This window comes from Diadema setosum, chromosome 5 (genome assembly GCF_964275005.1).
Source record: "Diadema setosum chromosome 5, eeDiaSeto1, whole genome shotgun sequence".
In the NCBI taxonomy this organism is placed as follows: Eukaryota; Metazoa; Echinodermata; class Echinoidea; order Diadematoida; family Diadematidae; genus Diadema; species Diadema setosum.
In genome coordinates, this window is record NC_092689.1 from 940324 (window position 1) to 1012412 (window position 72089).

At 38.3% G+C, this 72089-nt stretch overlaps 2 protein-coding genes across 2 annotated transcripts in view; one reads left to right on the forward strand and one right to left on the reverse strand.

Moving 5' to 3' along the window:
• Nucleotides 1-4747: 4747 nt before the first annotated feature.
• LOC140228404 (ras-related and estrogen-regulated growth inhibitor-like) lies at nt 4748-44250 on the forward strand. The gene is made up of 4 exons (XM_072308624.1): nt 4748-4817; nt 6872-6928; nt 41555-41631; nt 43819-44250. Exons 1-4 carry the CDS (start codon nt 4748-4750, stop codon nt 44248-44250), a joined length of 636 nt encoding a protein of 211 aa, XP_072164725.1.
• Nucleotides 44251-62553: 18303 nt separating this feature from the next.
• The window catches only part of LOC140228974 (JNK-interacting protein 1-like), a 12966-nt gene continuing 3430 nt past the window's right edge, over nt 62554-72089 (reverse strand). The window contains exons 4-10 of the mRNA XM_072309232.1: nt 70532-70669; nt 69340-69627; nt 68192-68446; nt 66911-67137; nt 66009-66127; nt 63565-63669; nt 62554-62648 (exon numbers count right to left, since the gene is read on the reverse strand). Coding sequence (XP_072165333.1) covers nt 62576-62648; nt 63565-63669; nt 66009-66127; nt 66911-67137; nt 68192-68446; nt 69340-69627; nt 70532-70669 — 1205 coding nt within the window. The 3' untranslated portion in view covers nt 62554-62575. The remainder of the gene's footprint in view (nt 62649-63564; nt 63670-66008; nt 66128-66910; nt 67138-68191; nt 68447-69339; nt 69628-70531; nt 70670-72089) is intronic.

Here is a 72089-nt window from a genome sequence, read left to right on the forward strand (position 1 = left end):
TCTCTAGTCACTTTAAGAAAGTTCTACTATTATCCAGTAAGAACTTGGCGTCTGCAACACTGTCTTTATACTGATCTAAACTCATTGGTCCTGTTTCCCCGCGTCAAACGTTATTACGTAACACGAGCCCCCTCCCTCGTCCTCGTCAGTGATCCCAGACCCTCGCCCTTCACATCTAACAATGACAGCAACATTGCAGACTGGAACACAAACAGGAAATCCAAGCACTACAGGAGCCATGACTTGTTGATCCGGCAATGTCCGGATTGCTGAATACAATGTACCACGTACCACGAAGGACCCGCGGTCACATTGATTTCTGCATAGGGCAACTTCTTTCACATCATAGCCAACTGTTCTCTCTCTCTCTCTCTCTCTCTCTCTTTCTCCCTCCCACCCCCCCCCCCTTCTCTCTCTCCCCCCCCCCCCTCTCTTTCCCTTTCTGTATTTGAAATATCTGCACCTATCTCTGTATCTATCTATCAACCACAAGTTCAGGGAAGAGCGTTTCACGACGACCACTTTAACTCAAGAAATTCATCTTCTTCGGATACGAGAAGAATCATCCTGTCTGGTCAACAAAGGATGAAGTCTTTCTCGTCTTGCTTTTAATCCATGTATGCCTGATGAATGAGATGTTGCACGGTAACATTTGGGTAAAATGGAGATATTGCATTAGTTTTCAGAGCAGATGAAGTTTGATTGAGGATACCGGTATGTTTTGAAAGCAATTTCAAGCGCTTTTCGTTTGATAGGCCACCGACCGGAGGCATAGACGGTGTCGATGTCATTTCTACATTGCTTGTAAAACCCTTTAGTGTCCTTCTGATATTCAGTTACTGGTTTGGGCCGCGGCTAGAGGCCGGACAGTTTGGATGCAATTGGAAAAGAAAAAAAAGTATGGGGTATTTTGGCAGCTTCTTATACTATGTTGAAGTATCTGCTGATTTTTTTTTTCCTTTTTCTTTTTCGCTGCTATACTGATGAAAAGGAAAGAGCTTACTAATCTGGTGGTAATGCATTATTTTGACCTTGAGCACAATATCTTGCCTCAAAAAGTTTTTTTTCCATTTCTGTGCTTTTCTGTTCATCGGTAATTGTCATATTACAGAATATGTCATATTACAGAATAAGAAATTCTGAATTCCTCATATTAATCTTTACGAATACGTGTATCTTGGAGCGGTAGGCGATAATTAATAGTGTGCAACATCAGACTGGGGTTTTCGCCATGCTTACTTTCAAATTATTATTTCCGTTCTTCAACGTTGATGGTATATCAAGAGACCTTTCCGCTATTGCCCGCAACCTGTTTCTCCTTGTTAAAAAAAAAAATGGCATTTACTCATGTTACTTTGTAAAGAGAGAGCTTGGGGTGGGAGCGCTTTCTTAAAAAAAAAAAATAAACAAATGCATGTTTTCAAATCTCACATTTTCACTAACCTAACCTAATACATGCAAATATCGATAATAGCCTCACCTGGTATGAATCGATGTGGTCGTGTGTTGTGGTGCGAGCTCGTGTGCGATATTATAGCGTGTGTGATTGTGGGTAGTTTTGACATAAAAGGCAACCATGCCAAAGGGAAAGGTTTGTTTGACATCCCCATTTCAATAATTAGGTCAGTATTAATTTGCACCACCCTGCGGCAACATGGCGTCAACCATGTCGTTACGTTCACAAGCCAAATGGCGCCTCCCTGCACTGAGAAGGAACGACACCTCGAAGAAAAAGGAGTGGTGGTAGGAGAGGATACTAGTTTGAGCCCAATGCTGCCCTCATAGAATGTATTCTCAACCTGCTGACTTTAATATGCAAGCATCTGAGAGTGCTTTGGTTTATGCTACGCATTTGTCACGAATGTGGACAGGAATATTGCCTCGTTGTTGCTGTCATTGTTGTTGTTGCTTTTTCTTTTTACTTCAAAGTGACGCAATGATGCAAACGCTGTCCTCTGCAGGATTTCCAAATGCACTTTAGAAAGAATGTATCCACGACATTAGATCTGTGGGGTAATATTCCTTACTTGATGCCTATGTCAGGGATGTACGATGTTAACCGATCACCTCCATGTAGCGGTAAATTGGCACCTCGTCTACACCCACCCTGTCCACTGTCCACCTAGTCTAATGCCATCTCGTCTAAACCCACTTCGTCTACTACTAACTTGTCTACCAACCATTTTGTCTATATGCCAATTAGTCTAATTGTCATTTCGTCTACTAGCCATTTTATCTAATGTCCAATTTGTCTAAGTCACATTTCGTCTAACACCCATTATGTATATTGACCATTCGTCTAGTAATCATAAGGTCTATGAATAGAATAGTCTACAGCTCATTTTGTCTAATACCCAATTGGTCTACAACTCATTGTCTAATGGTCAATTAGTCTAATAACCAGTCAGTCTACTGCCAACTAGTCTACTGCCAACTGGTCTACTCCCAACTCGTCTACTCCCAATTGGTCTACACCCAATTGGTCTACTCCCAACTCGTCTACTCCCAATTGGTCTACTCCCAACTCGTCTACACCCAAGTGGTCTACTCCCAACTCATCTACTCCCAACTAGTCTACACCTAACTTGTCTACTGCCAACTCGTCTACTCCCAACTCGTCTACTCCCAATTGGTCTACACCCAACTCGTCTACTGCCAACCCATATCTACTGCCAACTCGTCTACTGCCAACTCGTCTACTGCCAACTATATATATATATATATATATATATATATATATATATATATATATATATATATATATATATATATAACTAGTAGTAGACCAATTGGGAGTAGACTAGTTGGCAGTAGACGAGTTGGCAGTAGATATGAGTTATATATATATATATATACATTTTTGTTATTTAAGTTTACTTCATCCATTTTCTTTTTTCCCAGTTAAATAGGTTGAACACTCTTGGTGCCCCGTTTGGTTTAAATTTTTATGTTCTAATTATGACAATTTTTTAGGAAAAAAAGATAATGTCACAGTGTGAAAAACTTGCTGTGTTATTTTTGTGTTGGATGTGTAATTTATATCAGAAGCAATCATGCAGCATTTATATGTCCAAACTTCAACACTCCATCCATTCAACTTTGATACACAATCATAAGTATGGTAAAAATGAAAAGGAACACATTAGAAGTACATTATCAGTATTCTTTATTCTGTGTGCCACGTACTGATGTATGTAAATGGTTAAATGCACAAAAAAAGTTGAAACAATACACAAAAATATGATTCATGTACAATTTATAGCTACTACTAAGATGAATAATTTACTTGCCTGCAATGTACTCAATACACGTTTCGCGAGGAACCCTAAATAAGCATTTATATGTCCAAACTTCAACACTCCATCCATTCAACTTTGATACACAATCATAAGAATGGTAAAAATGAAAAGGAACACTTTATAAGTACATTATCAGTATTTTTTATTCTGTCTGGCACGTACTGATGTATGTAAACGGTTAAATGCACCAAAAAAGGTTGAAACATATACACAAAAATATGATTCATGGCAATATATAGCTACTACTAAGATGAATAATTTACTTGCCTGCAATGTACTCAATACACGTTTCGCGAGGAACCCTAAATAAGCATTTATATGTCCAAACTTCAACGCTCCATCCATTCAACTTTGATACACAATCATAAGAATAATAATCCATCCAACTACACGCCCACATCGTAACAACTAGAATAGTCTAATATTGATTTTTGTGCTAATCAAGGGCAGGGTTTGATATGAATAGTTCATGACAGTGAGACGGACTGGACACTAGACAAAGTGGTATATTCATTATTAGCATGACCAGAAGGAAATGATCAGTTTGGGTAAATTGTTGAGAGTAAAACTATATCAGTTGGGAGTACACCAATTGGGTATAGACGAGTATAGACCAATTGGGAGTAGACCAGTTGGGAGTAGACCAGTTGGGAGTAGACCAATTGGGAGTAGACCAATTGGGAGTAGACGAGTTGGGAGTAGACCAGTTGGTAGTAGACCAGTTAGGAGTAGACCAATTGGGAGTAGACGAGTTGGGAGTAGACCAGTTGGGAGTAGACCAGATGGGTATAGATCATATTGGGTATGGACAAACTAAGGGTTGGACGATATGATAACTAGACAAAGTGAATGTAGACTGAATGACTTGTAGACGAGGTGGGAGTAGACTAACTAGTAGTAGACAAAATAGATATTAGACGACATGGCAAATAGACATTGTGAGTGTAGACGATTTGGCTATTAGATCAATTGTTTTTTAGACGAAATGCTCCTTAGACGAGTTGGGTATTAGACAATACGGGTAGTGGGCAAAGTGACTATTAGACAATATGGGTACTGGACAAAACGAGTTGTAGACCAAATGGGTATTAGACTAATCGGTAATAGACGATATGCCAGTAGACCAATTGGAAAATAGACATAGTGGCTGTAGACGAGGTTACTATAAACCCATGTAGCATGGACACTGCATGGTAGAAATACATATACCCTAACGGCAGCACCACTCTAAACTCACGTGACAGAGAAAGTACCGTTCGATTTCCTCCTGCTGGTTGCTTTAAATCTTACAGCAGCCTTCCGATCATAATGTTAGACATTATTTTGAGCTACAACAAAACAATTATTCTGCCCCTCTCCCACTCAGGTTTGAAAGATGCGCTCTTGGTATGGGATTACATTTTTTTTATTAGAAGCATCTGTAGAGACGCCCATGGCCCTTGCCAAAAATGGCGCAGAGACAGAGCCACGTCAACGGTAGCAAAAAGCGGAAGGCAGTGTACGGCAGACGAGAAGGAGGTTAATGATTTATGCGTGCCGCTAAACTACTATTTTTGAAGGGCTTTGTCCTCTGTGGCGAGCAGGGTTGAGCAACAGTTACGATGCACATCGGAGCAGCATTTGGAAAGTTAATAAGCGCTGCTGCCTCAGGCGAGTCAGTCCGATGTTTTCCTCCTCTCCGCCAACAACTTCCCCAGCTCATTTCATCTCCTCCTGCTACCCAAGTGCGCTGGAAGATCACAATAAAGATGAACAGTCAGTTTGATTTAGACATTTAGGTGAGAATACTGAAGCCATCAAGAGGGGTTCACTGATGAAAACGTTTCGACAAAAGGAATCAGAGGGTAGCAGTGGGTCATCCCACTGTTTATGCGAGGGAATTTCAACTTTTGTAGCTGATGAAGAAAACCCGGCTGGGTGTTAATTAAAAGAAGTAAGAAGGGCAGGGTGAATAACTAGCATCTGAGACTAACATGCAGAGACTCTGCCTGCAGGACTAGCTGGATGGCTGCTGTAGTTTAGAGAAAAGCAGGAATAGGTAGATGACTGTGATAGATAATAATAATAATAATAATAATAATAATAATAATAATAATAATAATAATAATAATAATAATAATAATAATAATAATAATAATAATAATAATAATAATAATAATAATTCCATTTATATGGCGCTTCATACTGACGTTTCTAACGTAAAGCTAATAAGGGCATACACATCCTGCTGGACTGCTGGAAAAAATACAGCGTCCCACAATGTGGAACATACTGTGTAACAGTATGAAGACATTGAGAACAGACTGTGAAATCGCTTCACACTGTTTAATTTGACAATTCTAACATTGTGAACACATGTCATTGTGAATCATCAATTCACAGCGTGAAACAGAGCACGGATGTGAACTCTCTGTATAAAACCACACCACCGTGTGAAATCACCTTCGCACTGTTTAATTCGAGCGTTTTCATAATAGCTCTAGTCGACTGTGTGAACATTACCATTGTGATCACACTGTTATTTCCAGCAAGGCAATACGAATATTGACATTGGATACATTCAAGATGCAAAAGAGAAAGATCAATCGACAGACAGACAGACAGACAAGAAGACAGACAGACAGACAGATAGATAGATAGATAGATAGATAGATAGATAAAGGAAGAGAGAGGGAGGGAGAGAGAGAGAGAGAATGAGGACTTGAGTAGGGAGGATATCACGAACCACTAATCAATTATGTTTCTTGCTTGTTGTGCATTTTTTTTCCTTTAATGGACTCTTTTCCCTAACAGCCAATTTTCCCTCTCAAGAATAAAATCCTGGCGGTTTGTGTGATCCTTCTGCATCAGAGCCATAAACCTACAGGGATATTGTCAGCATTTTTCTCCACCAGTCTTCAACAATAGGTGATTTCTCCCTGCGAGAGAAATACAAGCCTTAGGAGAGATGAGATCAATTTGACGCTAACGCCTCCATATTGAAATCGCAATAAGATCAAATCCACTTTGATTTGCAATATTGTTTCACAAAGAAGCTGATTTGACCGTGCAGTTTGTTTGTCAAAGGCATGGATAGGGGTTATCCTTGCTGTATTTGCCTCGACCGGAACCAAAAGATTGTAAACGGCTGGATCAACCTTTCAAGCGATGCTTATAAACGAATTTATCCCCAATCAATAATTATGACTTGCTGGACTAACGTTGTCAAACAAGGTCGAGCTATTTTCCTCATTCATCGGATATTAGCTCTTCTCCTCATCAATCAAGATATAACATTTGCAAATTTTTGATTCTTATTACAGCCATCTGATTAGCGTTCTATCTTGTTCTGCGGTGTGAGAAAAAGACCCCCCCCAAAAAAAAAAAACAACAAAACACAGCACAACAACAACAAACAAACAAAAACAAGAATGAAGTTCTATCCGCATTTGTGAGTAAAAGTTGGAAATCGTATTCTTTGTTCATCAAATTGATGTTTGCGAAAATCCCACTGTAATCCTTATTGCTAGATTAGCATTGGTGATGACCCAATAAACCGTATCCTTTTCTTTCTTCTTTTTTTTTTTCTACAGCTCTCGTCGTCCGATATCTGACACATCGATATATCGGCGACTACGATCCAGACCTTGGTGAGTACAACACGAATCAAGATTCCTTTACCCTTTTTTTGGGGGGTCATTCTTCTTTTTTTTTTTAAATGTTATTTAGTTTCTCTTTTCCTTTTCTTTTTCGTTCTCTTCTTTTCTTTACTTATCACTGAATATTGAATATTTTCATTTATTGTTGTTTTTTTTTTTTGGGGGGGGGAATGTTTAGTGTATACAGTGTACTATTTTGTATTATAAATGTGGGACCCTGTTGAAGAACAGTCATATGTTGCAAATACGGCTGAACGGGCAACACATCCCCCGTTTCTTCATACTGTATTTTTCTTGCAGACTGCAGATATGTTTTATCTGAATAAGGAAATACAACAACAACAACAGCAACATCTACTTCTCAATTCGACTGTTACAATCTGAAAGCCTGCGCTAAAGATTTTGAAGTCTTTTGATGCTAATATCCGACAGCTTAGATATAATATTTTGGGGGGATTTTTCAAATGATTTTTTCTATTTCTTTTTTAAAAGGAATATGAAAAGTGTCCATACTTGTGGATTTGAGAGATACTTTGACATTAATGAACGAAAATTGCTTGGACATCATAGCATTCATCCTTCGAATTTTATATTGTTATGATATACAAGTATATTTGTAAATGCAAAACAAAAATGATAAATTTAATCGATGCTTTTACTGAACGATAGTTGCAACTTTACATATAAAAGTAACCGCAAAACATTTGAGATGCATTTCACAAAACTGACAGCTGACGATATGACTCTCATCACGGTGTCCTTTTTATGACTCTCATCAACGATGTCCTTATTTATGTCTTACTGCACCAGTTTGGACAAGCATTACAAAAAAAAAAAACCATCAATGATACAAGATAAAAAAGACAAATGAGAAAAGATAACACCTGAGGCCTCGACTACAAAACATTCAGCATTAAGAAAAGCAAATATCACGCAACAAATTAAAGTTGAACAATACAGACGCATTGTTGAAACACAAAACCTAAGATCGTCGAATGAGAAAAGATACTGGGCCACGACTACAACACCTTTAACGCTAAATAAGGCAATCATTACCCAACGTCACATTGTTATATAATGGACCCTATAGCTAGCTGGTGTTCGCACTATCGCACCTTGGCGGGTCTAAACCAGATGTGCACCCTAATGATGTTGTTGCAGTAAACACTGCGTGTTAGAGATAGCAACGTTTCAATTCTCTCGTCTGAGCTTGAAAGAGTGCCTGAAACCTTCTTAACGCAAATCTGTGGCCTGCATTGGCATGAGCAAGCTTTCCCAAACTATTCCTGATATCTCTTATAATATCTCTTCCCATTCCTTCCATTTTTCACGTTGTCCATTTCATGAGACTATCGCACCTCGCCATCTGCAATGGCCTTTGAGCAAATGGAAGCAAATTCCAACGTCCCCCCCCCCCCATCCATAAATTTGCAATAATCTTCAGATGGATTGTAGGCTAAATTGCAATGACTGCGCATCCGGGCGAGGCAGAAAATTGAAATGATTCTCGTGGTGACAAAGTGTTCTACAAGAATGGAGACAAATTTCAAGCGTTATTTCTCGTGTCCTTTGTGTCACGATACCACTTCATACACACAGCACACACACACACACACACACACACACACACACACACACACACACACACACATATATATATATATATATATATATATATATATATATATACACCCACAACATACACAACTCTTTGTCTCTGTCTGTCTGTCTCTCTGTCTCTTTCTCTCTCCATCTATTTCATATCTTCCCTTTGTAAAAACATTTATACACACATAGACACTAACATGTTTTTTGAACAGATATTATTTCACACACCATCCGAATTTGAGTCGGGAGATTATTATATAATCGTGTAGAAATATATTATCATGTTGCAAGGAAGTAAAGCAAAGAAAGATGTACACGAAGCAACTCCACATTAATTTTACAATGGTATTATACTTAAGATACAAATTACAAGAGATGAAACGAAAATGAGAACGGATAAAACAAATTCAAGGAAGAGTCCTTTTGTAAAAAAAAAAAAAATAATAAATAAATCAGTATTTGTATGTTAAGTATTGTTAAATATACAAAATGTGAACAATATTTGCAATAAAAATGTTTTGAGACTAAACCGTCTATAGTTATGATTTAGTCAGAAAAATAGTGATATCTCCTTATATTTTAGGCTTAATTAAGACATTTTTACATGGTAGGATATTTTGTTATATAACTGATCTACACATATGCATCAAATGTTACATCTCGAACATTCTTTAATCACTGCTCCCAATGGTAAATAGTACCTTTAACATTGATTTCCTTTCACTATTTTTGCACCCCTTCTCTTTACGCAAACAGTCCGAATGCAAAACATGAGACGAGAATATGAGCGCCCGACATGGCAATTTATTCATGATAAACAATAAATCATATCTATACTTGAGACCGAGCGCCGATCGAGGCTATGATAAACCATCAACCCATCACCATGCGCCTGTGTGCTTCTGTTTTTCTATTGCATTCCCTTCTATTTAACGCAGTGACGGGCGCCTGACATTCTCCGCGACTGAACTGTATATTATATGCCCGAATTGAGCTGCTTAAAGGGTCGCATGGAGACTCAAGCTCCTTGTATCGAACTTCTGCAGACATCACAGCTGTCATTTTTTCTTGGGTTAGCATGCAGGAAATACGCTATAACGTATGAAATTTATGCAGTGATATTATATATTCATATATCAATAAATGATACAGGATAGATATCAGTTATTATTTTGTTGAAAAGATGTCACGATAAGTACATACATGATCACTTACGTATTCTTGTTTACTTCCAATGTCTTATACACTGCTATAGCTAAATTACGTATTCCTCCTCTTTGTGTTGAAAAAGAAAAAGTCTATCGTGATTTCTTTTTAAGTCTTGGTGTTAGTTTTAGCAGATTTCCACGGACTAATGATGAAATCAAACAGGATCAAATATCAATCTGTCTGGATTCTTGTCAGGCCTGTATCTTTTGAGGACAGACAGGGAAAGGCAGGAATCATCCTATATACAAACATATCTGTAATTAAGTACGTACCTAGGCTTACATTTGTTATTATCAATAACCATAGATAATGATGGGTTGTGCAAATCACCTTTGGGAGCAAAGGATCATGAATTTCAAAAACATCCAGGAAACATCACCGAAATATCTTCTTCATGAAGTAACCAGTCAAAGGAGCAAAAAAAAAAAAAAAAAAAAAAAAAAAAAGAAGTCAAGGTGTGATAATAAGTGCGAAGGATAAGTCACGCATATTCGATGCTCCACCAGTAACTCATCATCACCGTCATGGTACCGTAAACTATGTTAAATGAAGGTTTTTTCACTGGATGAGACGCCAGTGGCTTCACTGTGTGCCTTCTTTCCGCCTACAGTTTCAATCAACATCCGTCCCTTTCCGGCAGGATAAAGCAACACATTTTTTTTTTTTTTTTTTTTTTTTTTACAATATGCCCCACCTACTGAATACTATGTGGCCTATATAGAATTCTGCATCCCCGATTTCGTAATTCGAACATTGCTATCCCCGTGATTGATTAAGATATTTTCCAGAACCCGATCCGCCGTAAATTGAGGCCAAGTCCGAGTAAGCGTATTTCTCTTGTTTTCTCTTTTTTATCTTTAAAAAGGTTCGATTGTCAGACACAAACGGTATATCCATCAAGGGTTATTGCCTGTGAGCTGTGTTTACTGTTGACGTAATCAGTCAAGGCTGAAAGGAGGTTAAAAACAAAAATAACTTCTTCGGACCGCACTGATTCTTTCTGAGAAAAGAAAATCTACTTGAATAAATTGTCAATCAATCAATGAGATAATTTAAAAATAGGTGATTCGTTCATTTGGCCCTAGTTCTGTTGTTTAAAATAAATACCAAATGAAGTTCTGGCAGATTTATACATACTCATGGTAGGCCTACCTATACATAAATACATCTATGAATGAAAATACGTGCATACATATTGATATTTATTGGCATAAACGTTTTATAATGACCTGTTATATGTGCACATGAAATTTGTAAAAAGAATTTATCATTAGATACATTATTTGATATCATATATTACTAGATTTCGGGGGTTGTATTTCGGTCTAAATTTGCCGTATAACAGGTATATACACACACACACAAAGACACACACACCTCTCTCTCTCTCTCTCTCTCCCATACATACACGTTCTCATTGTTACGTTTTTATAAACACTACAATATAAGTTTGTTGCTCGCTTGTGCGACCATATATCTCTATACTACTATCTTACACATGACTGAAATAATGTCACCTTTTTAACAGCAGGACAATGAACTTTTTAATCACAAGCCCCTCAGAAAGAGACTGGAGCTGGGAGACATGGAGAGAGCAATGTAAACTGGATGGAAAGGCACACATCAATGTCATGCACACAACACACACAGGCATACACACACACACGCATAGACAGACACACACACATGCACACGCACACACATACGCTATTCATTTCAAATCAATTCAAATCAAATTTTGTTTCCAATATTCATGTATATCACATTTTTGAAAACAAGTCAAAGTAATGCATAAATAAACGCTTGCAATCACATGGAAAAGATGTGATCATACTTACACCATATCACGCAAACTTATACACACAGATACACACACGCACACACACACACAACACACACACACACCGACACGCACACGCACACATACAAACAGTGAGAGAGAGAGAGAGAGAGAGAGAGAGAAAGAAAGAAAGAGATGGGAAGTGTGCGCGGCGTCTCCAGTGTTACCAAGACAAACAGTGGAAAATTACGTTGCACAAGACTACTTAATTTTTGTTGCTTTTTGGAGAAGGACTCTGATGATCTGCGTCAGATATCAAATAATTTTTGGCAATGCGTGCATGTTTACGTTCCACATTGGGGGAATGAGAAAGGCTTTAATGGCTGCCACGATGCGTCGTCCTGCAAACAGGCGTTTCATCGAAGCGGCAAACGGCAAATTAGAATTGATTGCTCTTCTGGAGATGACGGAACAGTTAGAGTAAAGCAAGAAAAGCGAGCACAATGAAACTCCTTGATGAATAAACCTTTCTTGACAGACCGAGCAGAAAGGGACGGCGGAAGTCTAATGAGGTTTACGACAAGAATTTCTTGTTGATGGTTTTTCCCTACGGTTATTGTGAATCCTCGTTCTGAGAAAAGTTTAAAAATATCAATCTCATCTATCTACAATCATATGCATTTACTCTTTCAATTGGCATCAGATCTTATTGAGAAATTCTTTGGTGAACAGACACTGTCAGCAATCTTGCTGACAGTGAACATCGTCTGACAACTTTAGGTGTTGTTTTGTGGACACGCTGATGAATACTGGGATTAATAATATAATATGATATGATATAATATAATATAATATAATATAATATAATATGATATGATATTATATGATATGATATGATATGATATGATATAATATAATATAATATAATATGATATTATATGATATGATATAATATAATATAATATCATATCATATAATATAATATAATATGATATAATATAATATAACATAGTATAATATAATATAATATAATTTACCATCATATCATATCTATATATAAGTCATGAAGACATCTTTTAACTTATATTCATTAGACATTATCACTTCACAATCAATCGAAAATTATGCAAGTTATGAAACACAGTGTTGTTGTTGTTGTGTCACTTGGCAAAGTGTGTGTTGTTCGAGGAGCAGACATGTCCTCATTAATGTAGCAACAACGTTCCGACGTGACCGCCAACGACGGCAATTACTCGAAAGTATATCTCTTTTTTTTTTTTTTGGTCGTCGCGAATGTTTTTATAAGGCCAGTAGTACTAAGATCAGGGTGACTTAGATTCATTCAGGTAAAGCAATGTTCTGACACGATATGTAAGAGTAGCAACAGCCCCTTAACCCCGTAACGCTAATTGTAATGCTCAATGATTAAACAAATAATTATTACATGAACTTTCACCAGCAGATGTAGCTGTCAATACTCTTGTTTTTCTTAAACTTTTTATTGTGACTCGTCTAGAAATTACTCGTCCCCAAGCAAGGTAACATTCAGCTCAATTATTGTACCAAGGTGTTTACACTATCATCCTTTCTCACATCCAGCGTGTGATATTAATCATGACCGTGTGCGCTTATCATCGAAACTGGTTAAATATATTATGTTGTGGAGGACTTGGGAAAAACAGCATCTTTAATCACATGTTTTTTCATGTGTTTTTCATAAATCTAGTCCTTGCAGTCCTTTGTTAATTTCCCAGCAGAACATCTGATTTTTTTTTTAATCTATAAAAACATACTCGGACTACATGTTCAACACTTTGTAATAAAATCTACATCAATCCATGTCGTTTCAAAGATCTGTGTGGTGTGTGTGTGTGTTTTTTTTTTAACGCCATCATTATTTCCAAGAAAATCATTGAAGATTTCATCTCAGAATAGAGCTCACCACCAAAATTTCACAGGGGCTTTAATATCCAGAGTAGATTATAGGAAGAGAACCGTCATAAGCCTTGAGGTTGTATGGCAAGAACAACCTTGTACTGTTCGTTAGCAGCACTGGTAATGAGGCCTGAAATAGCTCAAAAAATCCTCGTGTTTTGTTCATATCGCAAGTGTCTCTAACTTTGACGTCTAATTATCGCTCTCATTTGTCAGCATGTAACAACCTCAGATGTTATGAGAACGCGTTTCATGTTGGGGAAAACGTTTGTTATATTATGATAACAAAAGAGGCCTCCCTAGTAAGAAAAAAATTAAAATCATAAAGAATATCTTTGCTTATTCAACAACGGTGAAAAAACATATTTGACAGAGATACACAATGACACAGATACAAACCGTAATCGCTATCAATGTAAGGGAGGGAGGGAAGGAGAGGGAGGGGGCGAAAGAAGTCTTATTTTCTTCCAGCGTCGTAATATTTGTTTGTCATAAGTTTATCCATAATTCTCCGAAAAGAACGATAAACTTATGTGCAGATTTAGTTTTCACGCAAACTACCTTAATCCTTGCTTGATGATCGTTTTCATCAACTTTCGTGAGATGGGTGCCGTAGGGAATTCTGTCGGGAAGCACACGATGCACGCATGCTTAATGGCGAGTAATGAATACTCCTGCGCGCCCGTGACAAGATCGCGGGAGGAAAAATCGTTGTTGGCATCATGGGAATAAAGGCAGGATATTTGCCACAACGCTCGTTACCAAAAAGAAAAAAAAAATCATGTAGATTGAGTTATACAGAAGGCATTGACAAGAACTGGCGACACATTGCCAGTCGATTATCAGGAGGGCCCTAAAGCAGCACCAGTTATTGGCTCCTGCTTTTCAACGAATCGGATTATTAGCAAAGACGTCTGCTCAATCTTGGAACCCCTGTTGCGGTCAAGAGTGAATGTTTAATTTTCTCTGGGAGCTTCCGCCTGTTTTGATGGAATCTGGACCATTTCTCCTTCTACTTCTGACATTCTAGGATGGACATGTCGTCAAATATCTCTCCTTACACATTTTAGAGTGTACTGAAGTTTATGAAGCATATTGCAATATTGCAAATCTGTCTCCTGGAGTTGAAGACAACCGTTAGATTTAATCTAATAGTTAAAATGGCTCAGTGTTTTGTTGCTTTCTAGGAAAACGTCTGTTCATAACCTAATGTATGAAACATTCAAAGGACTCACATATGAAATGTAAATATATAGAGTCTACACAATAGATTTATACATAAGTATAATGTACATTATACATAATAGTTATGCGTGTATGTTTACGAGAGAGAAAAGAAGGAAAAGAGGGGGAGGGGTGGATATAGCAATAGGAATTTCTCCGTCTTGCCCGTTCTGCCGTAAGTGTTTTTGTTTATTTTTTCAATTACCACCTTATATAAGTTTATCTTCTTTAGGTCTTCCAGTCCAGTTGTGTGTAGATGTTTGTTTGTTTGTTCGTTTGTTTGTTTGTTTGTTTATTTTTGTGTGTGTATGTGTGTGTGTGAGGGGGGGTGTGTCTGTGTGTGTTTTTGTGTGTGTGCCGTGTATACTAATGGTTATTGTTGCAATACCCTGATTACTTCGGCTCGCAGGGCACAGTGGTTGATAGCATGCCCGAGTTTCCGCTCCTTGGGGAGCCTTCCATGCCATTGGTCCCATCGGGCCCTGTGTCGTTCATCGTTTCGGGTCATTGGCAGTGAGAGTTATCACAGCTTCAGATCTATTATAGGCGTGCATGTGCATAACATACAAATGTGAAAATGCATCATTCTTATACTGATATAATGATCATTTAGTGAAATTTGATAAAGCGCACAATTTAACAAAATAATTCTTGAGTGATTCCTTCCTATTTTGTCTTTAAGAAGCCAACAAATACATACTAAAGTGTTACATATATGTTACATACTAAAGACTCGTCAGATGTAGGCCTCAAAACATAGACCGAAACCGCACGTTAATCCGCTTACAAGACAACAGAACCTGGGGGGGGGGGGGGGGGAGGTGGAGGGGGAGCTTACATTATGCATCACATAATCCATGCATCCGTTGATGATATGAAGAGCATAAGGTAACACGGTTTGGTTAAGAAATAGCATTATACTTGCATGCACTCTATTCTGCCCTCTCACAAAACTTGGTTGAAGACTATTTGAGGTTGTGTGTGTGTGTGGGCGTGTCAATTATGTACATATTAATATTCCAATATTCATCAAAGATAGAATTATTGTGACTTCTCTGTGTAATGTAGGACACTGATGCTATCATCACCGGCTTGTCTAACTTGAATATCATTTCATCGCTCTTCCGCCATGTTAGTATAATGTACGAGGCAACTCCTGTGACTAATGTAGAACGCTCATTGTCTTTTCCTGGGGGAGATGCCTCCTAGTAGGCCGACTTGTGTTGTAGATAACGTTGATTTGACCCAGATCTCCAAATCTGAATGGTATAGTGCATAACAACTAAACTGGAGCACCTGATTTTAAGGAGACTACATAGTACAAAAAAAATGATGTTTAGAAATCGTCATAAATTCATCAGACTTTACGAAGCCGTATTTAGCATCGTATCACTTGCAGTTCTCTGCCGTTTGTCACCACTCAAGGACTTCAGTAAGCTATCCTGTAAAAGGCTTAGATTTAATTTGTAGCTATTTGTTGTGTTTTGATATTTATTTCATCATTTATTATAAGCCTTCTCTATGATATTTGTGATGCGATACACCATTTATTTACAAATCAACCTCCCCCTTATTGTCAGCTACGGGGTATTCACAGTGATTATGATTAACACTCTTTACAGTATAGTCGTCACTTTTTGCAACCTTTTTTTTTTCGTGGTTAAAAGAAGTTTTGAGCTGAAGGCATATTACGGAATATGAATATCATTAAGTATTGTATGGAAAATGAATATCATTAAGTATTGCATAAATAAACCTCAGTGGATATCACTTTCACGTGTTTCTGCTTCATCTAACAACAATACTAGTAAATGACAATCGTAGCAGTTGCTGCAGCCATGCAGTGTTCGGGAAATGCTAATACAGTGTATAACAACGCTTTTAGCGCTATACATGTTTCAAGGATGAATAACTCTTCTCGCTGTTAAGTTAATGAGATGTGCTCTCTCTCCCATTATGACTCCAATTATTTAGGAAATGTGTTGAAATGGCTGTCGAAGATTGAAATGATTACACGGATGCAGACTGAGTACACTGTATTCCATTACATCTTCGTCTTTTGATGCTCTCTGATATTGCAACATTGCCCTTTGTCTTCTTTTCATTCAAAGGGAAACACACACCGTGCTGTATATATTATTTCATTGCTTCCCCCTTCCCCCACTTCACTTTTAAATGCTGTGCAATACTGGCTAATTACTCCCCCAGCGTTTTAAGCGTTATAGAGCATCGAAATTAGATGACTTCCAAAATTGTGCGTTGAACAATGTATTCGATTGCTGGAGCGACATGTCGTTGCCTGTTACCAGGGTTACTAAGTGACTGCCACCTAAACAGGCCAGGCGTCCCCCTGCACCTCCGAACGGTAGTTTCGAAAGAAATGTCCGTTTTCCAGGGTAAGTTTCCTTTGCGGCAAACACCTTCCGCTAAAACGGGAGGTAGAAAGGTCGCTGACATTTGGCAAGGAGGTTACTACTCAGAGACCATGCAGAGAGGGGATTTATCTCATTCTAAGCGGGTTCCGTATTGTCTTCATTTTCTTTCTGAAAAACAATGCAGGCGTATATGTAAAGGAATTAACAAAAGCAACCGCATTTAAGCCGAAGTTAAGATGGAAAGAAACGGAGCGATGTATTCCAGTAAAGCTTAACCACTGATTTTCATTTGGGGGTCAATGATTGGTAGTTCTTACACTTCGGTGCTTGCACTGATTGGTGTTTATGATGTTCGATGTCTGTGAAGGGATCTTTCACAGACAGCGCTCTTTTCTTTCACAAAGATTCAAAGATGTATATGTGTGTGTGTGTTTGTGTGTTTGTGTTTGTATTTGCTTTCATGCGTGTTGTGTGTGTACGTGCGTGTGTATGTGTGTGTGCGTGTGTAGAAATCAAATAAAGATTACTGAAAATAAAAAAGTGTGTGTGTGTGTGTGTGTGTGTGTGTGTGTGTGTGCATAATTCTCGAAGCGTTGACACTCAAGTTGAGCGCTTATTGGCTTGTGTTACTTGGCAGCCGTGTGTGCGAGTGTTTTTGTTTTTTAGACATGCCAGTGAAGTTTGCAGTTTCAGTTTCCGAAATAATTTTAAACTAGAGCCAGACTACCTGCAATGCAACTTAATTATGTTATTTTCGCTTCAAATGGTGCCTTTTCTCTTGGTATTCGCTGCCAGCCTTTCGCCTGCTTGAAACGGGTCTCTAGTCCTCACTGCAGTGTTTATAGAGCGATTTCACATCAGTGAGTTCTACTAGTTACAATAATGTATATACTATTAAAAATTATGACGTGTGTGTTCTTCATACCACTGGCTCCTCCCTGCCTGTGGAGGGCGGTAGTTTGGATAGTACAAAGAGGTTCTATCTCTTTGGGATAGTAACAGAAAAGTTACAAATCAGTAAATTTTAAGTGATACTGATTTTTAAGGAAACCTTAATTATTGACAATATAGTGTTTAAGCATTGACTGCACGACTGTCACGTTACTTTTAACAAACATCTCATGGGTCTTGTATCTGGCATGACACACATCTCGTTAATTCACTCAACTACTTTAGTACCTCAATTATAGTCTAAAGCGATTTTCTCCTTTCGTGGTGAGAAAAAAAGATAAAATGAATATATGAATAAAGCATCATTAACATAACAAACAAGAAATTCATAAAAATTATTACATGATTGATATAGGAGCAGGAGAAGAAATACAGACAGTGCAGTGGCAAAAATACGTTATGCTCTTTGCACAAGTGCAGTATAAAACAGTTAGTTTTCCATGAAAGTATGTGAAATGTCCGTTGTACGAACCCAGCCGCAATAGTTCGAGTCTCAGCGGTGTAGCGCCATCCGGCCGTCAAACCCACGAACGAAGCTGAGAGTACCATCCGCCCTAAGGTTATTTCCTCGCGTTGTTTACGTACCACGTCCCCCACCTCGGGTTAGGCCAAAATCCGATCATCTTCAGTCCCAGTTTTCTAATCGTGTGCAGTTTTAGTTCACCCGCTACATAATATCCACCCCCGTTACTATTTAAGGCAGAGCCACGTTTCTAATTATGACGAAACTCGATCAAATTTCATGCTGTGATTGAAAGGGTTATGTTGAAGTGATATCGTATTTCTCTTCCCCTCACCACCCATCCAGTTCGACAATCACGTCTTTGAAGTTCGGCTTCAGTTATCTTGATATCATTCTTCCCGAAAGATTATACTAAATGATGTATTATTTCCATGATGAATTTCTTTATTTGCTGACTACGCAAGATGTGAAACAATTATTGTGCTTGGGCATCAGCTGACAGAGGCATGTGTGATTGTTAAATTTTCTCTGTGGTTTACTTTTCTTCTGCTCTCCCAACGATCACGTGATAATCTTTTTTAAAACACACATCCTTGACAGCTCCCATTCCACCAGAATTCTTCTCCGTTCTGTTTGTATCGTGTTATACCATCATGCCTTGCATTCTGGAGTTTGCTTATGTAACCTTAAACCCAAATGGCCGCTTCTATATCCTCCATAAGTCAAGATGCTACTCACGAAATCCACTGCCTCCGGACGTGTCTATGATGCAGACTGTGTCTTCTTCCGTCATTATCTCTAGTAATCACAGTAAAGTAAACATTTATTCCTTAAAGACGTGAAAGACGAGACCACTAGATGTATCCTGTCTCATCCAGCTTAAATTACGTAAACATAATTTCAGTTAATTTATTTGATACGAGTAGAGAAGCCAACTAAAAACAAAAATAACTGAAAATACACAGTGTGTATGGAATGGACATTTTGATGGACAGTAGGTTTCTTGGTAGACCGTAAATCCTTCAGAGGAAATGAAGCTGATGTGCGGGTGTCTGCTTAGTTTAGACCAAAGAGTATAGAAGCGCACGCAGTGCTCTGCGTGCGCTCTATACTCTTTGGTTTAGACTGTGTACAATCGCTCTGCCGGGTTTAGCAACAACCAAGTAATTTGCGTGTGAGGAGGAACCGGAAACTCTCACCTGTTTCACAAATAAAAGATTCCGACATGTGCAGGTGAGAGTTCTCGATCCTAACCAAGAGGGGATATCTCCTACACCTTGTTGAAGCCTTTGCTGTGAATATGGTGCAGTATTCATGAGGCTGGAGTGTGCGACCGGCGTAGTGCCTCCTCAAATCGATCTCGTTCGACAAGCGACAAATCCCGAGGCGTTGAGCTGCTAAAATTAATCCCATGTTCTCTGTCTCCTGACATAGGCTGACAATTGCTATCAGCAATGCTGTCATTTTTGTGTTATACAAGTCATACGTGCCTCTTTTTTTATTGGCAATATTAACTTTAGAGTTAATCTTCCCTCAAGTGCTTCCGTCCCTCTTTAGACGTATTCCACCGTGGAAGAATGACGTCAACATTTCCACACACGGAACTAATATTCATGTTCCGCCATGACTTTGCTTGTGATGTTTGGTATTGTCAGGAATCTTATCTTAAAGAATTGTCTTGACACTTCAGTGAAATAAATGCAACTAATGCGTGAACAGTGCAGAATGTAGGTATGCAAATTTATAGACATTATACGTTGAAGCAGTCGCAAAGACCCAAACGAATACTGCTCCCCTCACGGTTTATAAAATGTTATAACCATAATAATTCATTCATACATCTATTCATTTTCAGATGTTTATTCCCATATGCATAAGATGCTTTATGTTATTAAATTTAATGGGGCAGTGGTCGTATTATGCTCTGGACCTATTATAACCAAAGTATCATAAGGAGATATTCCTCTTTCCACATTTCAAACATGTCAAAAGAAAAAGAAAACGAGGATTTTTTTTTTCACACTCAATATAATCTCCTATCCGTCTTAATTCTCATTAAAGAGATAATCCCTGTGTGAGTGCAGTTCCTTAAAGTCTGTGCATAATTGGTGGACATCTGTATATTTTCATACGTAGCTAGTTATAGTCTTCTTTATGACGAGAACCATCATTTCCAGATGCGGCATTAGTTCGCAATAAATCCATGCGCACTCCTCGTAGTCAGTTCATGCTGTGTTGGTAATATGTGTGAATGTCTTGAAGGGGTTTTCACTCTCACTCAATTCATGCCAGATTGTATTCAATTTCATCCCGTGTCAATTCCATCCATATTACGTTACAATGCAGACATTCATGTTGTCAGTCGTTCGAATGTCGGATTTGCCAGGTTCACGAACACCGGATTTATGATTGTATGATTCGGTTTATTTCCGCCGTCTTCTTTGTTACAAGAGAGTACGACCTTGCTTTCCCTGAAATGTCCGCCGCCAAAGTAACAATTTCCTTTATCTTCACTCCTCTTTCCGACTCCCTACGATGTCCTCTAAGGGACAGGCCACCCATGAGAAATTACTGCCCACGATATGACGAAACTCAATATTCAAGACGGGTGAATCCTTAATTCACCCGATAGCATGATAACGATCTCCCTCGGACGGCGATCCGTTTCCGAAATGGCTCCCACCTCTACCTCCCTCCAACTCCCACAACCACCTCAAGATTTTGAGAAAATGGCACGCATCATCTTTGTCTTTGGGTGACTCACCGAGATGTATTTTGTTTTGATTCCCTGTTTCAATTTCTGATGGAAAACAGTTGCGCATGAGCTGTCGCGCTGGATAAAATGGTTTGTCAATGCCCTTACGCCCGTCGGGGATTAGGGCTGATCTGATGTCATGTGTGTCACACCGGGTTAATGGAAAAAAACAACAGGACTTCACAAAAGGCGCCTGAGTCCAAAATTATGCGCCGAGTGAGCATCCAGGGGACATCAAAAAGGTTCCTCTGGTAGCAGAAACAAAATCCCAATAATCCTCCCTTCTTCGATATCTTCGTTTGATGGAATATGCCATTGTTTCTGTCTAAAGACTGTCGGTTCAGGAACGTGTTTGTAGAAAGTAATGTAAAAACAGAATGCTCATTGTGTATTTCTGTAATAAGAAACTTCAGAGATAATTCCCCATTTATAAAGAAATTCATACTCGCAGTAGTAGATAATGTATAGGCAAATCCTCCTTGCCTTATTCTTATATGCTTCCAATTGAATAAACTCTACCTATGATGATGGTCTCCTGTATTTCCCCCTTTCACTTACCTGTGTGTAGCCCGTACTTAGCTTGACGTTACAAATGACTACTATGATCACTATGTCAACTCTTCCATGTTGTTTCGTATCTCTTCTCATATTTACATACTAAAAAGACAAACAAACAACATAACAATTCCACCAATCTATCGGATCAGTTACAGTTTTGGTCGAAGCATCTTTTACCTTCGTCTATCCACTTATTTCCGAATATTCTTATTTAGTACATAGAATTTTGAACCGAACAAATCAGAAATTTGAAATCTTGCTTATAAAAATGCGTCACTGTGCATTTATGGCTATCAGTGGGGAAGGATTGTATTGAATATTCTTGGACGTCTTTATGTAAGCTTAATGTTGAGGCACATGCACATACAAATACAAATTTCTACATACAAATTTCCTCATGATATAAACGGAATTACCGTCCTCCCTGTCCGTTGTCGATGTGCGTGTTTTCTCCAGTACTGAAACAAGATCCTGTTGATTTGTATCACAGACGAGATATCATTTATCAAAGTTGTGAGATTCATGGAGGCAGAAACGTCTTCTTCATCTATGGACTCCTCTTTAGTTTTGTCGTAGGAAGATGAGAACATGTGAAGATTGCATTGAAAAGATATCCTTGTTGTTAATGCAAGACTACGTGGTTAAATCTGACAGGAGAAATGTAAAACAGACTTTAAAAACATGTTAGCGCACACAATGCACATTACACAGGGCTCTATAGTAATAATTATTTGCCCCATCCCGATAGTAACTTTGAATCATACAAAAACACGCAAGGCGAATCCGATTGTGTTGCATGGACTGTTCAAAAGTTACGCAGGACGGATGATTTTACCAATGCCCTAACAAGTAATGTGCATTATTTGTTTTATGAATTTAATGATTTAGATTCCGCGGCAGCCATTTTCGCAAGATCCCAGGCCAGCATTAGATAGAGGCTAACTGGATACTAACTTCACTCAATAATGATAGTAATACAATGCAGCTGAGGGTTGACGAGCGGTCGTTAGTATCCGTCTTAGTATACTACGCCATGCGAAAAAGTGAAACTATAGACCTCAGGTGAAGTAAAAGAGTGGTCACGTGATAGCTCTCAGCCAATAAGTTGATTAGAATCCGTCACCATCTTATGATAGCTAACAAATACAACATGTGAAGCTGCTAGCAGTCAGTGACCTTGTTCAAATTTCAAAGTTAGAATTTCAAATTGAGCTCAGAAATCTGGAAATATCGGTAAACTACCGATCAGGGACCTCATTATTTTGGTTTCAGATACTAGAAATTGAGCATATGAAAGCTACTCATGGCATCCACGGGTTATTTGAATAGATATGATCACTTGCGAGCCACGTACTTTCACTGACAAAGGGGATTCGACCAGCACAACGGTTATTGATAGTGTTCCTCAAAGTGTAGGCCGCAGCTTAGGTATGTTCATAAAGATGTATAAACTAACTACACAGTTTCTGTACTACCAAAGTTGTTTATCAGGCATTTTACGCACGGTGGTTGCGACTGGATGCATTCAGCGACCAGCGATATATTGATCTACGTTACTTGCTTGCACCGAATGATCAATGAAATGTCGTTATAGATCGTCAACCTGGCAAAATACAGCACAAAATGTTATTTTGCGGAGTCAGTGGGAATATTCGAAATGAAAAGAGTGTAGTGATGTTTATCATTGGTGTTTCTGTCATACACCAAAAACCTAATTCTTACCGTTTTGGTACCCTCTGACTTCAATCATCATTCTTCATGCTGACGTTAAAATATGTAGATGCGTGTTGATATTATGATTGTTTATCCTATGACTGCAAGTTTGCAAGGATTTGGAAAAAACGGCGAATCTATCCTCTTGCAAGTAAACGTTTGCTTAGATTTTTCCAGCTGCCATTATAGTAAAATGCGATTTTGTTGATTGGGATCGAAGGATAGGTTTCTAATCTCCCCCGTCTAATAATTGTTTGAATCCAATGGGACTTGCTGCTGAAAGGTTTGCGGTCAAGTGGGACTTGTACGAGAATGACAGCAAAACAATTATCTTGAAGTCATCGGGGAGACTCTTTGTACCTTGTTTTGAGATTGCGTCCAATCAACTAATCCAATTCCTCGTATTTTTGTAATCATGTCTTATATTCAAGGGAAACTATAAGCACCAACCCGGTCCTCGTCTTGCACACTGAAATGCTTTGGGACACCATTTCTACAGAAGACAGATAATGCGTAGTGTAGGCAAGTGAAGATGAAATTGCATAAGTTAACCGAAAGGCCAAATTCAAGTTGAATTCAACGTCAGATGAGACCGGAAATTTATTGTATATGTCATGCTAATGCTGATTTAGTCCATGAGTGATTATAATTTCCTGACTGACATCACAAAAAGCGCAAAGCAATGCCCTGAGTGCTATTATCAGTGATGTAAGGATACTACCCGAGGGTGTTCAATACATGGAAATGTCTTCACTGGCGACATTTATTTATAACTACCATATCCAGGAGACTAGACTGATTCCTGAGAGATTCATCTATCCTGCACGTCTGCTGCCTATGATTAATTCACATGCACAGGGAACAGAGTTAGCCCGTAGACATGATATATCCAGGATTATTGTCATTTTAAATGATGACGTCCCAGCCATGCTGTAAAACTTAACTTACCATTATAATGGAGTAATGTTACGCTGGCGATATTATTGAATTTATCGTATTTCTCTATTTTTTTCTATTTCTTATCAAAATGTTGTCTACTGTCATGTGAATGCAGAAAAGGAGGCGGCAATATGCAAAGGAAGGCAAAGTTTAAGACTCTGTGAGTAGTAATGCTAATCGATGGTGTCGCGAATAAATGATTATTCTCCACTTGAATTCTCCTGCGCTTGTGACTACAGGGAGCTAATTCACACAAAATTCATGACTGGTTCGTACGTTCAACTTGACGCCAAGGAGATTACCTGCATGCACTTGTAATACTCACATCTTTTGCCCCATTTGATACTGCAAATTTGATAAGCAACTGGGCTTGAATAAGATTAAAAGTAATGTGTGAATGGACACTTTTTCTTCGTCTCTGGCACTTAGAAAGCCAGCTCGATGCGGTGCTGGTCAGGGGTCATATTATGACAACGTTTTCACGTCAAAGTCATTTTATAGTATGAGATTCATGATAGAATGTGGCACTGTTGTTTTCGAAACCCATGAATGATCTCACCATGAGGACTACAAAACTGTATTGCATGGAGATTTTTCTTCATTAAGATATGTGTCTCACTGGTATCTCAGCATGGAGTCCGCGCACTGTAGACTCACCCGGTGTTCCGACAGTGACGATATATTTTTCTTGTTCTTGTTTGTTTTTGTTTTTTCTTATTTGCCTGGAGGAAATACATGGAAAGATGTCGGAATATAAGACGATGTTCTGCTTCGTCTAAGCAAAGATAAAAAAAGAAGGTTTTGTTCATTAGATTTACTCGTTAGATTACATGCTTTGGGTGGGCCCGTTTGTTTGCTTGTGTGCTTTATTCAGGCAAAACAGGCAGAGTGTCGACTTGTGCTATAACATAGTCTACACCGGCAAAGAATAACTTGCAATGATTGAATATGTGCCAGCTATGAAAAAAATAAAAAATAAAAATAAAAAAAATAATTAAAAATAAGGAAAAAATGTCAGATGTTAAACAGTTTTACTTCTGACATTTTTACCTCTGACATTATTACCTCTGACATTTTTGCCTCTGACATTATTACTTCTGACATTTTAACCTCTGACGTTGTTACTTCTGACATTTTTATTTCTGACATTTTACCTGGCACCGCTCAAAATTCAATGCGCGATATTTTTGCCTCTGACATTTTTACACCGAACCGATAGAGCAATCTGCTCACGTGCATTTTATAGCCAAAATTTACTTTTAACTTTTCAAAATGTGTTTATATAAATCAAGTATTCAATCTTATCCAAATCGTCATTCTTCTGATATTCACTCGAAAAACCAAGGTTATGTTACTCCCAGCTCAAAAGACCGTAAGACATATCGGCTCTGATGTATGGAGTTCGTTTCCCGAATATATGAAAGCTCCCTCCTTTGTGTTTTCTTTCAAGACTTGAATGAAAAAGCATTTACTGCCAATGCTATAATGAATCATTGACTCAAATGTCGAGACCTGATTATGTTTTCAATTTTTCCTCTTTAACCAAAACAAAATTTTCTTAATGGTTCTTCTTAATAATGGCAATATTAATACAACAATGGCAATTGCAATATTATCATATCATAATATATTATAGGCTGGGTAGAAATTCCCAAGAACACTCATCCAAGACACTACATGCATAGCATAAATGGTTAATATCTGCAGTTCCCCTTGAAATTATAATATGCTAAGTCAAAAATCATTATGATAATCATCATAATATTCTGGGTCCTCCACACCCATACCTGAAGGTTATTTACCCTCTAAGACTACTATCGCTTAAAGTATATATGGCTTATGATAATCTCACCTTCTGCATTAATCACAATGAATTGTGTCTATATTATCAAACAAGTTTTTTTTTTTTTTTGTACTGAATATAATCTGCCTCAATGTATAATGTGTTTGTTTATCATCTGATAATTTTTTTTCATCACATGACTGTCAACATTAATTTTTCAATAAATGCAGAAAAAATATGTGCAAACAAACAAAGAAACAAACAAAGAAACAAACCACCCTTCCTCACCCTACAATTGACCAGTGCGTTCAGCATCATCGTGGTCATGATTATTATGCACACTCGAGAAGAAATATATATATATTTTTTTCAGTTATAGCTGTAAAGCACATCCGTAGATCACAGAAGATGCGCAAGAATCGTGATAATTATTTCATTTGGTCTACATGAGTTGCTTAACACGAAAGAAATCTTTGTACACCTGAATCTCCCGTTTTTATGTATAATGCATAATGAATCGAATCATATTTTTCTTGGTGTGGCCTTTAAGAATTGCCCTCGTTTTTTTATAAAGTATGTCACACTGCAGTTGTTATGAGACGCCGTTCCCGGAGTAATCTCAACTCGAATCTAGACTCGAGGCATATGGGTATATGACTTTATTCCGGGAGTCGAACATGGAGTAAGCAGAATCTTACCGGGGCTTGTAGACCCATGGTGAGAATTAAGTTGTTTATTTGCGCCCCTTCGGTAATTTTTCCGGCAACTTAATTTGATTTTGAGAAATCGCTACGGGAATTCTGGGTCAGCTACGGGCACGGGGCGTACGGCGTGCATTGTTTCAAGACTTTTTCTTATAAGGAAATACGTGTCCTGCAAGGAATAATGTGTCTGTGATTCGTTCAGTTTCTTTCGTCACGGAATATATCATTGCCTGATATAAATTTCACCAGTGCGTGCGTGTAGACACAAATCGCATTACATGTGTAGTCGTCGTTACTATACCTGCAGTGAATGGAGAATCAGTGTCGACGTAACCAGGGCTGGAGTTGAGACTAATGACACCATGCCATAATATCTTTCTAATTAACCAGGCGCGGTGGAGCACTCCAATTTGCATCTCATTATCGCCCCGTTCTATTTGAATTTCCAACGGGCATCCACGGCTGCCCGAAACTGTGTGCATGAAAAAGTCAAATCTTTACCTTCTCCTTGTGCCGCTATGCGTGCCGCTAGTAAACTCAAACTTCCCACACTATCTAAGTTTTTAAAAACCTTCCTTTTGATGAAAAAATTATGAAATTTGCTGCACTAGAACTTGAGATATTAAAGCGTTTTGAAAATCACCTCTCGCAAAACATGCTCTCTGTTTTTTTCCGACTGGACTATGGCCGGGCTCCAATGTGTCCGAAATTGGCAACATAAGTTTATCAGGCCTCAATCCATTTATGGTGAAAGCTTACGCTTGGTTCCACCTGTACTTTTTGAGAAATCAACTTGTTTCTACAGGGTTTGGAATAGAAAATTGTAGTCAGCGAAACAATTGAAAATGACGTCATTTCTTTTCCCGTAATATTGGGCATGCGTGGTATACACACTGATCTCCCCTAGGGGGGAGATCAGTGGTGGTACAGTACGTGAGATTCAGGATTTCGTGCTCATTGTTGGTTTGCATGTGACGCAGTCAATTTTGCTGAGTGTCGCACGGCGGTGACTGCTCAGAGCGGGTTAACCCGCTAGCTGTGACTGCTGAGCTGCTGCCGCGCACGTTGCATGCAGCAAAGCGTTGTGTGTGCTGTGACATGCAACGCTACAGTCACGCGATTTTACATACATGGGACCGACCTGTACGCTTTGCGTTCGTGTCATTTTTGATATCACCTTCTGTTTTTGTTTTTTTTTTCCGACACAACCATGGCCGGGAATATTACGGTATGACATTTAAAACGCAAGCAGATAAATAAATTTTGGTGTACTTTGTTCGAATGGCGCTTTGGTTCCGCAATCACACTTCGTGAATTTTAGGATGATTTTCGAGGCATATTTTTGGTAATTTTGCTCGCCAGGTTTTCGCTAAAATTTCACATTTTATCATTGTCAAATCCTTTAATATGTTATATGTGCATATTCGGACATGTTTTCAAATTCAAACTAACGCCGAAAATCCGAAAATAGGTTTCCTTAAATTGTTATTAGCTTGAGAAGTTGTTTACTTTTTCTCAACTACGCGAGTACATGTTGTTTACTTTATGCAAATGAGGCTCGGCTGCCGATGGATTTCTGCGAGATAATTGGGGTGCTCCACCGCGCCTGTAACGAGCCTCCAGTGAAAGGAACCAGTTGCATGAGAACCACTCATAAATAGGTAACTCAGTGTCTGTACCATTGCATATCTGACATAGAAATATGTGATTTAGTCTATGTTTACTTCAGGTCGAAAAAAAAAAAGATCAGAAAGTAGCGGCAATCCATTCACGCATTTCCCGCCAAACAGCTTCACAAACTCAAGTGCAAACAGAAACTAGTATGGCTCTTCTGAAATATCAAGGTGAATGTGTCATGTACAGATTGCTTATACAGGAATCAGAAGGAGAGTTTCCCAGAAAAGTGATGTCGTGAGTTTCGAATGTGCTAACATAAAGTTCATTTGGAGCTTGAATTATAACCATCTATAGGTGTATGGAACAATATCAAAGAAACTTCCACTAACTAAATGGCTTGATCTGTTGAACCAATGCACTGCTTAATTCAATTGTCACACACTGAACAAAGTCTTGAGTTATGTCTCTAGAGCGTATTTAGAGATCTGCCTAGTGCATGACGTCATAGACAACATTGATCTTTCTACATTATTCTCAGACCTCAGACTTTCGTTATTCCATTGGTAGATCGCAATAGATAGTATTCGTTATAGATCCTTCTGCGATAAGAAGATTAGCCTAATAATGAACGCCATAACCCTGAACATATACTGAGTTAAAGAACAAATCGGTTGAATACATTATAATACCCAATACATAATGATGATCCCCAATTATCAATAAGATCATCTTTCTCCAGTCTTCGTAAGGACATTACAAACTTTTTCCTGTATTATTGTCTACATTATTGTGTGAGGACTGTTTTTTTTCTTTTAATGGAATTAGTTATAATGTAATTGCAAACGTTATAGTTTATGTAAATAATCAATTCCTACTTGTTTCTTTATGTTTTAATGACTTTTCTTATTTATTATTAGGGGGTATTTGCCTGTGGAGAATTGGTTATTATTTTTCCGTGGTTTGATGAAATCCACAATGTGTCGAATGATTCATTAGTAATGATCGTGAGGCTAGCACTGGATGAGAAGCTGTGCCGATTAATAGGCATGATAGGCAAAGCTGATAACTGGCCATATTTTATGCAGACGTTGTTTATCAGATTGCATTGCTTCTGATTCATTTGCTCACAAACAAAAAGTTATCACTACTTCAACTACTACTATTACTACTCCTTCAATCTAACACTGCTACTACTCCAACGTCGTCCACCATTACTACTGTGGTGTACTATGACTACTACTTCTACTAATACTACTACTACTACTACTACTACTACTACTACTACTACTACTACTATTACTACTTACTTCTACTACCGCTACTACTGATATTACTACTACAACTATTACTGTGTTGATAAACATCGAGTTTCGAGTTCGAAACTTGAAACTTGATGTTTAGCAACATACACTATTACTGTATATGTACTATTATACTATTTGTTAGGTATTGGACTATTTCAAATTGTTTTTGATGTAGTTTTATATCTGCATAGCTTTGCACTGATTGCATTATAGTTAAGTGTCCATTGGCTGGTAAGCAAGCTTCAACTCGTTGTTTTTCCTTTACAATGGATATGGATATGGACACGTCAACGAACCTGGATTGACTGCACGATGCTGCCCTCTTTTATGTGTCCCGATGCGTGTAAGTCGTGGCTTGTCATCGATCGGCTGCTCACCGTTTCACCTCTCTGAAGACCTAATTGGCTAATACCAGCTTGTTTCACGCCCGGTGGCGTTCAGTCAGAGGCTAAGATAGCGGTCACTCTTCCCCCGTCGTATTCCCTAACCACTGATGTCGAGACGGGAGGCGGGGATTCTTCGCCAAATCCGATTTACGTTCAACAACCTAAATAGTCATCCTTTTCTAGCCATCGGCAGTGTCTTTAGTATTCCTTCCATTTTTGTTTTCTTAATGGCACACCATGGCTAATGCACATTATACGAAGTAGAATTCAATTGGAAGCGGACGAAAGTGACCCTCCTGAAGTCGACACCTACACCGAGAGCCAGAGTCCAGTTCGTTCACCAGCTTGTCATGGCGAAAAATAAAAATGACTGTTGAAATGGGAATACACTAAACGCAAAGGCTGATGTGTGTGGAACAGCTCTCGATATGCATACTGAAGTAGCTACGAGTTCCTGTAGGTGCAATTTATATGAGTGTGTGTGTATGTGTTTCAGTTTTCAACTCCTAATTTTTGCTTCTACTTGAAGACATAATAAACAGGAATGGAAATATGTTTTTTTTTTATGTGCCCAAATTCTGGAATGTTGTAGCTTTCTTCAGCTGTACCCGTTTAGAATATTGTCTCGGTGTTGTTTGAATGGAACTGAATAAATACCATTATAAAAATGTTGTCTTAGTGTATGCGCGCAGTTTGTAAAATCAAAAGTAACTAAAAACGATTGATTGTGCCCCAGAGTTTGTTTTGTCAATCAGCTTCACCGCTTGATGAGACTTGTGACAGTTCATCAGCATGGAAGGTGAGGTCATGTGAATTTTGAAGACATTAAAAAAGCCATACACTTTCGCATGAAATTAATTCGTTTATTCATATTCATAGACGCCCCCAGTAGGCTACACGTGACTGACATAGTTCCCCTGCATCATGACATGTAGTTCATTGCACGGAGAAGATTAAATTTACTGTTTAAGACCGGTATACCACGTGTGTGATGTAATGAGCCACATGTTCATCGTTCTCAGCAGCTAGCGAAGATGATAATTAGTATCTCGTCTAATTGCGTAGGAATGGAAGCTCGATGCATTGTGGGATTCAATCTCTCAATAAGTATATAACGCCAGAATAGAAGTTGACTAGACACCGTAGCAGCTCACTCCTACGATATTGCATCAATTTTATGGAGGACTTTTATTCCTGATGCTGCTCCTCTGATGAGCCGCCTCTTTTCGGCCAAAGAGAATCAAAGAATACATCTCCGGAGGCAAAGTGGGAGAGGTTCGAAAACATGATTTCCATTAGTAATCTCGGGAGAGTTGAGGGAGTGCATTGGATGTCATCCATTAAAAATCTCTCTCAAACTCAACACGGCCAAAAATGATTACCGTGTTGCTTTAAGAGACAATCTAACATGCAGATGGGAAAAAAATATTTGACTAACACTAGTTTGTCAGACTTAACTTTCAGAAATTGAACTCACACTCGTCCTCTCCGATGTCCCAATTGCTGAGCTAAAATAGCTGATCGATTTTGACGTCAAAATGTGATTTATAAAGCAATCGGTAAAGTCCTATACATTACATTGATATTCTAAGCCATGAATATCATGGCAAGAGGAATTTCACCCTTTTTGTTGCGTTTTTCAGTAAACAAGCCACTGCCCGAGAGATTTTCTCATAAATAAACGCGTTGTTTACGCGTTTTTCCTCGATAAGGAGATACTACATTGTAAATCACGAATGGTCATTTATGTATACAAAGTCATTCACGAGTTCAGTAAACACTTGGTGCGTGGGCATATATTACAGCCCCAAGCAGCAAAGCGTGCAACGCCGGCTGGTGATCAGCTGGAAAGACTCCGACCCAACCGGCCTGAATTAATCTTCACCCATGGCCAATTCATTTCGTGGAATTGAAAAAGCCCGAATAGTTCATGATTAACGACCCCTTGGTGATCAAACGGGATGTTTGTGGTTGTTTAGCGGGAACTATTTACTGTAAATTTCATCAAGGTGAAACAAGTGGGGTGCTTTTGCAGTCAAAAGTTATGAATGCTCCACAGGTAATTAGATTCGCGTAATCAGCTGGTAATGTTTGCTAATGCGAATATGGATTTCGAAGTACGATGTACTTGCAAATATTTCCTCACAGCTTCGGTATTCTCGGTAAATTGCAAGAGTTCTTAACATTGTGTGCATATCTACATAAAGACATAATTAGGCTTTCAAATTAAATAATGGTTAGTCTCACTACACACTTCACCACAACATCACGTGTTCATTATCTTCATCGTCACAATCACAGACATCGCCAATCAGAAGTCACATTTTGTTCGTCATCACCATCAAGTACGTACACATAACACTTACAATTGCCTTCATCATTGCTATCATCATCATCATCGTCGTCGTCGTCGTCGTCATCATCATCATCATCTTTAGTGTAATCTTGCTTATAATCACTGGTATCTTCATCAGAATGACCAGTAGCACCATAATTATCATAGTCCTGACATCATCGCATCGATTGTAATCAGTGAATCTTAAGACCAAACGCTTCAGTCATTCCAATCGGGTTACACGCCCATGTCGAGACATAGAGAGAGTGTGTATTTGTGTGTCTGTGTCTGTGTGTGAGAGAGAGACAGGGAGACAGAAAAAGAAGAGGATGGAGAGGAAAGGTTAAGGGAGAGAGAGAACGAGAACACTAGAGAGGAAAGTCTAAGCAGCACGGATAGGCAGAGGGAGAGATGGTATCATATTGACTGATCAATCTAATCCCTTTCGGCGGGCAATTACGGAAGATAATTCTACGACATTTCTTTGCCGGATTAAAGGCCGACACGTAAGGACGTGACTGACACGGGTATTCGTAGTGTTTGCATTGAATGTCCCGTCGTCCCAAAGGTAAATGCCTGGGTTGACGATAGTCTAGTCTTTATGAATGATACTTATCCATATCGCTAGATTGTCTGCTATCAGTAAATCAAGGCACGCAGTTAGAATCATGCATGACCTGCCTCTCAATATTATTGCTTGTTGTTTTGATCAATCCATGGATGATCAAAAAACATCTTAAACGTCCTCTGGTTTTGCAATTCATACTTAGTTTTTGATTAACACAAACCATGATACTTCGGATCGCTAAAACTCAATGTGTATCACTTTAGTTTCCTGTGTCAACTTCGCTTTTGTCCTTTTTCCCCGAGAAGCAGCATTCACCAAGACATAATATGAATTTGACGCACTCGCTGTTCACCATAGAAATAATGAGATTTCATCCAATGCCACTTCAAATTCGGTGCAGTGTCAGAACCTGTGCAGGAGCGCCAATGCCGAGAAAAAAAGAAGAAGAAGAAAACAGAAACAAAAATGTGCTGCCTGCCTGTTAGTATCATGTGAGCACCTGCTACCCTAAACGTGATTGATATATTGCATCATATAGCAATGCACAAAAAACGATTTACCGCCATTCCGTATTGTCGGAAATGTCACTCTGAGAAGCAGAGTATATTTTTAAAGTGAATGAGAAATTACGCAGAAAATGCCATGATGATACTGAATTAATTCTACTGGATGTCAAGTAAGAGCTTATTTACAAACAAGGAATTAAAAGCGAGAGAGTGATTGTTATGATTCCTACATTTTTTGAATAAGTTGATATTGAAAATAAATTGTTTGAGGCTGTGTTACAGGCATAATTTACCATTTGCAGATGAAACAAAAACCCAGCATTAGTGCTTTAAAATAGTTCTAAAATGTGAGTTAGGGATAGAAACAACAACTGTGAAAATTTGAATCAGTAAAATCGATGTTTAGTATTGTTAAACCCACAAAATGAGAACAATAATTGTAATAAAAATGTTTCCAGACTAAGAAAAATAGTGTGATCTCCTTATATTTTAGGCTCTATTGCAAATTTTTTATAAGGGAAGGTGTTTTGTGGTACAACAGACCTACACATAGGACCTATGCATGAAAGGCGATATCTTAAACAGTTTTCAAATCACTGCTCCCACAGGTAAAGTGGACCTTTAAGAAAAACAATAGACCAGGAGGACAATATTATCATATTGGATACGTAAACATGTCATGTGCCCCTTTACTGCCATTACTCCTCATCTCTCTCTCTCTCTCTCTCTCTCTCTGATTGGATAAGTTATTTGATTAAGGAAGGGAAAAGTGTGTTAAATATCTCAATCACTTTACATGATTGATTCGGCTGTTAGATTACTTCGCGCACATTTTACTAATCAGTCACTAGACATAGCATGCAATAGATATGTGATAGATGGATCGATGTCATTATAGTGATGAAAGTTCGACCCACCAACAAATTTATTCCTTTCAAGAAATCCCTCCATTTTTCTTTGTATGTGTGTATGTGTGTGCGTGTGTGTGTGTGTTTTATTATGGATTCTGTAGTGATAATTTGGTCAGTTTTGTTAGCTTCGTTGTTGGCTGTGTGTTTTTATGTTATGCTGGGTTTTTTTTTCAGATTTAGTGCTCTTCCGAGCTACCCCATCTCATAGATTCATTGGTGATTACAATAACCACCAATCTTGTCATGAAACTTGACATAATTATTGTCATTTGGTGCCAGTAGAATGTCACAGGTTTAAACGTCGGAAGACTAGAGTATTGCAGGGCAAAATGACAAGGAGACGGTAATATTTTAGTTGAAAGTATTGGTAGACATCAGAGAGATCTATAAAAGAGTCATTCGTTGTTGCTAACACTGATTGCTCATGGAGGAGCATGGTGGTCACGATCTCGACATCATCTTAATACAGTGATAAGTTCCAGGTTTTGTTGAGTAAGTCAATAAAGTGGCAGACGGTTATCACACTTCAACACTGCTTGTCATGAGGCTGTTTGATGTAAGGTTAGCAGACATCATCCTAATAACAACTTTTCATCTCATCCGCTCCATGTGAGATTACAAAACAGAGCAAAGAATTCACAAGTGGTTTTAGCATTAAGACGAGAAGTGTATCAGTGTTCCGTAGAGTCCATTACGTGAAGAAACGAAAACGATTATACTGAATCTCTCCTGTCCCTTTCTTTGTCTCTCTTTCTTTTCTACACACACACACACACACACACACACACATACACACACACACACACACATACACACACACACACACAAACACATATCTTTCTCCCCATGTCTCTCTCTCTCTAATTCTCTCACGCGTCCTCTCTCACCAATGTACAAGTACCTTTCATGTATTTTATTTTTATATCTTTGTTACATCTCGCTTTGTGTTTTTACTTGATTTCATTTTACAGGGGAGTTAAATCACGAAACACCATAAAGCACTTATTGTATCATATTAAATGTCTTTGTCTTGATCTTGAGTTTGGTGTAACTTCTTGTTAGCAGAACAAATTTGAGATGGCTGTCATAGATCAAGGCCCTTGTTCCGGAGTGTCATAAATTACAGGAAATGAATGATGCCTGAAAACACCAGACTAAACACCTATATCCGTTATGTGTGTATTTGCCCTTTTAAAACACCATTACTGGTGCTGCTATACGTACTCACCGTGAACTGTCAAGACAATATCCTAAAATGATAGATTGGATAGTCTATCAAATGAAGGCTGGTATCATTTTCTCGCCATCAGTGCGCATCACTTATCCTTAAAGGTAGAGTGAACTTCAATGGAGACTTCTTCAATATCTACGTAAGAAAGCCCAACCGAATTTACAGAAAAGACTATAAATAGTTTATTCCTATAAAGAAGTATAAGTGACTGCTAATGGCGTCTTTATGGTTGAATAAAAGGTAAAATGATATGCTAGTTGTGTGTCCTAATGGTGATATGAATGAAGGTGACCATGACCTTGATATAAATAATAAAGACATTGATGGTTTGGTTGATGAAGACGACGATGATGACGATAATGACGAAAGAGGAAAGACGCAGTCAGTGTAAGTTGATGATGTGGATAGTCAACAAAATCGGCTCGTGGATGAGGGTTAAGACGAGAGGTTTACAATCGTTCGCAGAGTGAATATCCTCAACTCCTTCACGGTGGTATTATTGCGCTCTGGAGTTAATCTTTGTGCGTCATCGCAGACGGAATCCAAGCTCTTCGTTTCCTCATCATTTTACAATAGATTTCATTCGTCCTGGGAGAGAGTGAAGGTGACGAGAATCCGTAAAATCTGGAAAAGTCTGGACAGCAACGCGTATGATCAGATCGGGTGTCGCACGGTTGATCCGAATGCCACGCGCACTCAGGTGAAAACATTCCGCTTCCTCTCCTCTCCTTACTATCCAAGTACCGTTCGAACTGTCACTGAAGAGCTGGTCCGAAAAAGCCTTGCATTATTCAAACAACTAAAAAGCCATTCTACAGTCTTCAAAAAGAAGGAGAGTTTCGATTCTGATGTGCAGTCGTAAGTGAGGAAATATCGTTTAACATGTCTTGAGGAAGAACATACAGGGAAATGATAGGACCTACCTCTAAATATTTCGCAGCATTAACTGCGGTATATCTCATCTTCATTTGGGTCTTCGAAACTTGTTGTTGGGTTGGAAGGATGAAATAAATAAACACTGCTGTGTGGGAATGTTTTTACAAATAATGAATGAGTAAGGAAAGAAATTAAGTAAGTTTTATGCATGCGAACGTGCATTTTGCATACTGAAACTTGTCTTCTGCATCGATGGTCCCGGAAATATATACTTTGAAAAAAAAAAAGTCCATTGTGCGCATATTGAATTATGAAGTAACAAATACAATAAAAAACAATAATAATGTCGTAATCAGGTTTGATTGCCAATTTGCTAATCATTAGCGAATCCAAAACAGTATTCTGCGTTATCTCGCAGTATTGTCTCTTTTGAATATTACCATTCAAAATTAGTTCCATGCCACTGACTTTAATATTTTGATATTTCTGCTTCCAAGATATACCCAGTCCAAGTATATACCCATGTACACTGTATTTTCAGTCTTCACATGGACGTCCTATCATTATGTGTGTGTGAGTGGTTGCGTGCGTCTATATTGGAAGTGCCTAAGTGTGTGGTTACCAATGCCTGCTTACACTGACGTTGTGTTTACCTGTCTCGCAGTCATTAACGATTTTCCATGTGTTCAATCACACGTAATTACAGCATCGCACGGAGCTGTGTGTTCAGTCTATAGGGGTCAAAGGCAACGAACTTTTACGCAGATAAAGTCTCAAATCCCTCAGTTTCATTTTTCCCTTCCTTCAAAATCCTGCCCCCATTTTTTCTAGAAGACGCATGTCTTCCATATATTGCGACTCGATCAGTGCTGTTTTTAATTCACCTGCACAAAAAGACGCGGATCTACTTAGAATAAAAGAGAGGAAAAAAAAAATATCCCTGTCATTAGCTGGCCCACATCATCCGTCATTCTATTTCTCTCTGATACCCCCAGCGGCTTCAGAACCACTTTTCATGCAATACGTGCTCATATCTCCTTGACCAAATGAATAATACAGGGCCCAGTGTTAGTATGGCATCGATTTATCAAACGGAATCAAGAAGGAAAGGGAGAAAATAAAAATATTGTCGTCTGTTTGGCTTGCTTTCCATCTGGCCAACGCATTTGGGTCTCCGAGCCCGATGAGAACATAAATGTCAATACGCTTAGAGGCAGGAGCCATTATCGGAAACAAAAGGCGATTTAACTTACCCGCTCTACAGTCAATATCATGATATAGAGCTCCCACTCTAGTTCTATAGTGTAGGTTGACATATTTCTCGCACACTTGTCTAGTCATGTTCTCATGTTGCCGATTTAAATGTTCTTGGCTGTGTTTGCTATATAATTGTCCTATTTCATAGATATTGAAAGAAATAATGCTATGGTAATAATAATAACAACATGAGCATCAACAACAAAGATACTACTACTAAACGCCCTTCTCATTCTCACCCGACGTAATAATAACTATGATGATAATGATGATAATAATGATAATAGTAATAATGATAATAATAGTAATATTAATAATAATTGATTACCAATGTTATCATTATTGATACTGTTATTTTTCTGTCATCGCCTTCATCATTAGATCATCATCAATGAATACAATGCCAATTGTCAGTGCAAGGAAAGTGTGAACACATACAACATATTCATGATAATATTCATATTACCACATACATTTGCTGAGATATTGATATATGGAAAAGGGTTCTCACCAATTAAACCTGTGCGTTTATCCCTGATCTTACACACTCACAGTGATGGAGTAACCCTTTTAACATGACGCAAGTCGTGGTACTCATCTTTTTTTTTTTTTTTTCAAATGCCCAATGCCAGAAGTTGGTTATCGTCATTCGTCTTGATTCGTTGTGTACATCAGTCGGAAGGAAATAGAATCTATCCATGGACTTTTTTCTTTTGCTCTTAGCATGTGCTGTGTCAACGAGTGCGACGACGAATCCTCGAACAAGTTGTTACCTCCAATAGTAGGGAGAGAGGTTAAACAGTGTGAATTGTGCGGCAGTTGGGCTAGATTCAACCCATGATTGCTGGGTAAATAGCAGACACGTCACATGATGGACGGATGTCAAGCACCAGTGAGACGTGAGAGCGCATTGGAAGGAGAGATAGATAGAGGAGAGATAGATAGATAGTTAGATAGATAGATAGATAGAAGATAGATCGTACGACAGGTGATGGATAGTTAGATGAGTAGATGACTAGCTGGATTGATAGATAGATAGACAGCTAGATAGAAATTTGATGAAGTACCTGGTGCACACAGAATTCATCAATTCAATTCAATTTCGGTTTTATCGAAAACATCAAATAAAAGTCCGAGGACTAACCATATTTGGTTCACATCAAAATTTGACAGAAGAATAAACACTTCATCATAACAGCAAGGAGACACAGCAAAGGAAAAGGCACTAAGTTAAAGGGACTGTACAGTACTGGTTGAGGTGAGGATTCATGTTTTGAACATTCCTAAGTGAGATAATGAAAAGCCTCTTATGAAATATGAAAGAGAATGTAATTTTAAGAAGGATTCAACGTTTATTTGATGAAAATTGGTTTTTAAATGGCTGAGATATCTTTAAAAAAAAGTGCTAATAAAAGGCGACATGCTACAACTTTATTAGGATCTCTTTGTTTCACGTTGTTTTTGGATATCTCAGCCATTTCAAAACCGATTTTCATCGAATAAACATTTGATACCCCTTAGAACTGCATGCTCTTTGACATCTCATAGAGTGGTTTCTGAATATCTCGCAAAACGCTAAAAGCTAAATCCTCACCTCGACCAGAACTGTACACACCCTTTAAAGCTAAAAGGCAGATGTGAGATGCCACATTTTTTCTTTTCTTTTTCACCTCAATCACAGTCTTTCTCAATCATATATTTTTTACTCTCCCCTGAATACGAAAGGCGAACGCCAAAACCTCAATATACCACAGCAACGTGGTAGAATGTCTTTGCTGGATCTGGTATATGCTTGAATAGTTGATAATCATTTTGTTTTCTTTCTGACATTCGCTCGGTCCTGTCAAGCCTTTCGTGGTTCAAATGGGGAGGAGGGGGTTGGTTCAAACCAAAGATTGGAAAATGTCCAAAAAGTAATTATGATCGGAAGGTATGAAGGCGTCTTTAGGATGTAACGTAGTTTTCTGTATAAGGTCAAAAAAACGTATAGAAGCACGCAATCTCTTACCACTTACTTCCCTACTTTCATCTCTCCGTCTCTCCCCCCCCCCCCTATACTCAACATCCAAACAACTGCAGCAAGACATGATATGTGCTTCTCTGGGCTGTGGATATAGAGCTTTTTATCGATCACATGCGTCGCCTCCTGACAATGTTATCGATTAAACACTGACAAGTCCAACCCACGCACAAGGTATGGCTGAAACGTAGCCACCCACCACCGGCGCCATTCGGGAGCAGGAAAAAAAAAACATAAAACCTAGAAGACGGAGACTCCGAAAGTGGGCCAGTCTGCCTTTTACAATCCATTTAGAACCCGAGTGAAGTCTCCGCAAACCAGTATGAAAATAGCCGGAGTGATTTTTGTTTTCCTTTTTGTTTGTTTGTTTTTTTTTTTGTTTTTGTTTTTTTTGCGGTGACAAGAAAAAGTAACAAGTGTGAAGTATGTTCGTGAGATCTGGAGTGCAAAAAGGGGGCTTGTGTCATGAAAACTTAAGATCATATGAACACAAAGTCTTTTTGTTTCAAAACCAGACTAAAAAACTGTGTATCATAATTTCAAATCGTCAGTTTCACGTTTCAGTATCCGTCTATGTACATCATTTGGACATTTTTTTTTTCGTCATATTTTCAGCTTCTTCTTTTTTGTTGTTTGCAAACATTTATGGGTTCTGACGAATTAACAAATAATTTTAAAATCTTGTGCGCAATTGTAGGTGAAAAAAAACCCGCAAACATATTCCTACATTTTGTTGGAGCGACAAAGCTTACAAATTTACTGACAATCAAGCATCATCTACACTGAAATGTGCTGCGTGCATAATGGGTCATTATGGCACAGATTTATATTTTCAGCAGATCAATATCAACATCATTGTATCTATCTATCGTTGTACTCATCTGCAGTATTAGAAAATGTATAGGCTTGCTCTGGTGATGTAATCGTACGTCAACCAATGATTATAGAATATGTTCGCCCATTGTTCATCGAGGACAAAATGTTACTTGCGACATGACTTACACATGCATGTTAGCCGGTGTTTAAATATGCCATCCATCATCAGTATCATGTATATCTCTTCTTTCTTTCTTTCTTTCTTTTTTTTTGTGGGGGGGGGGGGGGGCGTCACAGCACATGCATCAAGGAAATCCTCTTTAACTTGTTGCCTTTTATTCCTTAACAAAATCCCGGAAATAAAAAAAGACTTAAAGAGCTCTTACTCGAAATATCTCAACATGACTATAGAATAATAACTGAATAGGGAGACCTCCTATTTTCACTTTGTGGTATTCTCAAATTTCTCGCCATATCAAAGTCAATATCCCTGTACATCTGCGTGAAGGGTTGAATTTCAATACCCCCAGCCTTGAGACGATCAGTATAGATTTCTACCCAGTAGGCATATTCAAGATGCGTTTGATTTACAACAACACGCGGTGCATTGTGGGATATAAGTCCACTGACTTTCAGAGTCACCAAATTGGAAGACGGTTGGGGGGGGGGGGGGGGGAACCTGAGCAGTTGTGCGCATGCGGTGGCGCGCTCCACTAAAATCGTCCGATTCACGTACCTCTCTGACTTACTGATATTGTTTTATGTTTCTTTCCCCCTATTGTTTCGCCTACAGAGTCAGTGTATTCACAACCGACGCGTATCGACGATCAAAGCATCACACTACACGTCCTGGACACAGCCGGAGAATTTGTGAGTTTTTCTTTAATGAAATCCCTCATAAAATCGACCCCTATCAATCAAAACATCCAGCTCTAAATTCGCATGTATCAGGTGGCTTGTCGCCTGAGGGATCCTATGACAAAAACAAGCAAACATACATTTTTAAAGCACACTGACACGTATTACCTTGCCTTATTACCAGTCTCGCTGAAAATAACACCATTAATTCTAATTCTGCATGATGGAAGCAAAATATTTACGTGAGCCGTCCCGCTTTATCCCTCACGGATACCATGGCTCGATTAACACTATCTGTGTAAGGGACTCCCGATAGTATGTGCAACACTGTAGGGTTTTCTGTTCTAATCAGCACTCAAAGCACAGAAAGGGTTGGAGATCATGATAACATAACTAATGTGGGTGCAGAGACTTGCGATATCAAAAGAAACTATTTCAGTAATTCTCATTATTCACCCACAACACTGGTTTAAAATAGGAATCCCATACTGACCTGCTTTTCTGTAGCTTTTTTCTATTTCATGAGCATACGACGCATTTTTCTACTTTTGTTTAATGATGTTTATGTTGAAGGGTGACTCGTACAATCGATTTGTAGTGCGTCCCTTTTCAAAACACAATTTGCAGGTAGCCAGTATTTTCGTAGTTTACAGGGTAAGATAATGATGTTTTTGTAAGATGTATAATGAAGCATTGACAAAATGAGACAACATCTCCTGGGAACCATAGTAGACCGTTTGGTTGACAACACCCTAGGCAACTTGTGATTTTCAACTCGTGGGTTTTGCGTTGTTTATTTTGGTTTTGTTTTTTAGACAGCAGACAAGGGAAACAGCTTAAAATACCATACAAAATACCTTTTGTGGCGCTCATATTGTGTATTCTCCCACATGACAAAAAAAAAAACTATCATTAGAAGTGTTTACGACAATATTTTTGGCTTTCTGCGTTCGTTTCATTTGTTAGAAGTGGTTTGTCTTCGGATGAAGAAAAACATACAAGCGAAAATGATCCACCTACGGATAACAGAAGAGGTACGAACTGAAACGAAGACACAAAGTCAACAGTCTATATTAATGACGCACAATAGAAATATGGGGATGTCGGCGTATTAACCTGTCTTTCAGACGTCCTTGAGATCAGCAGATAAGCACAATCATTTTATAAAAATACGTCATATAAATGCAATTTTCCTTTCCAATTTATTTCTATATTTTGTCCCTTGTATCTTTGTTCATGCAGCATATGGTTAATGTCGCTGAATTTATATTAACAAACATCTAGACACAAGTTTGCCATATTATGTGATGCATTATGGGATAAAGTCGCTCTAAAGGCAGATTGTTTGATGGCTCACCGGTATTTACATGTAAATTGCAGACATTGCAGACATGGCTCTCCCAAATACTTTCAATTGATAGCTTTCTTTCAATGTCAGTATTGTCAGGACGTATTTAAACTCTCGATCTAGTCCATTTACCGTACATTTCATTTTACTACTGTAATCCACGGGTTCGTTATTATGTCGCGGAGCTCGCATCCACACAAATACATTCACTTAATATCTGCTCAAATTCCGGCAAATGAATGCAGTCGATATGCCTATTTTTTTTCTTTTTGTAGAATCCAATTTTCTTTTTTGTTTTGTTTCATTGCTTCTGACGAGAAAGTAAAATTGAAAAGAAACCTAATTCATACAACTGTATGATGTTAGGATTCTATGACCCCCTCCCCCCTCCGTCTTCTCTGTTGTAGGGAGACAATTAGCGAGGAAGAGTGATTTGTTTTTCAGAGACTGTAGGCCTACGTCACATAGCGCAATTAATCTACATCAGTCTTTGTCATTCTTCGTGCCTTTCAATAACTATTAGATTGGAGAACGTCATTTCGTAGGAAATTCACACTGTCGACAGGATGTTTCCTGCATTTGCAATAAATAACTTCTGTGTAATAGAAAAGTTTACTATTGAAAAGTAGCGGATTTGCAATTCAAATCACGTCCGATGGACAATTTCCTTGCAATCAACATTTTTGTACACTGCGTCATGGGCTTCTGGTTTGGTCACGTGATTGATGTTGTTAGGTCATTTTTATAGATTAATTCTCTAGTACTGTCGTCTTATTGGATGTATATAAATGATTAGTAGAGATAATTCTGATCACTTCTATCATAGCGACACTTTTTTTTTGTTCTTTCAGGATTTCGAGAGCTCAAGCCGGGTTGAGCAAATTCGAGGATCGGATGCCTTCGTGCTGGTTTACTCTGTTACGGACAGGTCGAGCTTCATCTATCTGCACAAACTCAAACGTTTCATCTTTAAGTCAAGACGCGACCTGGACCGCGCCCCGACGCTCATCATCGGCAACAAGGTCGACCTTTGCCATTTGCGAAAAGTGACGACACAAGAAGGCGTGCAGCTGGCCAAGGATTACGGGTGTGCGTACTGCGAGATGAGTGCTAGCGAGGGGTTTGTGCCTGTGGTCGATGCGTTCCATGATCTCTACCGCGAATTCTACCGCGCTGAGAAGCGCGCAAAAGTCAAGAAGATCACATCTCGATTGCAGCTTCGCCAGACTATCAAGAATTTCACCGACAGGCATCTCTATCGATCGCGAACAAACACTCTATAGTGCAGTGACCCTTGCCCACTGACCCCAGAATATTGCGAATCCGCGATCTTGAACTTGTTTGAAAAAAGAAGTTCTTCGGTGAATACCACGGAGGATACCACAGGATAATGAAGTGATTGCCCGTATCAGAGCAAGAAAATTGAAATTATTTTCCTCCGTAAAAGCTGTTCATGTTCAAAGAGGTACGGTCCCAGTATTCGTGAGGGCGCTGTTGGATATTGCGTGATGATCGACGCTATCTTTACGAAGATTGACGATGTAAATCTAGTTAAATGTCAATCAAAGTAAATCGCAGGACAGTATTGTGTGAGCGCTCATTATGTACACTAGTACAGGTTCAACTGTTCCCAGTTCACTGTAGACCTATGTAGCACAAGGAGTATGGTACACACGTGTTGGACCAAACAGATCACATTATACTGAGTAGATCTTATGTAGATCGAAAATCTAGTCTAACACTTACACAGCAATCCGTTGACTACTTATGTATATACTAAAAAATGTTACACGTATTTACACCCATGTTTCCGCGGCTAGCAAGCAAACAAATTTTGTCTTTGAAGGATCAGTATGTAGTAGGTGGAACCAGCTTGGAGCAACTGTCGAATCCGAAGACGAACTGAGATTGTCACTATTTCGACAAACTTACGGTATGAATTGGTTTTCTATGACGTTCGGAACAAGGCAGATCTGTAAGAAAAGGTCCGTGTTACAGCGCCCTCTTGCATCCTGGGTCCGTTTCCCTTTAACCATTGCCATCAACATCCACGGCCTGCATTGTGAAGACCACTCATTGCTGGTTGATAATGTCCACAGCTTGTACACGCATTAATTGCATTCATTCAGGATTCAGATAGCTGTCTACAGAAAAACAGCCCGGATGTACTATGGTAGGCCCTCCACTTGGCATCGTAACATCTGTATTAACACTGTTAATGGATTTGCACCATTTCATTTCTACACGGAGAAACGATTCTATCATCAGGCGTGCTATTGATTGTGATATCGTAATGATGACCGAGGTAAATGCCCACGGTATCGTTATGTTATCGCGATGTTATGCTCACTGTGATTTACGCATCACGTGATATATATTATCATTCCACCATTATGACTGATAGATTTGACTGTTGTATTCATTACGGCTGTCCCACAGAAGGCCTGTGGTCGCAGTACATGAAGATATGCCTATGTTCTTGATTTAAAAGGAACAAATAGAATTGATGAGATAAATGATGAGCAATGTGACGTGAAACACATCTTCCTAGCAACAAAAGACCCAACCATACGCGTTGGTCAGGTCCAATCCTTCATGGCAACCATTGAATTTCTTTATCGCATCGTGAGAAACCGAGGCTGTAGGATGATGCTGAGCTGATATCATATTTTGTTCATATTCCAATCTCAAAACACTGCTTACTGATTCCCCAAGATTCCTTGAGATAGAAAGGACAAGGGTATCGTGTTTATTCAATGATGGTGATGTGTACAGGAATATTTTAAGCGTTGAGGGAATTAGATAAAGGACAAGGCTGGGCAGAACGCGACTTAATCTACTTTCTAACTATTCCTCTGTTACACAACGTGATGGGAAATCTGTGAGTTTCGAAAACGTTTGGGCTTCTTCAAATTTGAAATAAAGATTGAAATGGCGTAGACATCATGATATTCATGATAACATTCTTTGTCAATATTAACCTCATTTTCAGGTGGCTCGATACCGGCCATTCGACGATCTGAAGTCAAATATAAAGCCAATCGATGGGAAAGTAAGAAAGTACTGTATTTATTTCTTATTGGTAAGCACATGCTGGTTGCAGCTCTATGAGCTACTATGATACAGAACGCCATCATAAGGCAGTTTTGATGGACATTGGAGAGACTTAGAGGGAAAAAAACAGTACAGTCAACTTCCAGGATGCCAAGGAACCTATACCAGCTACAAATGCTGACGAATGCAGCAAGTATTTTCTTGTCTTCTATCCCATAGTCTGCATACTCGTACAATTAAAGACCAAACATTCTGCATTGCCCCCATTCCTTGCTGCTCATCCTCACTGACATAAGAGCGAAGAGCAATCATTTGTTGGTCCACTGACCTCGTGATGTGGAGGCAGCTGCGTTTGTCTCAACGCGCGGTCGTATTTACGACGCGCCGTGGGAGGGAAGGACACTCCTTTGCCCCTTGCAGAATTACGGTCATTCACTATGGCAGCATTTTGCAGGACGCAAGTCTTTCCATATAAGTCGAGATGACACAGCTAACGGCAGACTACGAAAAGTAATCAAACGGCGTGAGACAAAACTGAAAATCGATTTGACTGGGCTATTTCATAATTGCGAATTCTTCATTTCCAAAATCGGTATGTGTATTCCACTAGATTGATTTGGCTCTCTCAAGCTAGTTACTTCACCTTCGTCATTCATTGTTCATCGACATCATTGTCTGCACATTATACATGTGTGCACCTATGGTTAAGAGGGAAGTCGAAGATGGGGATTGTGTACTCCTGTGACGCTAGATCACATAAGAAGCTTTTGGCTGAAGCTGCTGAATGGCAGACTGACACTACGATATCACGACTGGCAACCAATGTAGTTGTATCTTCTTCTTTTTTTCGAACATTCAGTTATAACTGCGTGTTATTCAGAAAACGGTTATCATATTTCCTTGTATACAATCATCATAAGAGTATATATCAAAGACCAGTCTTTCCTAACACTGGCTGTTCAAAATGGTTGGGTTTCTTTCTCTTTCTAACTAAAGGCGTCAGAGAGTTGAGAATAAGATAATCATGTTCTGTTGTTCATTTGGTAGTTCGGCTGCCTTTGGTTTGAGAAATGCGCCGAAGATAGACGTTGCCAGTTGAGTAGAAGAAAGAAAAGACCATCCAGATTTGAACATCTTGAGAAAGGTCCGTTCGTAACAAGGACGGATGGTATTACCGATAGGAGATGAATAAAACCAGGGAGGTAAGACGACAACTCTCATCTCCCTGATAAAACTGGCGTATCTTTGGGAGGGTATAGGAAGCAGCACACGGCCATCCCTTCGTCTCATGTCGGTCAAAAGCGGCAGCAATAATGGCCAATTTCGGGCCGAAATGTCTGGCTGTCACTCCGATTAACTTGTCCTTTAAAACCTCTCTAGGACTCTTCCGATGAGTTGCGGCGCTGATGAATGAGCTAGACGCTCGTGACTTATGGTCAGCGCCTGCTGCATGGTCAGTAATGTCCTCTTGACCACTAATATAATATACGCAGAAGTATTTTTGGCGTGCTCCCGACTTAATGGCTAATGACTGCCAACGGACGGTGACTCCTCTTATTTACTGGTCAATGATGCCCCCGTAGCCACAAAATAGTAGTCATAAATAAACACTGGATTCGCAAAATCTGCGATGGTATATAAACTCTGATATAATACAAAAGTATATCTAAAAGGTTAAGTATATGACATAGTCAACGGTTTTTACATTTGGCTATTTTTCCCTAGACATGCTAGATGCTTTCAAAAGAACAGAGAAAAATACGAAAAGTGAACGGACCTCATTTGGTTTTAGTCCGTGGGAGCCAAGGTCAAGCATTCAATGTATACAATTCCATAATCAGCTCGTTCTTGTTTCCTTGTTTTGTTGTTGCTGTTGTTCTTGTTATTGTCACTTTTTTCTTTCCCTCAATATTTAGTGATATAACTTGAATTGATGATGGAACGCTGGCGTTTCACTTTCGCTTTTTAATGTTATTTGCACATGACTTATGCATATTCAATGTTACTCTGACGACACAATGATTTTGGACGCCCGATGTGATTTAAATAATGACTTGTGTAAATTTGACGTGTATGTATATCGTTCTCATTTTGCAACATGATTATTGTTTCCAAAGACTTTGCATATCACACATTGATATGGCAGGATTAGTCATAGTACTGCATATGTTTGTCAGTTTTGACACTTAGAATTGTACGCAGGCAGAAACATCATCACTACGCAATTTATGACGTGAAGAAGTTGGTCTGTGAGAGACACCGCTTTACATTGTAAAAGTAGTGGCTCAATCTTAAACTTGTATACTCTACAGCCTCAGTTGCATAATAATGTTCAAACGTACTGATGAAGAGACACAGACAAGCAAGTTTTCAAAAAATTATTGTCAAAGTATATCTGTGAACAAAATCATAGCACCGTGCTGGAAAACCTTCATGGTGCAAGTTTTCATTATTGTCAAACGAAAAATTGAAGTTCACTCTGTGTATGGATTTTCGCTTTGTTGCAACATTTAATAAACAGTCAAACACTATAAGTTGTTGTTTTTCCCGTAATCTCACTTCTGTTATAAACACTAGTAGAAAGTAGAACCGTAAGGCTAATATTTTTTTTTTTTTTTACAAAATTGCTGTCAATCTCTGCCTTGAAATGACTGATGGAGCCATGTATGCAACAATAACTGTATAGAATGAGTGTTTCCTTGGTTTATTTCTAGACGCAAACCCACGATGCATTAGAGACCCATTAGTAAAAGCGGGAAATGGGAGGTATGGAGACGCTTTACTTCGATAACTGCCTGATGAAATCATCTTCATCCTAATGTCACTATTAGCTGACCCATATTGATACACAGTTAACTCCATTTAAAGTCTACAAGGGCGTTACCCCACACAGCCGAAGAATACTCTTTTTCTTTCATTAAAGAATCTAATATGATAGCCATAACTGTTTACAAGCGTACGTACAGTTCAGTTGATTCGCTCTAACTCAATGGAATCTTTTATGTTTTTGATATTTATCCGTAGACTTAGCCTTCATCAACTGAGGAGATGGAAAAAGACCTAATATCACATTCAAGTTCAGACTCTCAATTCGCCTATCATTCTTTCACGTAAATGTCATAATTTCGAGGATTCAAATTACCGTCAACCTCGCGTTGGCGAATCCACGGGGACCAAAGAAAAATGACTTACGACTTTCATAATAGAATTACACAATTGGAGGCGAATTTTTCTTCGACTTCTGCCAAATTTCCGACTTGCCCGAGGTCGACTTACAGGGGATACTGACTGTACAACGGCATTTGTATCAGGTTGATACTCGATCATGCAAAGATGCTGAGGGTTTCACAATGATACCACGATGTTTCCTTTCGGCAGGGAGAATGTTGATATCCCCGTAAAAGGCAAATTTCCTCCAAATAACGTGATTCCGCAACAGCGGAATCTTGTCGCTTTTGTGAAAATATTATGGCGAGATGAAAAACCTCCCCAGCGATGTTTCATGTTTAATGTTTTAGCAGCAACACGGCTAAAACATGCATGGGAATGACATCCACAATTGTTAAAGAGCGAGGGTGAACCATGGTCGTATGCTTCAAAGCGTTTCTATGGTGATGAACATCATTGCAAGCAGAGATTTAATACATCTACTTTATTCACAAGACTCCGGGTAGACCTTTGACTTCAGAATCTATCCGTCTTCATCGTCCCTGGAATTGTGACACATCACTTCAACACTGTCGTTGTCTAAATATACAAATAACTTCGTGTGTACACAGCGAAATCATATTCCATGTTCAGTGTGTAATTGAGAAACGATATCTATGTGTTTGGTTGACATTTACTCGAAGATACACCACTGTTTGATTGTTCGTTGTCTATCACGGGTCTATTCTATTTACGCGTTTACTCGTGTGTCAATCATTTCAAATAAAGAGCAACTGGATGAGAAGAAATCGTCAAAATTGTTAATTCTTTACGTTGTATTTTGTGTATCATACGATGACAATTCAATCACTATGCCTATTACACAAGACTGCATGCAACATCGTTTGCTAAACACCCGATGAATCAAGATTCCTATGTAAACAACACATCAACACTTAGTTTATTCTTTTCACATAATTACCATTGAAGATTATTGTCTTTCTCTCTTCTCATTTATAGTATCTTTCTAAATCGATTGAGTTATGCATTTTGTGGTATATGCATCCAAATCTTGTGATTGTGTTATGCTTTCATAAAAAATTCCATAACTGCATTTGATGCCTCGAGTAGTTGATTGATCGCTTTTGCTCAATCTACTAATTATGATGAAAAAGCAAACTGACGAAACAGAAACAGGGAGAACTGTGAAATATTGTTTGGAAATTATGATTCTTGATTACGATAATATCATGATGATAATGATGGTGATGATGATGATGGTGGTGGTTGTTGTAACAGTGATAACTAACACCTTGTTTTATATAGTTACTTGAATGTGTTTCACTAACGGTTGCGAATATAGAAAAAAAAAATGTTCGTTATTATGGCTAGAAATATATCACAAGAGATGACAGACAGGACATAGCACCTCATAAAAGAGGCGTGTATCACCCATGAAACCTAAGACCATCGGTAGTAACTGTGGCTTCAATCATCTTTCAAAAATCGTGATCTTTGACAAGGCACGTACAAATGTACAGCAGCCGATCACGTAAGGCCGCAAAACGTTTCTTATGATGTTTGGTGGGAAGGGATGGGCTCAAGGGAAACGCCCCTTGGACAGTTGGAGGGCATGTGGAGACGGAACCCCGGATACCCGTAGGTTTATAGTACAGCTGTATCGAAGGAGAATTTACCCCGAACATAATGATGTGGATTCATTGAACACAGAAATACTCTAGGAACACATCAATGAAGTTTGAGGAATATCGGGTAGTTCTTTCAATAGTTATGAATGTCAAAATTTTAATAAGGTCAATGTGCCATCATCGCTTGATAAGAAGTTCGTAATTGCATGGGGAACGATACTAATTGAATATATAGGGAGATTTTTTTTTTTTCTGGAAAATAAAAATACTCTCAACGTATAATGTTAAGAGTAATATCATTCTCCCTGCCTTCTGAAGGAGTAAGTCATGGGTCCTTTCATCATAGAGAGATAATAATGGTAGGTTGAATTCTGTTTATATAATTTCTTCAAACCGCTCCATTACTTCGCAGCCTTCTTATCGAGCAATAACGGTACATGGTTTAAACAAAAAAAAAACAACAACAACAACAAACAAACAAAACTTTTAACTTCTGAACGGATCGCCCGTTTTTCGACAATCAGAATTCTTGTAAAGAGTTTGAATGAGAATGTTTAAGGATTGACAAAGATGAATTTATCTCATCACCGTCATGCCATTTTTTCTTTCTTTCTTCACTGTTATTCTTCCCCTCCTCCCTCTTCTCCTCCTGAGTTTCATCTTCCCTTTTTCTTTCCCCTTTTTTAATTTTTCCTCTTCTTCCTCCTCTGCTTCCTGCGATCACTTTTCAAGATAAGATAAACAATTCAAAAATCGCCTGTAAATTCTGACAGAGATTTTTCTTGTGGAAAAAAAGAGAAATGTTTTTTTCCGTATCAAGTTATTTGTGATGAGAAGTAAGTCATCACAGTGACAATAATTTGTCTGCTTGTCCATAAAGGGTAGAAAGAAACTTCGTTGAGTTAAATCTTATTTGATTGAAGGTCTATTTTTTTTTTTTCAAACGCTAGACATAATCCTCTCACGAAGCAATTCAAGAGACAGTAAACTTTTCGAAGATTCATTCTGGTTCAAGTGGCGAAATCCGATGGGGTTGTACAAATTGTGTTATCTCTAATCATTACAGATGATGTTGAAAAAAAATCCAGCTTCTTAAACCAGAGGGGAGCTACTCCCTAATCAGTTAATAATAGCTGTACAGGGAGTTCACTTTTTAGTTTGCTGGCGAAGGACAAAATGAGTTTTTATTTTGTCCCATGATGGGGAGATACGTCGAAACCCATGCTTGCTTGTTGTTTGGTTTGTTGTTCGTCTGTGGTCTTTTTTCGAATTATCGTGATACATGAACGTGACTGACATATAATTTACTCTCATTTGACATTGCTCGAGATAGTTCGAACTCGGAATAGTGTTTAGAGGCCATACTCTCCAACCATCGAGTCAATTACACCACATTACCCTTCAACAGATGGTCAACGTGGAAAACACGTGTTGTTGTTTTTATCTCGCCCGCCATGTTGGTAACTTAAGGGAACACACAAAAAGGATGCGGCTGTGATTAGTGAAGACATGATGTTTGCGTCATTCATTATCAACACCCATCCTTCAAAAAAGTCATTGCTACCCTTTAAAGACCAAACTATTGTAAAACAGAGACAGTAAAGCAAAAAAAAAAAAAAAACACACACACACAAAAAAAACCAAAACGGTTACAGCTCCAGCAGATTCACCCATTACACAGCAAATGGCAATTAGCAGTTCGCTATTGTCATGATAATTAATGTGACTTGCAAAGCGCAAAATCAGCTCTGCAGAATGCTCATGGCGCAGCAAACAAAGAACATATCAAGGAACACAGAAAATCGACACGGTTGATGAAGAATTAGTAAACGGGCACATCATAAGGTGATTCTTAAAGAAATCGAATGATTTATATTTGTTTATGTCTTCAAGAAGGCTGTTTATAGAGAAGGTCCAGGATGTACGAAGGCTCTTTTACATATCCACGTTCGATTTTGAAATAACAAGGCCACAATAATTTGTTGATAGCAATTAACGAGTAGGAACATAATGACTTTCTAAAGAAATGGGCTTAAAAAAAAAAACTTGAAGGCAATCAAAAGCAATTGTATAGGCAACCAAATTTTATAATCAATACAATCTTTAATTGACGGTCAGCGCATGCAGATATTATAAAATTTGAGTATGTGGATGCGCCTATAGTGGAAAAAGTAACAGAGCCAGTTGCAACGCTCTGGATTTTTTGTAATTCATACATCTGACTTTGGGGGAGATTAAACAAAGATGATTTACTAAAATCGAAACATGATATCGTGAGGTAACAAACAATGCGCCTCAAATCATTCAAATGAATGGAAAATAGGGAGGGTCCACCCACACAGCCTTGGGGAACGCCACACGAGAGAGGTATAAGAACGTGATTCTGTGTCTTTTTATTCAAAGAGGTTGCAAGAGATGAGAAAGGTAAGACTGAAACCTTCCCTATTATGTCTGACCCTAGTTATGGCGGACACAATCTTGATTAAACGATTAAAAGGTTTCTCACATACATTGTATTTCTCTTCATTATCTATACAGAGACACAAGCCCTTCCCACTTCCACTCCTCTCTCCCGGCCCAAGAGGAAAACAGCTTCGAGGTTTGCCATGAATTTCATTTCCCATCTCCTCACTCTACCTCATTTCTCTGAACTTGAAGAGAATTATTCTCAAATGGTTTACATCCAACCCCCACCCTTCGTAATTAAATTGGACGGAGCCATTTTATGATATATTGTTCATGAGCAAGACAAAATGATAATATGTGAATGATATTACATGATAATGATTTCCGACGCCGAAACCGAGATGATCATCTCCGTCTTATGCCTTTTTTTTTTTTTGGTTATAAAGTCAACCCTCCAATGTCTCTGGACAATTCTTTCTACACATTAAACAGGAATAAATCAAGTGAGGGATAGGGAGATTCACTGTGATGTTTGCTTGCACACGTTGTCTTTATTCTGTGCCTTCTTGTTCACTTTCAAAGATAAAAATCGAAATTTCATTCATTCTTACACTCATAAACCAGAATTCATAACATGCTATGGATGGCCACGAGCCTCAGGGAAGCACGCCATGGAATAGATTGGGGAGTGAGATAGACAGATGACGAAGAGATAGAAGAGAAAAAGATTACAGGAAAAAAAAAAATGTTTCCGTTTAACGACCTGGGGAGTATTCCACAGAGAATTTAAGTTGATCTTAAAAGTTAAGATCAAAATGAAATTAGCGTATGCCACTGGTTTCCCTGTCATGCCTGTTCAGTTTTATTTAATGTTTCCAGAATCCACATCAAATTGTTATCAAAATATACAAAGTCCTTTGTGTATTATTTCATCTTGTATACATTAATGGCTGCATGAATTTTTTTTTCGTTTCATTAAGAAGTTATAGAACACTGTTGAAGATACTCACAGAATACCAGACTTTTAAGTTGTTCTTTACTTTTAAAATCAACTTAAATTCTTTGTGAAACTCACCCCGTGTTTTATATTGGCAAGCACGCAGACAAGTCCAAGGCAAATGCGAAAAGACACAAAACTAACAATGCATTTACTTCGTCAATGATTGAATATTCATTTTCTTTTAATGCCGCACAAATTTTAACTAGAACATCCACGTATACGTACATGGTAAATTCTTCAGGCCGAATACACTGCGACTACACGCGGCTTGGTTTGTCGTTTTCATATTGATATATTACTATTTTTTGTACTGTCATATCATATCTACAAGCCTTCAAACGGGCAATAGAATAGCTTTTGAACCAAAATAAAAATTCAAAACAGCAGTTGTACAGCCATTTTCTTATGCACACACATACATTGTAGCACAGCTATTTACAAGTCAAACCAATACAGAGAGCAGATAAATAGCATTTTCAAGATATTACATATGTATATTATGATTTGAGAAACGTTTGACAGTTGTGTCGATCATTCATATGAAAGAAGGCTTACACACAAAGCGGTACAGCTTTAACCGCGAGCTCGCTTCGGTAGCAAGCAATCCCATTGACCTGATACAGATGATATATTATGTGGATTCGTAAGGCTCAAATCACTTTTTAACCCAATCAAAAGTCTAACGGTAGAAGACACTGAATGTCCGATGGCACAGTTACATTCGAGCTTTCACTACATGTACGTGACAGAGCCCATGAGCACGATTACACGAAAGAATCGATCACTGTGTGACTGGAAACGAGAGAGAGGCGGCGATCTCACAGCTAGGATCCTCATCATTACCTCACGCATGGCCTTGCTGGCCGTTATGAAACATAATTCTAATAAAAAGACTGTTGCCGCAATTACCCTCACAAAATATGCATGTAATAGTCCTCGTTGACAAGATAGCTATACTTTCTAATGAGCATAATTCTTTGTCAAAGTCTCTATCAATGTTTTGCGAATTAGGGCTACAATGATCATTATGAAACTACTACAACAAATACAGAGGTGATAAGGACACTAAAATATTTTAACAGTGATGACAACAAGTTATTCGCATTAAAAATCACATAAAGGATGATCACAAGAACTATGAATATGATGGAAATTATCCATATTATATAGGATTAATAAAAACAACTCACAGAGCTCTCATGTGTTTAGAGGGTTGTCCTCGACAGCCAATGTAGATGCAGTACCTCAATTCACTACGCCTAAAATGTTATGTTTCAATATTTAGGGTAATTACATGAAATCGGGGGTCACATGACTTCTAGGTAGTTTGGGAATATAAGAATTTTACACGGTGCAATATATAAATTAGACTCTCTCTTCCTTTTCGAGCGTTCCTTTGTCGATCCCGTTCTGGAGATCATTCTGTCCACGCTCAGCATGGACGGACGCACACGAGAAATGGATCAAGGCGTTCGTCGAGCCATTAATAATGAAAAATGCAATAAATCGATTTCGTACGGTATGAGAAGTCCAAATGACATCTGGAAACGTTGGGATCCAAGATGCAAGAAATCAGTGTTAGAGGAAGCACAGGATATAAAGTCGCGTGTGGAAATTTATAGTCTTTGAATAAACCATTACTTGGATAATAATACCAATATTGAGCAAGCATCAACAATCTATCAAGAGCGTAGCGACAGGTGCAATGCACACTATAGCTGTAAAAGTATGATCCGTCTCCAAAATTGAAAACAAAATCAAACTATGCTGTTAACAGCACGGCCTTTGTTATCTTTACTCACTTCAAATTTACAGCTCCGAATTGAGAGGAAAAAAAAAAACAGTCATACTTATTGTATGATTTAACCAAGTATAAGGTTTGAAAACCACTGGTAAGTAAAACACTCCATCATACGAGATGAAAATATATTAAAAAAGAAAAAGAAATATAACCTATGATGTGATAAGAAAGATAAAATCAGAAGTTGCATAAAGGTGAAACGTTTGAAGTGTCATCACTGAAGTAGTCACACCCCCTTATTTCAGTCCGGGCACATTTTAGACCATTAAAGAAAAATTTCACATTACACATATAGTTCTTTCTGATCAGATCATTGAGAATAAACCATTGTGTACATACCCTGGTACCCAATAGTAAAGAGCAGAATTTAGACACTTTCTCTAAAACTGTTTCTCTAAAAATGATTTCATTTGAGAAATGACAGAACCTTGATCCAATATTTACTTCCACAGACGCCATCAACATAACCATAGCAAATCAACACAAGCCCATGCAGTGCGATACAATTCCTTGAAAGAAAGAAAAAAACACAAAAAAAAACCCTTTTTCAAATATGCACATTCAAAATATTCATTTCTCAATACATCTCCATGAATTCACCCAGGTACAAAATAAAGGCTCCCTTATAGTCAAAACTGACAAGGGTTTACAGTATTTTGGGGATTGGCAGTGGTATTAAATACACATTATACATGTACCAGAGACTTTCAAAAGTACATACATGTTACATTACATTCATATCTCTTTCTTATCTTTACCTCCACATTGATTCATCACACTTGTGACCAATGAACTCCTCTTCCAATACATTTCCTACAGGAACAAATCTTTACATGCAATAGATATTTCATTGACATAAATTAATCATCATGCCTTCATAAACATACATCTTTATTTCCATAGCAAGTTGAAAGCAATGGATAAGAACCCTAGAATGGACCCTCGGTGACAAGAGTGTGCTGTTGAAAGGCATAACGAACAGCAATTAGTCATAATATTGGAAACGTGGCAGTAATTTAAATAGAGATGTAGGGATGCAACTGTTGGCCTCTCTCCTTCCCTCTCCCTAACCCCCCCCCCCCCCCTCTCTCTCTCTCTACTTTCAATGGGAGAGAGCTGCACAAGCAAATCTGTACGGAGGAGATTTAGGATGCATTTACTCTATCCAACAAAATATCAAAGTCTCTTTTGGTATGTCATTCAAAGAATCAAATGGAAGTTGGAAAACATAGCTGGAATGCATCTCATCACAAGGAGAGCTTGATTTAAATCAATAAGCGATCATTAAAATATCAAAGTCATAACAGCTTAACTGTGTTCCATAACTGTCAGTGTTCTAATAATATTCTTGTTTTGCCCTTCTTTTCCATTTTCAACTGACATAGTTCAAAATATTTCCACAAAGCTTTTGTTCTCCCAACGATATCTTTTTTTTTTTTAAATACTTATGTGACTGATGACTTCCAACTATTATATCATAAAGTCACACAAAATGGACAAGAATAAAAGATCTTTTTAGACCATGTAGCTACTATAATCATAATTGGAATTCAATTGCCAATTATTTCTTACATATCCATTAATCTATTACTAAAAACTATGATTGTCAGAGCAACAAAAAATGTAGCTAAAAAGCAACTTGTTGAGGTTATCAAGTTCCTGATCGGGAATTGTGTACATTGTATCACATACACAAGTTGATGTTGCATGTTGCAAGCTGAGATAAAGGCTATAATGGAGTTGTAAACTTCGGCTGCGGAGATTTCAATCTGCAGCAAACAATGTGGTTATGCTTGATGGAATAATATGATATATTATAATGAATAATATGATATATTTCATTTATGGAGAAAGAAAATACGCAAAACATAACAATACAAAATAAATGAATATGAACTGCTACAGAACATAAATCAGCTGTCATAAGTGGTATAAGGATTGTGCTCAAAGTCAAATCAAAATAAAAAGCAGCAGATAATTTACTTCTGAAAACTGCTGGTTTTAAGACCCCTTCTGCTTCTCAGCACAGCAAATTCTTAAAATGCAATCTTTAATATGTACTGAAGAGATGGTGTGATTTGACTAGTCTGAACATCACTGTGAACAGTTTTATTTGACAAAAACTGGGTCTTGGCAGAGTTTCATCAAGTACTGATACTTAAATTTGATTCATCTGCTACTAATCACAAGATTTGTACATTTTACCCTTGCAACATAGACAGTACTCCCATGTCTGATCAACTCTATCATAAAATAGTCACTGTGTATCAAAGGACACTCAGCCAATATATCACATTTACACAGATTTTATCAGAGTACTTCTCATGATGCCACCTTCTGCCAGCATTCTATTTCATACAAATATCTCTTGATTTCACTAAAGTATAAAACCAACTTACAAATTTTGCATGATCATCTAAAACAAAAGCTGGTGTACCTTTTGTCATCTCTACAAACACTTGTACAACTTTGTATCCTATAGATTTCTACCAAAACATAACATTTGATCTCTCAGAACCATACTTGAATGCATGCAAGGTGATAGATTTAATGTGCGACAAACAGAACTCATCTGCTGAAGTTGGAATGGAACAAAACTGATGGACGGAAAACAGATTAAGTACTATAAATAATATATCAAACCAATAAGCACACACTATAGAGATAAACTTAAAGGTCCAGTTTACCTTTGGGAGCAGTGATTTCAAAAATGTTCAAGATATCACATTTGATGCATATGTGTAGGTCTGTTGTATCATAAAACATCCTACCATATGAAATATTTGCAATAAAACCTAAAATATAAGGAGATATCAGGGTTTTTCTCAGTAAACCGTAACTGTATACGGTATAGTCTGGAAACATTTTTATTATAACTATTGTTCACATTTTGTGTATTTAACAACACTTAACATCGATTATATGGATTCAAATTTTGACAGTGGTTGTTTCTATCCCTAACTCACATTTTAGAACTATTTTAAAGCACTAATGCTTTCATCTGCAAATGGTAAATTATGCCTTTAAGCAGCAGAATGCCTACAGTAGCAATTACTCAATGCATGTATCCCTCACACTGGTGTATGTTTCATGCCAGAATAATATATCACAAACAAATACAAAGCCTAAGTTCATAAAATGTGTCTTTGAGAGGAAACAACCTCTATGCAGGAAAGAGGTGTGATTTTAATGCAAGGATATGACATTAACGACTAGAAATGTCGCTACGGCGACTGGTGTATGCCTCCGCCATAATGCATGCTTCTCCTAATAGGTTATAGTACAATGTCTTGACAATGTGTGATGAAAGTTTCACACAATTGGCAAAATATCAAAATGACAGGTTTGCCACAAGTCGTCTGTTGAGAATGAGAAGGGCGTTAAGTTGTCCCGAACACTATGGGTTTAGAGGCAACTTAACGCCCTTATCATTCTCAACCGACGAAATGTGCTGAATGTTCACTTTCCTAGAACTAGGTTCAATTGGATGAATGATTAAAACGTCAGAGTGCAGGTATTTGGGGGAACTGATGATTTTTACTTGACTTTTGACCCTTTTATAAGTTTATGCATTGAGTAATTTTCAAGGTATTGAGAAAAAGTATAATTTCAGTATCAAATGGTAAAATAGTATTATCTAAACCTGGCCTTTGACCTTTGACCTCACAGTTCCAAAGAGAATCACTGTTAGGTAGAACATGCATAAATATGTAAGTTTCATGATAATACCTTGAGTTACTTTTGAGATATGGAGGAAGAAGTGCAATTTAGCACTTTCACTTGACCTTTGACCTTTTGACCTTTGACCTTTTGGCAAGAAACTTCCCACAGAATATATATTCGGTTATACATGCATACATCAAGTTTTTTAAAAAATCCTTCAGGCATTGCATAAATATAAGGAAAGCAGTGATATTTTGAGGAGTTGACCTTGACCTTTGACCCCCTGACCTTTGACCCATGACCCCCAACTTCCCTAAATAATCACTGCCCATCGGTACATGCATATATACTAAGTTCCATGAAGATACCTTGAACCATTTGCGAGATATGGAGAAAAACATGAAATTTCAACCTTTTTTTACAAAATAACCTGTGACCTTTGACCCCATGACCCCATGACCCTAAAATCCAAACAAAGTATTATCCCCCCAGGATATACCCTCATACCAAGTTTGATGCAAAACCACCTCACGGTTCTTGAGATATCGACAAAAACAAAACGGGACGGACGTACGGACGGACGGACGACCCGAAAACATAATGCCTCCGGCCACTTCGTTGGCGGAGGCATAAAAAATAACCTCTTGAATGCTGCATTATAATGCATTCTATCTCTGTACAGTATCTTCATTTGCTAAAACTTTTCAGTTCTTTCTGTTCATAAAAAAAAACCCACAATAATTTGACACCTCAAATAAACATGCATCTTATGAGAATTGGAAATAAAATGTCACTGTGTAAATACACTCTCACATCATCAATTTTACATGAAAATAGAAAGACAAAAACATCTCCCCAAAAAATTGTTCAATTGTACTCAAAACATTACTAATTTCCCCAGTCATACCTGAAGATCATATCGAGTCACCTAGTAGCATCTTACTATCTCTGAAGTTGAATATTAAATTTCTTTTTGACTTTGTGAATGTGTTTTAAGGATAACTAAAATTCCAACTTTAATATTCTTTCAAATTTCCTCCTTCCATAAAATCTCAAGCTTTTACTATCAGTCCATTTTTATATAGGAAACGTCTCATGCTTTTGAAAAAATGTCCGCAGTTATTGAACTCTGTCAGTTCTTTTCTTTGTGTGTATTTTATGACAAGAAGAGAGTTGGAAAGAAGTATTGCACAACTTGAAAACGACATTCAAAGTTACCAGGTCCCTGTTGCATGAAAGTTGAGATCAAACATATGCCAGAACATCAAACATAAATCTCTGAATACTCAATTCTGATTGGATGATACCTGACGTTTATTTGATTGCATCTATTTATGCAGCAGGGTCTGGGTCAATTATTATTTATATTAGCACCTTCCTATGCAGGAATGATGTTTTACACTCCTACTGGAGTAACATATTTCCACAAACAATTCTGACTTTCTAACTTGACATAGTTATTGTGTCAATGACAAAATTCTACTCTTTAAAAAGGAAAAATCATGACAAAAAATAGGTAAACAAATAAATAACAGGGGTGAAAATAAATCTTAATATCATCTGTAATATCTAATCCATTGAAGTCCAAAGTGAATTGGGAAGGCAATATGGGAGGTGGAAACCTGATCAGGCGAATAGATACTGTTATACCTTCATAAATCATGCAGTACTAATATTTTGCCTTTCAATATACTCTTACAGTCTATTCAATACTCCACCCTGCTGCAAGTCTTTCAGCATGACAGGCCATAGCACATCAAGCACAAAAGGGCTTTCTTTTCTGGGTCAACTTTAGAGCTAATGACAACCTAATAATAGATATGATGCTTCTGAGGTTTTCTTTTATGTTCTTGAGATTCTTTACCAAGATGGATAAATATACCTTCACATTTGTCCAACATTGACGTACACGTATGTATATACCATGCATGTCTTCACACGTCTCTTATATAGATATTACTGTTCAAGGTTTGAAAAGGTAAAGAATTTTCATAGATTAGATAGTGCGAGTACAAAGTGATTCTTCTATTCTAGATGCTACCAAGAAGTAAAATCACAATGTGGAATCTGCATTCACAGTACTTGTAATGAATAGTTTTCGTTACCCGTCTTAAGTTTGTGACAACACATAAGTAATATGTCATGCACGATGGCTGGTTTTACAATATACCTTACAGCAAGCAGGCCACCCATAGCACTTAGTAGCACACATATAAGGTAAAACGTTATGAACCAATACACACAGCACCATTAAATAATAACTACTAAGAAGAAAGCAGTACTACATGAACAATGTGCCTTTAAGAAACTTAAATATGCAATGGTTGAGCTGCAGATAATCTTGAGAATTAACCAGAAACACAAATAAAATATTTTCATTAATTGCTAGATTCTAATGACAGCATATGACACAGGCTTGGAGTCCAGCAGAAACATTAACCATTAGCTGGATACCTTGCCAAGTAAAGATCCATAGAGTTGCATTCATGACTTGAGATGTGACATATTGAGTTAGTCAATGAAGTTTGTACAGACTTCTTACTTGTACAGGCTTTTTACAATTGCCTAGCACTTTGTGATTTAATTTTTCCTTTCTTTCTAAAGTTTTTTGCCATCTGTTATTTACTTATATCTACACACCCTGTAATTTTCAGCTCTACAGAACTCTTGGAGAAATAGAAGAGAAGTCATCTTTGACAGAGAGTGGTTCAACCTTACTGTTCAGGTGCTCATTGAAGTGCAGTCTGTGTGCATGATAGGGATCAGGCCTCTGCCTCCTCGAGGGGGATGCTCCACCTTGAGAAGGGGTGCTACGCTGCCCACTGTAGGGAGGCGGGGGACCTACTCCGCCCACTCTACGAGGGGCTACTCCGCCCACTGAAGGGAAGCTACTCCAGGTAGATATCTTCTGTTGGGTTGGTGTAGTCCAAGAACTCGGCATAGAATCTCTTGAAAGCAGCTCTGTTGACATCATCATTGTAAGGAGAAAAGACAAGCAATATCCAAACAGTTGTAAAAAGAATTAAAGAACTTCAGAGCAAGATTAGAGAAATAAAGTGGAGATGGGTGTGTGGATAAAAGAATCTTGCAAATTGACAAATATTTCCTAAGGGCAGTCACTACATATGGGGTAAAAGACAGTTACCCATTTGTCTAATCAAGGCAGACAAAGGATGGCTTGGAAGTAGCTATTTCATCGCGGTTGATATAAGATGAAAATGATGCGTTGCAACTGACTCGTTTTCCAAGCTACTAAGTGCCATGAGTTCCAGCCACTCATAACATAGTTTAGTGAAACTATCCCATATATGCATTACATTTTTGTTCTAGTTTGAACCAAATACACTGTAAAACATTCTTTGGCCATGTGACCGTAACTTTGAATTTCAAGCAAATCTTACAAGCCTCTGATATCCATAGCCATATAGTTTTCATTTCCTCGCAGATTTGTTAGTGGACAAAAACAATTGAAAAATATTTCAGCGTGTCCATCTACTTCTATCCTTTAACCTACAGCTGACCTTTTAACAATATTTATCAATAACATCATAAAACTCATGGTACCCACGTCTGTAAAAACAGAAATGTTTGTGTGCATTTTTTAAATCTGCAAATTTGGTGAGAATAAAGATTTGTGATGATAAAATACACACAAAAGTTCTTGTCAACACTATATGCACTGAATGCCGGTGGCAATTTGTGAAAATTTAATGCCAAGGGAGTATCTTGCTTTACAATATTTTGTTGCCTTTTGCGAGTCTTTCAATGAGTTTGAAACCAAAGAAGTTGATACCCCCCCCCCCCCCCACTGCTTGGCATATAGAAAGTGGTCACATAATTCTACAAGAAAGGCTAAAGTTGGTCAGGCATCACTTACCCCATAGCCTCAGCTAAAGGCTGGGCAGTCTGTCCATTCTCAGTAACAAATACATGGCAGGCAAACCTCCCGTCACTCGGATGTTTGGTGATGAAGCCAAAATATCTGGGGAAGGAGCAGACATGAGTGAATTCAAATATGGGTGCGGTGCCGCCGGTGTTATTCGCTCGCTACTAAATGCAGTCTGAGAGTGAAGTTAGCCATCTAATTTTACGCTAGTATGCAGGTAAAGTGTATTACTATATGAATGTGGCTTTTAAACTAAAGGGTATGACTATTGTAACTGAAAATCTTTGCACAAGGTTATGGCAGGCCAAGTGCATCGTAAAGGTGATAAAATCAATGTCTTGAGACAAAAAAAAAAAAATGATAGAATACATTTCTTTTGTGGGTCTCTGTGCTCTCTAGGAACAGATTTCTTGGGTGATTTGTTTCAACTTGTCATAACGTTGATGTAGGTCGCTGTACACATACCCATATACTATAAGCACCTACTTGCGTAAAACTGTATGGCTAACTTCAGTTTCAGATTGCGTTACTCCGCGAAGCTCGCAATAAGAGTGAGTTTTTTGAGCGATGACAGTGCAAATCGACTTCGATATCAGCACTCCCCGATATCTACTTTAAATGAAATTTACGTGAGTGATTTGAAATAGGTTATCAAGTATATCCTGTGATTTTGGTGCAATTGGGTATCACAGAATCTGAGATATCTATAGGGTTTATGGATACAAAAGTACATTTAGCACCGCCTGTAGCAGGCTCGCTAGCGGACATACCGCGGTACCGTACCGGTACTTGTACTACATGTTTGTGTGGCAGCAGCAGCGGGATACTACAGTACATTATACTAGACAGCACGGTGATCGCTAGCTGCACACGGCCCACGGAGCGTAAAACTGAGAAAAATCACCAGCACCTCCGCATTTTATCCTCGTCCAAGTTTATTTGAATAAAAGAAAGCCAATATACCGTATCCTTAGTTTTTTTAACCAGAGAAATTGACTAACCATAAAACTCGGGTAGGTACCCGCCTCTAACCCGAGTTTTTCTCAGGTCCTTTATGCAACAGGGCCCTGGAGGGTTTTTTTTTTTACCTTCATATTCATATCATCTTGGATTGCATTTCATGGAATACCAGACAAGATTGCATAAGCTAGGGCCAAATAATTTCTGACATCCTTTGAAATAAAATTATTTAGTAAAATCACTACTTGATTTGGCACTCATGACTTCATGCAGTTTTCTGTTTGTTTTTTTCTTTGTTCAGTAATGGAAACCTGAGCTTTTGCAGCCTGCCAAATGCTTACAAAATATTTGAGTAATCGCAGTCCATAAAACTATAACTGCAACACACATTGCAGTTTGCACAAGTCTTGCAGTGAGTTTGTACATCTCACTAGGAACCTTTCTACGGATCTATGATATGAGTTATTGTGAAACTTAGTAGTTACAATTAAAAGAATTACCATTTTCACGAGTTGATTACTTGTGTGCATGCACTATCTGATAAAGGCAAAATAACTATGTTCTAATTATGGGTGCTACATCAGTGCAGTTTTCTATGGTGTTAATACAGCCACTATGGCATTGCTAACAGCAATTATTGGATACGATCTGATATGGGACTCAGACAAGCTACAGGAGTTAACATGAATTTGTTCTGCACAACTACTCTGCCTGATATACCAACTAATGTCATTCATAGCAAGTATTGTGCTTTTTGCCTCAGTCACTCAGTCAAATCTTTATTGATATCTAAGTACTGCTTGAATAACCTAGATTACATTATGTTGTTCTTCAATAACAATGGGCTTATCTTTCACACAAAGCTTTTCTCTTTACTCCTCACAAACTGACCACCTTTCTCTCTAAATCTTAGTTTTCTTGGAGGTGTCAAAATATTTGAGAGAATGTAAACTGTATGCACTTATTCAGGTGCAGAAGACCTAATTCCTTCACATCATGAAGCAAACAGGAGCTCACATCAAAGTAACTAGCATTCTCTTTTTGGTTAATACCTTACACTGCCATCTATCTATTAATGCCTTGTTGTATCTGTACGGTCCTCTTTGAGAACACATTAACTTTGAATTTGTTGGTACCTGATAATAATCCATGTATATCAGGGCCTGATACCAACAGTGGCCCAGTGGCCATGGGCCACTAAAAATTGATGGTAGGCCGCCAAATTTCCAAAAACAGGATCATCTTTACGTGGCCCGATCAGGCGACTAAGATTTAAAGTGGATTGTTATGTTCATGTTTTCTTTTATATGGGGAAGATACTCGTTTTTTTCAGGTCACAAGATTTGAAATTTAAAGATATTAGCGGCCCCAGCGGCCCACCAAAGTGTCAAACCCTATGCACATGAAGACCACAACACTTTCTGCAATAGTTCCACTATCTATTAAACAGATTGTTGTAACAGGTACACACTCACTTTGGGCTGGAGGGATGGAACCCACAGTATGAGATGTTCTTCAGTGAGAAGTAGTAGTTGAGTCCACGGTTCTTTCCACTAAGAAATTTCTCAACTTTTTTCCTGACAGAATCCTTCTTCTAGAATTCAAAGAACACAAAATAAAACATAACATTATTGGTGACTACAAATGAGAAGACTACAGCACTGCACAGATTTCGATTAAGACTGCCTCCATCACTCTTCTTCCGTGTGTGTGTCAAACTTTTATTTTGGGGATTAATTTTGACATTGTCCATTCACACTTAGACACACTGCTCAGATCTGTGGATAGAAACATTGCAATGTTGATGCAAGCAAAACATTAACTTGCATAATTTATAAAATCATGTGATAACTTGCTTCTTCTTATCTCTGGTTTTACAATAATCAGCGACAAAAGCCAAGAACATTGCATATTACTAATGTGCACCATCTGTTTCTATGAACTTTAGGTAATGGATTGAGACATTCCTCATCACATCAAACTGAACAATTCTTCCTATCGCATATAGCCGATATCAAGCAATATCACCTTCCAATACTGATATTTTTGTTTTGTATCATCAGCCCAGCACTGGGCTGCTTGGGCTGTTTTGTAGAAGATTCCCATTCATCAAATGTAAAGTTACAGATTAGAAAATAACTCTATTACCTGATAGATTATAAGACAGAATTTGATACAATCTGTGAATACTAGTACTTCGTTGTTCAATGTGCATGAAAGCATACATTTACACATCATGGATTCATAACCGAATAAGTTTAAATCCTAAGAATTAATGGCAAAAAGATTAGAGCATCACACACATTCAGATTCGGAGAGCTATATGCGACAAATCACTCCATGTCAGACAAAAGAGACTACATGTTGGTCTCTTCACCTCCTCACTCCTAGGTGACTTTGATTGGTCCACCATCCGCACACCATTATCACTGATCTCTAGGATGCATTTTGTTGGGGGTCGAAGTTCAGGGGTCATCCTTCGCGCTGTGACGACCTTCTGCATGGCTCGGCATAGCACCTCGTTGCCACGGTGAAATGACGTTTCGATGGAACCAAGAAAGTTGAGTCTGAATCGATTCATGTGAACTCTCCTTCCATGAACTCCTGCATGGGAATAAGTTGATCACCTATTAATACAATGCACCTGTTTCTCACAAAGTTACTTACTGAAACTTTCACCCTTGAAACAGTTAACCCATTCTTTTCAGGGACCGGGTATACCAGGTTCCTAAAATGTACACAAGAATGTTTGCATTCATGGCCTGAATTCACATTTCTTTGTACTATACTGAGTAGAGGAGTGACTTTGATCAAAAGATTAGAGTTTCTGCTATCAATAGCAGTTCCTTTTCTGTCTCAGAATTGCATGCATTTTTCTTTATAATTCAGTTCGGAGTTGGCTCAAGTACAAAGTGGTACAAATGACCTTATGTTTTTTCTCTGTTGTTAGGCCTTTCACTCATTTTCAAAGCGAAATAATGCAAAAACTTGCCCGACATAACAATTTATCTAGAATTCAGCTGTCTAGTTCAAACAAGAAATGAACATGCTTATACCAGGTGACCAGAATGGTTCATCACTTTAAACACTTGTGGGAAGCATCCATTTCATTTCATTTTTGTTTGTTTTGTTGTTGTTGTTGTTTTTTTTTGTTGCATTGACTGTACTCACAAAATATCTCCTATTGTCAAATACTAGGTTTGCTGTCAGGTAGATGTGCTCACACGCACCATTTATATAAGGATTCCCTGAATAATCAGTACATTTCCGATGCTTATCTCAACAGATTTAAAAACCAACATGCCTATAGGTACCAGTGACCAGTTCCTGCTCTGGTGCAAAGCGGAATTCTGATGCTGAAAACTTCTTTTTGATAGATAGTCCTCTGGAATAGCCCAGTTGTGTGTTGGTGGGTGGAGGCGCACAGTGACTTTGATTTTTAGTATTCATTTATTGTATTTATACACTGTATCTAATGTTTGACACATACGGTTTTTATAAATTTGTATTTTTGTATTATTTGGATTAAATCTTAATTTTCCTGTAAACCGTGAGATTAGAAACAACTATAGTAAGTGCCTAATAAATGAATTGTGTCATTATTATCATTATTACCAGTATTATTATTTCCTGATTTTTCACGAGACTGACACCTCACCTGGCTCTGTATCCACATCAGCTGTAAATTCGCGTACATATCTGTTTGGGAAGCACCCCTCGTCACCTGTTCTCAGGTTGATGCCCTCATACCACAGGTCGTCACCTTTGACCTCTACATAGATGGGATCACCCACATCCAGTAGGAGTTCATCGTCATGGCGAGGGAAGAACCGGTAGAGAGCTTTGTGGGATTGCGTCTTCAGTTCACCATCAATAACCAGAGTGACAGGCTGGAAGCTTGGCTTGTCCTCATCTATGCACAACATTGTAGACAAGCTTTAAAATCAGTGCATTGTTCTGTGATTCAACACACTTTTCTGACATATAAACTGCTCATATCTGCTCATCAGTTTCAGTCTATATATTCTGCTATCATATCACGTTACAACTTTGCAGCAGTGGTCACAGAATGTTTTTTTCAGGGTGGGACGGGGATGTGGGGATGGGGGATGGGGTAGGTGTCAAGGTCAGTGGTTACCCCTCCCTGATTTTTTTCCAATTTTTTTTTTTTTTTCTATGGACAAGCCAAAATAATGCCCCCCTCCCTTCCACCGGTTCTGCAGCCCCTGTGGAGGGGAATAGTGCATGACTTGTAACACATTATAGATAATTGCAGTGCACTCCAATTATAATGAACACTGTTATAATGAAACTTGTTACAACAAAGTGAAAATTCATGTCCCAAAACCATTGTCAGTATATCTTATCATATACTCTACTGTTTGCCTATAATGAAATTTCAACATAACGAAAGAAAACTGCTGCTCCCAAGGACTTTGTTATTAACATTAGCCCCCTGTAAAATCATTACTTAACAACTATGCACACAGCATGGGTTGATATTTAAGCAGGCAGTGAAATGGAGATGGTCATTTTGCCTCTAACAAAGATTCTGCTAGGACTGAAAGCTCAGGCCCCTTTTAACTCCAGTTTACTCCATTGGCTCGCCACTATTGGATAAGCAGTTTTCAGCAGCTTTTTTTCTTTTTTGCTACACCAGGCAGTGTAAGACTAGAACAATACAAAAATATAGGTCTGTAAAGTCATAATTCTGAAGGGATAACTTAACAAAGTTGCATCAAAGCTTTCAACATGAGAGAGAGAGAGAGAGTGCATCACAATATCTTGGTAGGCAAGGTGACTAACCTGATGGATCATCGTTCTGAGTAGGTGGTTTCTTGATGGGCAGGGTTCGCTGTTTAATGGAGAATATCCTGCGCTTTGGGTGGCTCTCAGGACTGGAGTCCTCCTGGAGCAGTAGGTTGGTATTTGAGAGGAAGGGGGTGTAGTGGGGACTGACTCGGTTCACCATATTGGCTGGTACCTCCTCATGTGGCAAGACAGGTTGGAGATGGTGGGAATGTGATGGTGGAGGAGCTGAGGAGGTATGGACACCAAGATGGTTGGGTCTGGCTGGCTGGGATGACGGTAGTACTGTGAGGAGATATTGGCAGTGGTAACACACAGGCATTATGGCTACGCACATTACCAGGCATTGTAACTGCACCAATAGCTTTATACACTCCACTTCATTACCTCCGCCAAGGGGGGAGGTTATGTTTTGTTACCGTTGGTTTGTTTGTTAGTTAGTTCGTTTGTCCGTGTGCAAAATAACTCAAAAAGTAGTTAACGGATTGGGATGAAACTTGCAGGAAAGGTTGAGAATGACACAAGTACCAAATGATTAACTTTTGGTCATGATCCGAGAATTTTGGGGGGATTTATGAAGGATTTTTGATATTTTGGCAGGTTGGGTCAATGAACTTGCGAGTTCAGGCTGCACGTATTTGAGGTTTGCATGTGCGCACTAAAGTGCGTGCTCTAGTTTCTGCTAGGGCGAGGAGCGCCGTGTAGTTGAGGGTTTATGACGTAACAAAGGCTTCTATATTGGGAAATCGGGCAACTCTGCACACAATGCTGTAAGTACATAGGGGTGGAAATCACTGATATCTCTATGGAAGAACAAGATCAGTGGTGGAAGTGAGTTGCATGCTTGGCGGAGGTCTGCACCCTCAGAGTGCTTCTCTAGTTTCAAGTTGTTACAATCTAAGCTTTATTTTTATGTCTTCTTAACTGCTCTCTGATCATGATTTTTTATTCCATTTTATTTTTTAAATGTCTCACTTGTGTGACATAATCAGTAGGTCATGAAGCAAAATCATAAAAGCTTTGCAAATCAACAGAATGAAAATGAAGTGTGTTTTACAGATTTTTTTTTGGGAAAAAAATAAACAATCAACCAACTACAGAATAAGAGGGTTTAATGCCAAAGAGACCTGCATTGTTACAGTACCAAGAATTCATTACGGACCAAGAATCAAGTGAAAATGAAGCCTACCTGTGAGGGGAGTTTCAGGCGTGGTAGCAGGAGATGTAGATGACTGGGGCTGGCAGTTGTCTGTGGGTGACTGTGAATCTTCGGTGGGTGACGAGAGAGGCTTCTGTTCCGCTGCCATCAGTTCTGCTTGGAGATTGGCTGCAGGAACACACATAAACATCCCATCACAGCATCACTAAAACATGGAGTATGTAGTACTATCCTCAAAACATTGCATGGTAGTATGTTGAAGTGGGACTCAGTTACAGTCATACAACAATTCATCGATATTATATGCTTTTTCAAGGCTAAAGACTTTTTTTTTAATACTCCCATACTTCTTGGGGGGTTTTCACTTCAGTCAAGCTATATTGATCAATTACCACTTTGGAATCAAAATGAATCACATTCTTCTGCCATGAGAACAAAAAAAAAGCAGTTTGATTTAAATAGTGAAATGATAAATCATTATCATGATCTTTATTGGTACTCAGTTTAAAGGTAGGGAATCCCATTTGCATGCCTTAAATGAAGAGTTGTATAAATACAGTGGTATGTTGAAGAGAGTATCATTTTAGAAACTCCCATAAAGTATTGAAAGTGGAAGGTAACATTTAGTACATTTTTATTGACCATTAGATTTTGAATTGAATTTTTTTCGGGGCCCATCGTAAATTCCAGTACATTACTAGGCTACCTTTGCAGACCCATGCACTGCATGTGTGTCCATCATGCATATTTTGTGAAGAAAGTTCATCAAAACTTACAAACATTTCTATATACATTCTTGCCACACACTATATGTTATTACATCAGCTCTTATACTTTTAGATTTGTGTTTATAGATAAAACAAGGAAAAGTAGAAATTACGCGGTGCGTAATATATGTCCCCGCCGGAAGTAGCATTTAGTAGCAAAATGTACAATATAGGTAAAAAGATCAAGGTCAAAGGTCAAAGAAGTCAAAGGTCAAAATTCTATGTAGAAGTTTTGAAGCCCTCACCTAGTGCCATCACATAAAGCAAACGGAATCGAAATCGGGTTAGAAATGGCGAAGGAGTAGCATTTTGTAGCCAATGTACAATATAGGTAAAAAATCAAGGTCAAAGGTCAAAGAAGTCAAAGGACAAAATTCTGTGTAGAAGTTTTGAAGCCCTCACCTAGTGCCATCACATAAAGCAAACGGAATCGAAATCGGGTTAGAAATGGCGAAGGAGTAGCATTTAATAGCAAAATGTACAATACAGGTCAAAAATCAAGGTCAGAGGTCAAAGAAGTCAAAGGTCAAAATTCTGTGTAGAAGTTTTGAAGCCCTCACCAAGTGCCATCACTTAAAGCAAACGGAATTGAAATCGGGTTACAAATGGCGAAGGAGTAGCATTTTGTAGCAAAATGTACAATTTAGGTCAAAAATCAAGGTCAAAGGTCAAAGAAGTCAAAGGTCAAAATTCTGTGTAGAAGTTTTGAAGCCCTCACCTAGTGCCATCATATAAAGCAAACGGAATCGAAATCGGGTTAGAAATGGCGAAGGAGTAGCATTTTGTAGCCAATGTACAATATAGGCAAAAAATCAAGGTCA

Coding starts and splice junctions, on each gene's coding strand:
- LOC140228404 (XM_072308624.1), top strand. CDS start 4,748: ATGGCGCAGAGACAGAGCCACGTCAACGGTAGCAAAAAGCGGAAGGCA. Junction 6,929..41,554: donor CGACTACGATCCAGACCTTG/GTGAGTACAACA, acceptor TTTCGCCTACAG/AGTCAGTGTATTCACAACCG. Junction 41,632..43,818: donor TGGACACAGCCGGAGAATTT/GTGAGTTTTTCT, acceptor TTGTTCTTTCAG/GATTTCGAGAGCTCAAGCCG.